At 35.2% G+C, this 65,289-nt stretch overlaps 2 protein-coding genes and 1 long non-coding RNA gene across 9 annotated transcripts; 1 reads left to right on the top strand and 2 right to left on the bottom strand.

Annotated features, from left to right (window-relative positions):
- Window positions 1-5,453: 5,453 nt before the first annotated feature.
- Window positions 5,454-12,053, bottom strand: LOC121216160 (uncharacterized). Of its 6 annotated transcripts, none has more exons than XR_005912190.1 (6): window positions 11,771-12,053; window positions 11,409-11,676; window positions 11,233-11,271; window positions 10,584-10,694; window positions 8,006-8,101; window positions 5,460-7,700 (listed from the first exon to the last, which is right to left on the bottom strand). XR_005912190.1 is itself a non-coding variant. In XM_041091493.1 (5 exons), exons 2-5 carry the CDS (start codon window positions 10,896-10,898, stop codon window positions 7,586-7,588), a joined length of 411 nt encoding a protein of 136 aa, XP_040947427.1. In that variant the 5' UTR covers window positions 10,899-11,271; window positions 11,409-12,053; the 3' UTR covers window positions 5,454-7,585. The 6 variants fall into 6 exon arrangements, 1 of the variants encoding a protein (XP_040947427.1); XR_005912187.1 differs by having other exon boundaries at window positions 5,463-7,700; window positions 10,810-11,271; XM_041091493.1 differs by having other exon boundaries at window positions 5,454-7,700; window positions 10,810-11,271; window positions 11,409-12,053.
- A 364-nt stretch (window positions 12,054-12,417) lies between these two features.
- On the top strand, window positions 12,418-29,426 carry LOC107898454 (uncharacterized). Its single transcript, XR_001684407.2, has 3 exons — window positions 12,418-12,538; window positions 28,915-29,062; window positions 29,173-29,426. It is a non-coding gene; the product is annotated as an uncharacterized lncRNA (long non-coding RNA).
- Window positions 29,427-55,034: 25,608 nt separating this feature from the next.
- LOC107899519 (F-box protein PP2-A15) lies at window positions 55,035-59,168 on the bottom strand. 2 transcript variants are annotated; one of them, XR_005912186.1, is made up of 4 exons: window positions 58,633-59,168; window positions 58,343-58,461; window positions 55,206-55,721; window positions 55,035-55,061 (listed from the first exon to the last, which is right to left on the bottom strand). XR_005912186.1 is itself a non-coding variant. In XM_041091492.1 (3 exons), the coding sequence occupies exons 1-3, from the start codon at window positions 58,942-58,944 to the stop codon at window positions 55,259-55,261; spliced, it is 894 nt and encodes a 297-aa protein (XP_040947426.1). In that variant the 5' UTR covers window positions 58,945-59,167; the 3' UTR covers window positions 55,035-55,258. The 2 variants fall into 2 exon arrangements, 1 of the variants encoding a protein (XP_040947426.1); XM_041091492.1 differs by having other exon boundaries at window positions 55,035-55,721; window positions 58,633-59,167.
- Window positions 59,169-65,289: the final 6,121 nt, after the last annotated feature.

The following is a 65,289-nucleotide window of genomic DNA, read 5'->3' as shown; positions in this document are numbered from 1 at the left end:
TATAATTTAAAGCATATATTCATCTTTTATAGTATATATATACATTTTTTTAAATTATTATAAACATTTTCATTGTTCCATATATTCCATTGTTTTATATACATATCGTACATATACAAGTAATTCATATTAAAGTTACATGTTATACATTAACCTTTTCACATGCTTTTTTAGAAAATATATATTCTGGTTTCATTAAAGTATTAAAATCATGATATTTCATAAATTTTCGAGATATTTGACATTCATGATTCTTGAGAAAGATCGTGTCCTAACTTACTGGATTGCGATTATTTTTTGATGAATTTAGAAAGCCAAGTATTCATTTTGCAATAAATTCGCAAATTTTAAATAAAAGCTTATTCTCGGGAATTCAAAAATGTTGGGTCCTAACTTACTGGTCATGACATTTTCTTCTCGAAATAAGAATTTTCAAAAGCAAAAGGCAATATTCGGGTATTTTGAAGATTTAAAAACATTGTGCCCTAACTCACTGGGTGTGGTGTTTTATTTCTTTGAAATAAGAATGTCTTACTATTTTGATTCATTCATGAAATAAAAAGTTTTCTTTAAAATCTTTTCAAATTTTCGACACCAAGACATTAAATAATCAATTTGGTACCGATTTTGGGCGTTACGAGGGTGCTAATCCTTCCTCGTGCGTAACTGACTCTCGGAGTCATTCTCTCAAATTTCGTAGACCAAAATCATTTTTAAGGTGAACCGATCACACCTTAATAAAGGATCGGTGGCGACTCTAATTTTTATTTTTAAAAATTGACAACTAAATTTTTGTTTTTCAAAAAACGGGTTCGACAGCTTGGCGACTCCGCTGGGGAATTTTAGAGAGTCGAGCCATTAATTGGTTATGTTTTGTCTTCTTGTCGAAAATCAAAAGTTTTTAAAAAAAACACGATTTCTCTTCGCATTCATTGATTTTTATCATGGGGTTTGCATGATTGGATCAAGTCGGTTACTTTGTATTTGCATTTTGCATTACATGGTTCGTTTTACCCCCTTAAGTGGGAGCAAGAAACTAGTCCTTCGTGAGGTTTTCACCTCTGTGCAGGGTAGTTGACCACTTCCGGGATACATCCGTACCTATGTCTTCGTGAGATTTTTATCTCCGTGCAGCCATAGGAAAATGTATCCCCCTGAACTGAACTCGATCCACATGAGCCTATAATGGGTGAAGATCGAGGAATCTGCTAGTTCGGGTACCTTTACCTTAGAAGCCAAACCGCATATAGTGAACCTTAGGAACTTACCTTAGGTAGAATTACTCTAAACCTTAGTAGATACCTGACTAGGAGTTTTTATTATTTCTTGATTGTATTGGATTTAATGTTTATACCCGATACTAACCCGTTTTGTTTTGTTTTGGTTATGATTGCATTGCATTTGCATTTTAGAAAAGAGATGTTGATTCAAGTTTGATTACTAATTTAGAAAGCCTATAATAAGAAAACGGGTTTCTTGATAAAATGGAAAATAGTACGGCAGCCTGAATATATTCCGAGAAATACAAAAAGGGTGATGGAAGAATTCGTGACTTTACTTCGGGGCCCGAGGATTCAAGATGATTGTCTAAGAGCTTTCAACATTCCAAATTTCTTAAAGAAGCTAATGAGCATTGCGAGGATAGGCAGACAACGGATTGCGACCAGAATCAAGCAGAAGGAGCTAGCAGTGACATCCTTTGGAAGTTCGCAAGGTTTATCTTAACATTTGGATGAAGAAGGAGAATATGTCTTTGCTTGGAGTATGAGGGCAAAGCCGTATATATATCCGCTTTATGTAAAGAAATTTGTCCTCTAGTAAAGTTTTCTGAATGGAATTGAATCAGAATTAACGTTTCTATATGCATTCATTTTATACATTTACATTTCATTACATCATATGCATTAAACATAGTTAAAGGATCCTAATCAACTAAAATCATTGCTCAGTTAACCTGGAAACCAACCAACTGACCAAGCACCGTTACGGCACTCGAGCAAAGATTAAGGACATGGATCAGAGATTGGAAAAACTCGAACAGTGTCAGAAGGAGATGCAAGACCGACTTCAGCTACAGGTGCAGGAGTGGTTAGATAAGATGCAACAGGATATGTCTGAGAAGATGCGAGAATCCCAAGATGATATTATGGCGAAGCTAACCAAACTATTGACTGGAGGAGGTGATAAGGGAAACGGTCCCATGGCTGATGTCGAAGTGGGTAATGAACCACTCTATCCTCCAGGCTTTACTCCTCCACATGTTCGAACTCAAGCTGAATATCCGCACAAACCCACTGTCACAATCAGGCCTCAGCAGTCCCAGGCCAGTGCTTCGAACTTTCAAGCTAGATTGGGCTCTAACCTTGAAAACTACCCTGTTAACTCTACTATTCCTGACTTCGATGAAGTGGCTGAAAAGGAAAGAATAAAGGAGGAGTTACCAAAGTAGCTAGAGGGAAGGTGCAGATGGCTCGAGGAGAAATTCAGGGCGATGGAAGTCACCGAGAGCTATCGCAGGATTGACACTAAAGAGCTAAGCTTAGTTCCAGATTTGGTAATCCCTCACAAGTTTAAGATGCCAGAATTCGAGAAGTACAATGGGACAACTTGCCCAGAAGCTCATATCACCATGTTCTACAGGCAAATGGCTGGATACGTTACCAACTATTGATACACTGTTTCCAAGATAGCCTAGTAGGGGCAGCATCTAAGTGGTACAATCAGCTGAGCCGTACCACGATTAGTTCATGGAGGGACTTGGCACAAGCATTCATGAAACAGTATAGTCATGTGATAGACATGGCTCCTGATAGAATTACCCTCCAAAATATGGAGAAGAAGCCGAGAAAAAACTTTAGGCAGTATGCACAAAGATGGAGGGAAGTCGCAGTCCAAGTCCAGCCACCGCTCCTGGAAAAGGAAATGACCATGCTGTTCATTAACACCCTGAAAGCACCTTTCATCACACATATGTTAGGAAGTGCCACAAAAAGCTTTCCTGACATAATCATGAATGGTGAAATGATTGAAAGCACCATAAGGAGCGGGAAAATTGATGCAGAGGAGAGTAACAGGAGGTTAGTCCCAATGAGAAGAGAAAATGAGGTGAACAACATGGGTTACTCTAAATCAGTTACTATGAGTCAGCCAAGAAAGGTGGTTGGTAATCAACAGAATTCATCGAGGCAAGATTCCGACATAAAGACTGAGAGGCCCCAATTCACGCCAATTCCGGTGTCATATAGGGAGCTATATCAAAATTTGTTTGATGCACATGTTGTTTCCCCTTTTCATGTGAAGCCTCTACAACCTCCATATCCTGAATGGTATGATGCGAACGCACAATGTGAATATCATGTGGGAATTACGAGACACTCGATTGAAGATTGCACTGCCTTTAAGAAGCAAGTTGAAAGACTTATCAACATGGGTATTGTCAAGTTTGGTGACTCGTCTAGTGCAAGAAATCTGCTACCCAATCATGTTTGAGGATGGAGGGACTGCAATGTATGAAGAAGTGGTGAGAAATTTGCACATCGATGCCATATATGCGGACACAATTAAAAGGGTCCTTGTTAGATATTCGCCTTAGAGGTGTTCTAAATAATGGGACTGCAGAGGAAACCCCTGAAGTATTTAGAGTCTGTTAGAGTAATGTTCAGAACACACTTGTTGCTTTCAGCCTAGAAGCAATAAGGATTTCTTTGTGAAATAGGCTCACGTCTAAACATTATTATTTTAATGAAATACTTATTGCAATCATCTTTGAGCAAATGTTCTTTCATTCTTTACGATTTTTTTTCATTCTTTTGGATTTTTTCTGCTAAACCATTCATTCATTCATTCATCATACATTCTTTTGTATATTCTTTGGTACCCACTATGGGTCCCCAAATATCAATGACATGAGTGACGCTGCTACAGACTCAAAATTGCCTTTTAAGTGAGACATGCATTTAGAGGGATCTCATGACTTTGAAGATGTCATAAATTGTAGCTTATCTCCTGACTTGTTGAGGATGGTAAAGTAATAAGAGAAACAAATGAGACAATAGAGACTGTGACCTTGATGGAGCATGTATGACCGAAGAAACAAAACAAGACGTTATTGAGTTACCTCAAGAATTCAAAGATGTCTACGCATGGTCATACCAAGATTGCCCAGGTTAAGCACTGTCATTGCAATCTGAACAACAGCACGATATCAGAAATTTGCAGTATGTTCAAGATTAATATCATGAATGATGCAGTGAAAACTCTACCGGAGTAGTGTCTCTCTCTTTAGTTCATCACGATTTTTTCTATTGAAGTTGAAATTCTTTCTCTCCGGGTATTGGCTGAGCAAGTTGGATGAAGCAGAACGGATCCAATCGCAATGTGATCAATTGAACTTGATAGAAGGAAGAAGACTAAAAGCTATTCATCACGGTCAGATGTACCAGAAATGAATGATGCGAGCCTATAACAAAAGGTTCATCCTAGAGAATCCCACGAGGGTGACCAAATGTTGAAGATCCTCCCTTTACAAAAAATATCTTGGAGGGAAGCGGATGCCAAATTGAGATGAACCTTATGATTATAAAGAAGGTTTCTTTTTCCAAAGGAGCTTTGATTTTGAGCGAGATGGATGATAAAACCTGCAAAGTCCTGTAAACTCAGATTCAGTCAGGAAATACTCCGCTTAAAGAATGAGATGACCAAGATAAAAACCCGCAAAGGGCACTTTGAGTCGAAAAAATGATGAGATGAAAAATGAAAAAGTGAAAATGAAAACTGAAAAATGGAAAAGTAAAATGGAGAGGCTAAGGTGAAAACCCGCAAAGGGCGCCTTAGACCAAAGGGGATTTGAGTTGAAAACCCGAAAAGGGCGGCTCAAATATTGATCAGAATGTGGCATGAGATTATTGGAATAGCTCAAATATTGTTCAACATGGGGCATGCAGTGGTCTTGCTATACCTGAATCAATAGGAAAGGGTAAGCGACATTTTAGGGCATCGACAAAGTACTGTAGATCTCTTAAACACATGTTAAACTCAGAATGGTTTTAAGAAAGTCTGTATAGCAAAGTTCAAGCTGTGATATTTAGGGCACCTAATCCTTATACTATTTTTGTTATTCTGGGAACACTTCATTCATTTCCAATATATGCATTCCTAAAATCAATTTCTTTGTTATCCATCTTTATTATCTTTGACAACTTATTCGTTTCGAACTATGCTCAGAACCAACTCAATTCTTGTCCATGATCTTTTTTGCAAGCACGTTGCAATAGAATAATGATTAATGGACTAATAAAATTTTCACAAGGGAAGTTTTGCATATTACTCTAGAAGTTTCTAAATAATATAGGAACCTCAAATAGGACTATTGTTTAGAACGCACCAGGTTGGAAATCTGATAAAGAAGAGTCTAAATTAAGACTATCCCTTTGAATTCTCTTGTCTAAATTGAATAAAATGGCAAGATGTCATGTTGGTGACAAAGCTTCAATGAACAAGCAAGCAATGATCACCGAATAATAAGAAGAAGTTGTTCTTGGAGAAGATTTCTTCATTTGTGCATAAGCATTTGGTACAACACCCTGGGAATGGTGTAAGAGACCAAAAAGTTTCACATCTTGTATCCTTGAATTGTGATAACAGAGGATTGAGAAAAGGCCAAATCTTTTACTCTTGGGTTACAACGGGAAAAGATGGTACAAATTTTGCATCCCAGTGGATCAAACTTGGAGGTTTACAGTGGGGGCAATCTGGTCAAGTGCTTATTGGGTTCGCCAGTCGAGCAAAAGGGCGCTATAGCACATTAGCGATAAAACCTTAATAAACTTGGAGTAATAATAACTCAAGCGTTAATATATCATTTTCATGACATTCTGCATTCATTCAAATGTCATTCATACATGTCTAGTTAGGAGCATTGGATTCATTATGATCATGACATCCTAATCACTAGGCATAATTAGGCTCATCATATAGTTCACGTTCCACAGAGAACAGGTCAGTGGAATCATAAAACCTTATCTCCCTGAGCAGCAGTGGAGCAGGTTGAAAGATAACAGATCTTGTCTTCATGTACTGGTGTGAAGTAGATCAGAGATACCAGATCTTGCCTTCCCATACTGGTGGTGAAGCAGACAGATCTTGTCTTCATGTACTGGTGTGAAGTAGATCAGAGATACCAGATCTTGCCTTCCCATACTGGTGGCGAAGCAGATCAAAGAAAGTAGATCTTGTCTTCATGTACTGGCGTAAAGTAGATCAAAGATACCAAATCTTGCCTTCCCATACTGGTGGTAAAGTAGATCGAAGAAAGCAGATCTTGTCTTCTTGTACTGGCATGAAGTAGATCAGAGATACCAGATCTTGCCTTCCCATACTGGTTGCGAAGCAGATCAAAGAAAGCAGATCTTGTCTTCATGTACTGGCGTGAAGTAGATCAAAAAATAACAGATCTTGTCTTCCCATACTGGTGGCGAAACAGATCAAAGAAAGCAGGTCTTGTCTTCATGTACCGCCGTGAAGTAGATCAAAGATAACAGATCTTGCCTTCCCATACTGGTGGCGAAGCAAATCGAAGAAAACAGATCTTATCTTCATGTATTGGCGTGAAGTAGATCGAAAAAGTAGATCTTGTCTTCCCATACTGGTGGTGGAGTAGATCGAAGAAAATAGATCTTATCTTCATGTACTGGCGTGAAGTAGATCAAAGATAGCAGGTCCTGTCTTCCTATATCAGTAGCGAAGTGTTTCAAATATACAGATTTTATCTTCCAATACTGGTGGCGAAGTAGATTGAGGAAAACAGATCTTATCTCCCTAAGCAGTAGTGGAGCAGATCAAATATGGCAGATTTTACCTCCCTGAGGTTGCAGTGGAGTATATTGAAGCCAGTAATTCTATTCCCTCGGTCGGCAGTGGAATCGATCGAAGATAGCAGATCTTGTCTTCATGTATTGGCGTGAAGTAGATCGAAAAAGCAGATCTTTTCTTCCCATACTGGTAGGTGAAGTAGATCGAAGATACAAGTCTTATCTCCTTGAGGTTGCAGTGGAACAGACAAAAGTAACCAATCCTATCTCCTTGAAGTTGCAATGGAGTGGATTAAAACCGCAGATCTCATCTCTCTGAAGTTGCAGTAGAGCAGATCGCATCAGATTTACCTTTAAGTTTTAGCATAACAAATTGAAGCTACAAGTCTTATCTCCCTAAAGTTGCAGCGGAGCAGATTAAAGATAGCAAATTTTGAAGCTACAGCATGCGAATCCTATCTCCCAGACATTCCAGTGGAGTAGATTGGAGCACCAGTTCCTATACCTCTGAAAAAACAGTAGGAAGGAATAAGGCTACCTGAAGAAGAAAAGCACTGAAGAAGTCGAGGCTTAGTAAAACCGGGCATAATTGGGTGTTTTAGTCTTTGCTCTATTCCCATTACACGACAACGAGCAAAGAGGGGCAGCTGTAATACCCAAACTTTCTGCCCAGGCCCATATAAAATAAAAACATAGCAGGCCCAATTACCCATCTACAGACTAAACCCAAAAATTCAGCCCAATTACATTAACCCAAACAAGAAATTTCAGAAACCCTAGGTAGCCTCCCCGCTCCAACCGCCGCAAGCCACAACCACCTCCGCAGATCGTGCCGCTCGCGCGCCTCCATCGCAGCACGTCGCTTCCCACGTTGCTGCAGTCGTCGCACACCTGTCATGAAAACCACAAGCCACGAACAGAAGAGATTTCTTTGGATCTTTGTTTCATTTTTTCTTTCTGATTTTCGGCTATTTAAAAGCCGATGAAAATTTGTAAAATAGGGGGATTCAGTGTAAAAAACAACAGAAAAATACACCAAAAAATTGAAAGAAACATTGAGAATACAAGGATCTTTTAAGGTGAATCGGGATTTTCTCTTTTATTTTGATTTTGATTTTATTTTATTTTTTTTCCTCTGTTATGTTATTTTAAAAAAAAAAGAAAGGAGAAACGTCAAAAAGGGAAGGGAAACTCACCTCTTTCGCTGTAGTTGCCGAATCGGCGCCACCTCCGTCACGATCAGAGCCTCGGCGCGCGGTTGAGCGGCGGTGCAAAAGGGCAGGGTATAAACCCTAGCAGAGTGCACATGAGTTTTTTTTATTTATTTTTTTTCCATTCTGTTATAAATTATTTTTAGGGAAAATTTGATTTAAATAACATTATCAAAACGGCGCCGTTTGGTCTTGGGGAATTCGCGCGTTCACCCGACCCGGTCCCAGGGTCCGCGCTTTTCCTTTAGATGTGAGATTTGCGTTTTCAGTCCCTTTTTCTTGCGTCGCGTTTCAATCAAACCCAATTATTGTTTTTTTTTTAAATTTAGCCACCCATTTTAATTTTGTTTCAATTCGGTCCCATGTTGCGCAGCGTTTAGGAAGGCAGGAATAATTTCCCTTTTGGTCCTCCGTCATTGCTAGCGCATTCAAATCGGTTTTTTTTGTCTATTTTCAAATCCACTCCATTTTTTCATCTTTAATTCAATCTAGTCCATTTTTTACTGTTTTACTATTTAATTTTTTTTAATGTTATTGTTTTTATTATATTATAGCATTAGTATTATTATCGTTACTACTGTATATACATGCGCATAGGTTTTATATAGTGCACATATGTTTTTTAGTATACGTTTATATATATATTATTCATATGTTTTATTTTCAATTTTATTCCCTAATTTCTATATATATATGTACTCTTATATTTTACTTTCAAATTTTCTTTTTTGTAAATATGTATATACGTATGTTGTTATATATTATTCTTCAGTTTTTTTCCACAAACATATACATGCACATTTTAAAATATTCACATGCTTTCCATATTTTATAATTTAAAGCATATATTCATCTTTTATAGTATATATATACATTTTTTAAAATTATTATAAACATTTTCATTGTTCCATATATTCCATTGTTTTATATACATATCGTACATATACAAGTAATTCATATTAAAGTTACATGTTATACATTAACTTTTTGACATGCTTTTTTAGAAAATATATATTCTGGTTTCATTAAAGTATTAAAATCATGATATTTCATAAATTTTCGAGATATTTGGCATTCATGATTCTTGAGGAAGATCGTGTCCTAACTTACTGGATTGCGATTATTTTTTGATGAATTTAGAAAGCCAAGTATTCGTTTTGCAATAAATTCGCAAATTTTAAATAAAAGCTTATTCTCGGGAATTCAAAAATGTTGGGTCCTAACTTACTGGTCATGACATTTTCTTCTCGAAATAAGAATTTTCAAAAGCAAAAGGCAATATTCGGGTATTTTAAAGATTTAAAAACATTGTGCCCTAACTCACTGAGTGTGGTGTTTTATTTCTTTGAAATAAGAATATCTTACTATTTTGATTCATTCATGAAATAAAAAGTTTTCTTTAAACTCTTTTCAAATTTTTGACACCAAGACATTAAACAATCAATTTGGTACCGATTTTGGGCGTTACGAAGGTGCTAACCCTTCCTCGTGCGTAACTGACTCCCGGACTCATTCTTTCAAATTTCGTAGACCAAAATCATTTTTAAGGTGAACCGATCACACCTTAATAAAGGATCGGTGGCGACTCCAATTTTTATTTTTAAAATTCGACAACTAAATTTTTGTTTTTCAAAAAACAGTTTCGACAATGTTCTTTTAGCTTTTGAAATTTTTAATTCTTTCAAGCATAGAAGAACAAGCAAACAAGGTTCACTTGCACTAAAGTTGGACATAAGCAAAGCCTATGATCGAGTGGAATGGGCATTTTTAGAAAAAATGATACTGAAGATGGGTTTCGACTCGACTTGGGTAGACTTTATTATGCAGTGCATTAGCACTGTATCGTACTTTATGGTGATTAATGGTATAGAGGGCCAAAGTTTTAAACTTACCTGAGGCTTACGACAAGGGGACCCTTTAAGCCCCTATTTATTTTTAATCTGTAGTGAAGTTCTCTCTTATTTGATGAGATTAGATATAAGAGAAGGTGTTTTTGGGGGGGGGAAGCCAAAGTTAGTGGACGTGGTCCGAAGATCTCTCATTTATTTTTCTTAGATGATTGTATCCTATTTGGAGAGGCTTCAATTAGGGGTGCAAATATGTTGAAAGGTATCCTAAAGGAATAAGAGGAAGTTTTGGGCCAATGTGTGAATTATGGAAATTTTACGGCTTTTTACAGCTCTAATACTTTTGACCGGTCTAGTGAGATTATTTCACAAATTCTAAGGGTTCATAATTCAACAAATCTCGAAAAGTACTTGGGCATCCCTAACATGGTGGGTCACAGAAAAAATGAGGCCTTTCAATTACTTAAAGATCGGTTGAGATGTAGGATTGATAGTTGGAGCACAAGACTCTTATCTCAAGGAGGTAAAGAAATATTTATAAAATTAGTCTTACAAGCAGTCCCGACCTATACTATGGCTTGCTTTCTACTTCCTAATTCTCTTTGCAAAGAAACAGAGGGCATTCTTGTGAAGTTCTTGCAAAGTACTTGCGCGTATGTTGAAAGCTAAGTATTATCCCGAAATAGATTTCATAAATGCAAGGTTAGGGAGTCTACCTTCCTATAGTTGGAAGAGTATTTGGGCTACCAAAGGGATACTCCAAGATGGGATGTGCTGGAGAATTGGGAATGGGGAAAGAACTCCAATTATTGGAGCTACATGGGTGCCTGGTTCAGAGAATCACAAAATTCAAACTGTTAGTACTATTCCAGATTCAATTATGGTAGCTGATTTTATTGTTAAACAATTTAGGCTTTGGAATGAAGAACTTATTAGAAGTACCTTGAGTATGACTGATGCATAACATATTTTAAGCATTCTGTTGGCTTGTAATCCTCAGGATGATTTTTTGTTATAGAAAAGGGAGGCATCTGGTGAGTATTCTATCCGTAGTGCTTACAAAATGCTTTTAATTTTATCGGGTGATCCTAATCATTTACAGCAGCAAACATAATATATGTCTTTTTACAAGAAATTATAAGGGCTTAATACAATTTGGAAATATTGTAAAAACTACATCTCTACTTTGTGTAATCTACAGTACAGAAGGTTAATAAACAAGGTTGTGTGTCCAAAGTGTGCAGCGTTAGTGGAGACTCGCAAACATGTGTTTAGGGTGTGTCTTGTTACAGGGGATACATGGAGATATTTAAATGTATGTTGGCCTAAGATAGGGGATGAAATGAGCCTTACGGATTGGGTTACCTGGTACTTTGATTCCAATACCATAGGCCATTGCAGAATCTTCACATGCACAATTTGAGTTTTATGGATGGAGAGAAACAAATGGATTCATGAACGGAAAAAAAGATCTAGTTCAGAAATTGTTAATTTTATAAAAAGTTACATTGCTGAATTAGATAGGTTGGAAAAAACTTTACCCGTGAGTGTGATAGGAAATGAAATCTAGAGGCCATCGCAAACTCCGTTTGTCAGAATCAACTTTGATAAGGCTTTCAACAAAACCAATAACAGTTCTTACTCGGGGATTGTAGTAAGGGATTCTAATGGGGAGATATTAGGAGTCAGATATGTTCTAAATCAAAATATAGCTTCTGCATTTGAAGCCGAGGCTTTCTTGTTTCTAGGGACTTCTGTTGGGTGTGACGATGAAAGTTAGGGAAGTGGAGGTTGAAAGTGATGTGAGATCTGTTATTAAAAAAATACAGAGTAGATCGACAGATAAATCAGAAATACAAGCTTACATTATTGATTGTCAAGATCTGAATAATAGCTTTCAAACCTGTGTTTCTCTATTTGGGCATCGATTGAAAAATGAGATTGCTTATTTGCTTGCAATTGAAGGTTTGCGTAGAAAGGAACAATGGAATTTGGATCAGGGATTCCTATTTTTGCACGAATGGCAGTGGAGCGTGATCGACTAAGATATTCATTTGCTAGGAATGAGATGAGTTCCCTAGAAAATCAGAGGAATCAGAGGACGTGAGAAGGAAGGGGAGAAAGTAGAAGTCATCTGGTGCATTGAAAGGATAATGAATTATATTTTGTTGTTTTCCAATGTGCATCAGGAGTAGTGCTTAATTAATGCTATTGTTAATGTTGAAGAGATGCTTCTAGAGCAACACTTGAGTTCAACTGGATTGGGCCATGCTTCTTAGTCCGTTTTTTCACTATATTTTTTGGTTGTTTTTGGCTGTGTTTCTTTAATAAATAATCCAACTATTTTATTCAAAAAAAGAAATCTTAAACTAAACTTTTTAAAAGCACTTTTTAAAAAAATTTCACAGCAACTTTTAAAAACATTTCTTAAAAAAAATATTAAATTAGCCCTAACTAACAAGGACACCTATTCAATCTCAAGTTGAAAACAAATAGTATATTTACATTTTACTTTTCTTTCTAGAATCAAACAAATTAGAAAAGAAAAAAGTTTATAGATTATAGATTCAAGGGTCGTTTGATCCTTATATAGATAGTTTCATAGCGGCGTGTCGTCGTTAGGGTTTCTGCACTAAAGGATCAAACCACCAATTGCAGCCATGGTTCTCAAGTATGCTCATTCTCTCTTCCTATCTTTTTCTTAAAATCATTTGGAAATCATGACTTAGCAATCTCATTTAAAAAAACTCATATATTTAATTTCTTGAAAAAAAAATTGAGGTTCGTGATCTGTCTTCAATGTCAACTTGATTAAATTATTATTAATTTATCTTCTTATTTATTTTAATTAAAATTAAATCATGAAATTAATATTTTTACATATCTTTCTGTTATATTTTTCATGTTAATTTGCATGAAAAATTAAAACTTACTTTTTAATAAGATGCGAAAGTGGAAAATTAATTTAGTTACTTTTGGCATTGGGCTTGTAGAATGTTCATCATGTGATAATCAGAGTGGGTTTTTAGAGTTTGTATATGCGGGTATATCAAGTTCGGTTAAAAATTATCTTGCAAAGATTATTTGTATTCTATGGGCATTCTTCCATTTTGCCAAAAGTTTGTAATTTGGTTTTGCCAACCTTGTATTCTTATCATGTTGGCATGTCAAGACCTAGCTTCGCTGGTTTAGCGAGGCCAAGATATGCCTCGGGAAAGGTATCAAATTCATTCGAGTCGATTCTTAGGTAAATTTCAAATTGAATTCGATTTGAAGTGGTCATTGTTATGTTGTTAGTTTGGTAATGAATAGTTTTCTTGTATGAATTTGTTTAGGTCTTCCTCTTTTCCAACTCAAAATGTAAAAGGTACTTCCACAACCATCTAAAGCCATCAAAACTTACATAGACAACCATATATATGTGTCACAGGGCTAGAATTTTAGTATCGCAATCTGTGCGGTCTTAGGCAGTTCTATCATTTCGAACATGCCTAACTCAGCCTAACTCCCACAAAGTGAGATTCTTGTAGAATTCCTCCAAGGCACCAATTTATATAGCGAAAGTTACTCAAGCCAAAAAAATGCTTAAAAGAACATAATAGTCGCATAAAGACAGTGCATGAGAGGCGTTTGAATAGATGCTTTTAATTGTTTTCACTCTCAAAGAATACAGGATACAGTGGATGCTATGGATGATTTACAACTGAGGGGGAGGCTCTCTATTCATAGTTGACCTCCCTCAAATCCAACGGTCTAGCTAAATTTACATCGACGGACAAGATGAAGCATATCCCTACAATTAAGGGATTTATAAAATTGCATAATCAAATCAAATCTAATCTTATCGAATATTATTCTGCACAATATTTTGAGATTAGTTTCCCTATTTACCAATATAACCTAACTTTTTATATCTACTTTATTGGGCCACTCGGGCTTCAAATAGATAGGCTTTTTCAATAGTTTTTTTGAATCGGGTCAGTTCTCGTGGGTCAAATAATCCCTATCTAACTGATATACCTCCATAAGATGCATTTGTACGATGTTTACAGGCTTTGCACCTTGACCCGTGACATTCTCACCACCCATTTTCGCAACGCCCTCATTGTGCTCTTGGAATGACACTAACTTGATTCACCTTGAAATTTTCTCGATGCCTTGGCTTTTTCTCAGTTATTCTCACTATTGGCTTGTCCTACCCCTCGAAACCATCACCTTGACTTCTGTTGGCTCTTAACTTGAAACGTCTCACTCGTTCATACATATCGTTCGTAAAAAGTTAACACTTTCACTTGCCCACATTGTGATTTTTCTAGATCTGGATTTGCGTGATCCACACAATTGGGCTTCTGCATGCCCACGTTGAACACTAGGTTGACCTTGAGTTTTACCAACAGCTCCGGTCTATACGTCCCTCAACTTTCCCACTTCAGAACTTTGAAAGGGCCCATATGTTTTCACCAAGCCAACAAGTTAGAATGTAAAACACTACCAAAGTGTTCGAAATATAGTTTACTCGTAGCATTTACTCATCCCGACAATCCAGTTTACATCACCACTTTTCCCCCAAAGTTTGATGCACAACCCACCTTTCCCATAAGTGGTAGATCTACTGATAACCATACAGGCCTCACAGTGGTCTCATGCTCCACTAGTATTTCCAAAGGGGCTTTCTTAGCAGTTCAATCTACCGAGTCAATTATCTTCCCATACGAAGCATCATCGGCTAGCTGGATTATCGACAACACATTGGTTCCAACCTTCATATCTCGATTCACCTACAAAATAATTCGTGATAACAGACCATTAACTATATGAATTTAATCAACCTAAGGAAAAAGAACCGCTTTAATCTTGTCAAGGAATTTCAAGTCAAGCATAAAATTGTAATCATTTAACTGGATTATCTCAAAATCTTCCTTACCCTTCCATTCACCGATTTGTAGCTCCACGCCTCGAGCTACTCCCATAATTAGGGCCTCCTCAAAATTTACCATTTTAATCTTCTTATTTGATTTCCTAATCAAAAGACCAAGTTTCCTCGTAGCTTTTTCCGATATGAATAAGTATGATGCTCTATATCAACAAGAGCAATCCTTTTCTGACCTGTGATGTTAATGTCCGCAAATATCAACCCCACCTCCATGTTATTCCTCTTCGTAGGAGTGAGTACCATTGAATTAAGCTTCGATGCCTTCTTCTTATTAGGCTCCGCTTTCTCCCTTTACTAGTCGTAGGATGCTTAACTCGCTCTAAAAAATTTCGCATCCTATGTAGACCATAAGGAAAGAAGCACTTCACTGACTTCTTACCACTCAGTTTGACCCTCTTGGCATTACCTCTACTCAAGATCACACCAAGCTTTATGGGCACTTCCTTTAGCTCATCATTCCCTTTGACAGCCAAAAACAAATATATCTTTGGGTCTTTAATCATATGCGGTCCCTTGCAAAGGTAGCATTTTATGTTACTCCCCTTTTCATTCGGGTTGTTGGGTCTCTATTTCCCACTTCGTGGTTTCTTATTACCACCGTCTCTACTACTACCATTGCTATCATTGCTATGTCCCTCTTTATCTTCCTCATGGTCTCACCTAGCATTACACTTCCTATTAGGTTTGGAAGACTCAAATCTGTCTTTCTTCAGGACAAATTCAACTAAGGACTCTGCTACTGTCATGGCTTTGGTACGTTCCTGGACTCCTCGGCGTTGCAACTCTTGTTTCGCCTCTTGCTTCACCCATGGCTTCAACCCATCCATAAAGGAGAAAAATGATTCCTTTTCGTTCAAATAAGAAATTTAGAGCATGAGTTTATTAAACTCCCACACATACTCCCTAACTGTAGCGCCCCATTCCTGACCTTTAAGAAGGATCCAAGAATGGTGTGTTACAGCCTTAAAATCTTTTCCGTACAGAAATGTAATTGGTGGAACCTTAGGTTTAAAAAAGCAGTTAGGTCTATACTAGCAGAAATATATAAAACATTAAGCTTAAGGACCTGAACACTTTTAAAACATAAAACTTCATTACAAGGATTTAAGAAAAGAACACAGTTTAACAAATGCAAATTTTAGTTATAAAATATTTTTATTTAAATTTCAAGCCTTGATGCCACCATCATTTGTCATGCATAATACAAAATCACTAGAAGCCTTACATAGTATGTATCCTCTGGCTTAGTTCTTGAAGATAAACTTACTCTATTTATCTTCCCTTATCCAGACCACCAAAGAAATAATACAAAATCACTAGAAGCCTCACATAGTATGTATCATCTGGCTTAGTTCTTGAAGGTTCATTTATTTCTTTGGTGCTCTAGATAAGGGAAGATAAACAGAGTAAGTTCATAAACTTTAGTGAGTTCTATAGGGACCATTAGGATATTTATACACCACACAGATATGATGACTCTTCCCAACTCAGTGGAACATACAGTTCACCCATTGGCGAATACACCACACAAATTGACTTCATATAGCTTGCCTATTGATGAATACCAAACTTACACAGACTTTAATAGAATAGGAATCATTTTGGTGCATACACAATGCCCATGCATTCATGCAGACAACCTCTTTTGTGCTAGCCAAAAATCCTAGTCCGTGTTCAGAGATTGTATCGTTCGTTCCTTTTTTTTTTCTTTTGTTACATTTTGCTAATTTGGTTTGCATTACACTTACCTTATCAAAGGCTATATGATGCCACTAATATATCTCGATCTGTCAGTTTAATGCTTTTTACAATGAAGGCAATGCCATGAATTCACTTCTTTTTTTTTGACCATATGATTCCTTTTTCAGAGTAAAGTGGGTAATGACTCAGCATGAAGTAAGACCCTTTCATTTCTTATACTAACATGCAAAGTCAAAATTTTCATCAGACAGACAAACTTACATCGAACTAGACATGTACAACACACATATAGGGTATGAAGGAACTCACCAACAGATGCAGCGGAGACTAAACAGCAAATCCCTTGTCTTTTTCTCGAGAGCTTTCAAGAGTTTCTTGAGCTATAACATAAATAGTTAACTTATCATATCATGTTTTTCAGAAGAACTAAAAGCTTTCAATAACACTTAATCAAGAAACCTAGAATCTAGAAGTTTCCTTCCCTTAATCTCTAGCTTGTCCCTAAAGCATGAAACCTTAAGGCCCCATAAAAAAATCACAAAAACAGCTAGAGTTTCATCGTTATTTACCAAGTTTCACAATAGTGAAGTTAGCTGATTAAAACGAACTCTAATCTTTTAAACAAGCTTTGGCTTTAACGCTTCCTAAAAAACGTAGAGAGAATTTTGAAAAGAAGTATGAATTGCCAAAGAAATTATAGTTATTGTTTAGGAAGCTAAAGTTGGCTTTATATAGGTGCACAGAAAAGGAAAACTTAGTGGACAAGCTTATTTCCTTCCACTAACTTTTCTTCGATACCCAAGACTAATAGTTTTCTCTTTCATCTTAAATGCATGTCCTTTCATATTTAGAAACTTTGTCCAATCCTGACTAGTCCTCATTAAGCCAACTAAATAGTTTAATCAAAGAATAAAATAACAATATATTACTCGTTCTTATCAGACTAGGGGTTTAACAATAGAACTCACTATTTTCATCTATCTGCTGGGGCACCATATTCTCCATTGAAGAATTCGCCAAACTTTAGAGCTTGCCTAATTAGGGCTTCGCCCAATGGCACATTCGTAGACCTTAAGTACTTAAAATTCTAACCATTTCCTTACTCGAAAGTCACACTATAAGCCTTAGTTCAATTAATAATACTCAAGTACTACACTTCGTTGGGCGGGATGTTACACTAATTGTGCCTCGTTGTGTACGTCGTTGCAACTTTTTCTGAGCTTCATCCTCGGCATACTTAAGGTAAAACTGTGCATTGAATTCCTTTTGAAACTCCACCCAAGTCCCAATCTCAGTCTCACCACGTGTCACATTTGTGGACCTACGATGCCATCATAACAAAGCAACTTTAGTGAAATACATGGCAACAATGTTTACCTTAGTACCATCATCCTCAATGCTCATTGTTCGAAATTATTGCTCCATTACCCAAAGAACTACTTCTCTCATAGACCTTGCCCCCTTGAATTCTTTTGGTTTGGGAACATCCTTTGCTTGTTGCTTCGTCCTCGAAGCCAACATTCCATTAACAAAGAAAACCTTGGAAATCTTGAGCTCCCTTTTAAGTTCAGCGATCTCTTGATTTGAAGCTGACACCACAGCCTCGAAAGTATCGTTCTGTCTCGTCAACTTGTTCTCTATAAAACAGAGAGAATCCCGCACATAGTCCTTAAGCTACTTCTTCATGGATTGCAACCCTTATGTGAGTCCTCGCCCAATTTTCTCTAATGTTTCCCACACATCCTCAATAGACTTCTCGAGTGACCACTTGCCCTTCTAAAGCCGACAAAATGTCCCTCAATCGATCTACTTTTCTAGCCCTCCCATGGGTCTCTATTGGCTCACTCTGATCGGTAACTTTTTTCAACATCTCAACTATGCCTTCGTAACCCAAACTCTGATACCAATTGTCACGGGGTTAAAAAATTAGTCTCGCAAATACACCTAAGTCAACCTAACTCCCAGAAAGTGAAGATTCTTGTAGAATTCCTCCAATGCACCAATTTACATAGAGAAAGCAACTCAAGCTAAAAGAATGCTCAAAAGAACAAAATAGCCACAAAAAAATAATACACAAGAGGAAGGCTATCTATTTATAGTTGAGCTCCCTCAATTCCAACGGTCTAGCTAAATTTACATCGACGAATGAGTTGAAGCATATTCCTACAATTAAGGGATTTACAAGATTACATAATCAAATCAAATCTTATCTTATCAGATATTAGTCTCCGGAATCTTCTAAGATTAGTTTTTCTATTTATCAAGGTAGCCTAACTTTCTATATCTACTTCATTGGGCCTCATGGGCTTCAAATAGATAGGCTTTTTCAATAGTTCTTTGAATTGAGCCAGTTCTCATGGATCAAGTGATCTTCATCTAATTGATAGACCTCAATGAGAAGAATTTTGTGCGATGGTCACGGGCTTTGCACCTTGGCCTGTAACATAGGAATCAACATAAAAAAAGCCAGTGTCATTTGTGTAAAACTAAATTTCTTTCAAAAATTTGCATTCCATTTCTTTTTCCAATGTCATTTGAAGGAAGTATATTTGATCATAACTTGAGAGCAAAGATCATGTTTAGCAGTCAGATTTATTACTGCATATTACTATTGGTAATAAAACAGAAAACATTGAACAAGGTTGGGCATATCATTTTACCTATCATCTATCTAATAAAAGTTAGAGAAATATCAAAGAATGATTATTTTATGTCTCTCAAAATTGGATGTGAGTGTTGGATATGGATATGTGTTTAACCTGATTTTCTATTATGAGATGATTTCTAAAATTAAAAAATAACCAAAGTAGAGAAGAAACATAATAGAAATGAGGAGAGACAGACTGGAATATTTTCTGATTAATTGATGACTCATAAAACATGTTTGCCTCATTCCCTCTGGTTCTGTTATATGGGAAAAAAGAATTGCCACGTGGAACAAAAGAAAAGAAAATTATTATAGGGCTAGCTAAAACACATCGTTTTGTATCAGTAGATTAAAACGAATTGTTTTATTAAAGTCCTCCTATTTTAAACGTTGTATTGCATATTAACTTAAAACATAGCAAAATTAACGGAACTTAAACCCATTTCAACTAATTAATTCATCCCATCAAAAGATCATTAACCTCAAGGATTAAAGTCCGGATATTGTTGCTTAAGGATAGACAAAACCTTCCAAGTAGCATATTCTGGAAATGAGTTTGTCCACTCCACCAAGACCTCAGTGACAACTTAGTGACCCTTTTTGGTGACTCGACGATCCAAAATTTGAGATGGCTCCTTTAATAACATACCTTCAGGCTCAGTAGGTGGCACTGTGGCAGAGACAAGTTGGTGACCAACATGACATTTGGGCTGAGAAATATGGAAAGTTGGGTGGATATTAGTGCCAAGGGGCAGGTGCAAGGTATAGGCTACATCACCAACCTTAGCTTTAATCAAGAATGGTCTAAAAAGTATTGAAGAAAGCTTCTGATTATTTTACCCTTCTCAATGAATGTTGTTGATAGAGTTGTAATTTTAAATACACCCAGTCACCTACTAATAAGCTTTTGTCACTTCTCTTCTTATCTGCATAGTGTTTCATACGGTCTTGGGCACGTTTAAGGTGGTACCTGAACAACTTTCGAGTAACTTCTCTTTGTTGTAGGCTACAGTCCACACTATTGACCATGGAATATCCAACTAAGTAAAGGAGGTGTTGGAGAGGTGGTTGACCATATAAAGCCTCATAAGGAGTGGTTTGAATGGCAGAGTGGTAGCTAAAGTTGTAACACCATTTTTCCAGTAAGAGCTAATAAACCCAATCCCTAAGTCTTTCAACTATCATACAACATAAATATCCCTCGAGACATTGGTTGAGTACTTCTGATTGCCCATTAGTTTCTAGGTGGAAAACTGTAGATGGCTTATTTTTAGTGTTAAGCCTTCGAAACATCTCTTGCCAAAATGAGCTAGCGAACACTCGATTCCTATCAGACACAATAGCATCAGGTAACCTATGCAACTTATAAATGTTATCCAGAAATGCTGTAGCCACAGTAGCAACAGTATAAGGGTGAGCGAATGCTATAAAATAACCGTACTTGGTCAGTCGATCAATAACCATCAAGATTGTATCTCTCCTTTTTGAGAAAGGTAAGGGTTGAAGGAATAGGCAAGGGTTGAAGGAGACCAAGCTAAGCAGCAGTGTCATATTTACAATGCTGACACACTATGCACTATTTGACCCACTTATTGACATCAATATTAATCCCTTTCCAATAGAACCTATTGGCTATCCTATGCCTAATAGCGTGAGTACCTGAATGGCCCCTAGTGTCACGGGCCACAGATCAAAGCCCGTGACCATCACACCAAATGCATCCATTGGAGGTCTATTGTGTAGATAGGGATCATTTGCCCCACAAGAACTGGCCTGATTCAGTAAGCTGTTGGAGAAACCTGTCAAATTGAAGCCTAGTTAGCCCGATAATAAAGATATGGCAACTTAGGCTATTTTGGTAACTAATTTTAGAAGATTGATAGAATCATATATTGTAAAGATTAGATTAAATTTGATATGACATATCTTGTAAATCCATAAAATCAATGGATATGGTTAATCTCGTCCGTCAATGTAAATGTATCTTGACCGTCAGTTTTGGGGAGCCCAACAATAAATAGAGAGCTTCCCCCTCATTTGTACCCACTCTATTCATTGTTTCATTATTCTTTGTGAATAAGAGATTATTGAGAGCATTTACTCAAACACTTTGTGTGCGCTTTTCTGTTGTTTTTTTTTCTTCTTTTTACATAAATCACTTCCGCTATACAAATTTGTTCCTTGGAGGACTTCTAAAGGAATCCCCACATGAGTAAAGGCTGACTTAGGCGAGTTTAGATAAACGGATTGCCTAAGGTTGTACGGATTGCGAGACGAAAGATCTAGCCCCGTGACACTAACAGCTCATTCATGAAAGTAGGTGAACAACTCCTTTCTAAGTGCCAAATCCAATCCCATAATAATTTTTCCCTTCCTTTCAAAAAAATGACCATCCCAAGCATATTTCGGATGAGATGAGGGCTGATGTTGTAGTGTTTCACAAAGGTTCTTGAGCCTCTAATCTTGTTGCCATGAAGTTTACACCCTGCTCAGTAAATTAGAAACTATAAAAGTGCTCCTTAATTTCCAACACCACCCTTCTCCAGTAGTAGGATGTCTAGATAACCCATCAGCTACCACATTGGTACTTCCTTTCCTATAGACCACATGAAAGTCGTATTCCAACATTTTTACAGTCCACTGTTGTTGGAAGAGGGTAATGGCTTATTTATTTGAAAGAAATTTCAGGCTCTGATGGTCAGTTTTTATACAAAAATGACGCCTTACCAAATATGAATGCCACTTTTTCACAACTAGTAAGGCTACTAACATCTCTTTTAAATATATTGAGAGGGATTGATGTTTAATGCCCAGGGCTTTTTTGAAATAAGCAATGGGGTGGCCCATTTGTTGTAAAATTGCTCCCATACCGGTACTACTTGCATCATTGTCAATGTAAAATTCTACTTGGAAATTAGGCAATGCAAGGACAGGTGTAAAACTCAAAGCAAATTTCAAGGACATGAAGGCCTGATCAGCTTGAGGTGACCAACTCCAACTTTCCTTCTTTAACAATTCAATCAATGGTTTGGCTATAGACCCATATCCTTTGATGAACCTTCTATAGTACCCTGACAACTCTAAGAACCCTCTTAACTCCTTAAGTGATTAAGAAACTTTCCAAGGCTTACATTGTCTATTTTTTACTTATCCATAGCTACCTTTCCGTGTGAGATTATGTGCCCCAAATAATCAACCTGCTCAACTCCAAAATGGCACTTACTTTTCTTTGCATAGAGTTGTTGAGCCTTTAGGATGTCAAACACCTTCCTTAGATAGTCTAAATGATCCTACTAGGTCACAAAATAGACAAGTATATCGTAAAAGAAACTAGCACAAACTTTCCTAAAAGAGGCTTAAATATAGATTTCATAAGGTCCTGAAGTGTAGATGTGACATTAGTGATATCGAATGGCATAACTAGAAACTCGTAGCACCCTTCCTGTGTCCTAAATGTAGTCTTATGGATGTCAGGCTCCTACATCTTGATCTGATGGTAGGCTGATCTAATATCCAACTTGGAAAACACCACTACCTTCCCTAATTTTCCAATAATTCTTCAATGGTAGGAATTGAGAATCTATCTTTGATTGTTAACTAATTCAAATGCTTGTAATCTACACACATTCTTCATGTGCCATCTTTCTTTTTCACCATTACCATGAGAGAAGCAAAAGAACTATTTTTGTCTCTGATTATGCCAGGCTGTAGCATTTCTTGGGTCATCCTCTCAATTTCATTCTTTTGTATCGCAGGTGTAACACCCCTAACCCGAATCCGTCGCTGAAATAGGGTTACGGAGCATTACCAAAATTTACAAATTAATTTTCAGACATTTCATTTCATCTAGCATTCATATTTGAAACCAACCAAAATCAAAACATTAATGAGTCAACGTTGGCCAAATTAACTTATACATGCCATTATAACCAGAATCAAATCATCCAAAATTAATACCATAGTACTCATGAAGCTATATTCATCAACTCACAAGGTGAATAAATTCACAGTATCACTTACATATTATCCCAAACTTAGTAGGACTTTATATAACTTTAACTTTTCATAATTTCTTTATTTTCATTTGCATTTCTTTACTTTCCACACTTATTCCATATGCGTGACACACAAGTCATAAACATATCATTCAATCATAGTCACAAGCTAGTGCATTTAAGTAAAGGCTTTTCCGAATTGATCACATGATAAGTCATTTCATAAGAAATTGCATAATTTAAACCATACCACTTTTTCATGAACACTAGCATATTTTCCCTCAAATACGTATCAATTCAATGCTTCCATTAAATAATCATATTACTATTCAACCAATAGCTTGGTACTTGCCTAAGCATCAAGCAACAACACTGGTTAGTGTACTTGCACACATTACATATAACCTCATCATGCATAATTTTCTTGTATCAGCATATTAAAGATAATCATACATTTATATGTCATGATACATATCATTCATTTCATTATTTCGATATTTCATGTACCATCATTTTCATGAATTTCGCGTACATACCGGTAATAGTTCATTTCAAACTCATGTTATCTCACTTCAGAACTTTACCCGTTATATCATTTAAATATCAATGGTTACATTTATTTTAGATCAATACCAATAATAATCTATAAATCTTTCAATTCAACCACATAAGTCTTTTATCGTTTCTTTCTGTATCAAAGAACGACTTACGAATATGAGTACATCGTTTTTAGAAGCCCGAAGGCTGAACTTAAGCTCATGAAAGCTAAACAGATAGTAAACACGAAAGTTCGCAACAAATGCTGAACCTCGGTTTACTTGGATAATTTGTCGTTAATTCATCCTTTACATTTGTAATGCCAAAACCCAGTTATGGTTTTATCTGTCAATTCATCCTTTGGCACTGAACAACTATACTCAATCCTGCGTTCAATCCAAACTTGGTATTAAATTCGATAATATATTTCCAATAATAATTCAATTACATGTTTTCTATTACCCTTATTATTTTCCATATTTATCCAGTTGAATTTCTTGAAAATTCGATATATTTTCAGAGGTACACTTTTAGTGTACAAATTCGGGTCTGTCAATTCATATTCATGTGCGCACATTTCCATTTCAGAGAGCACACTCCCGCGAACCTCATCCTTACAGCGGGATTACCAGTCCAGGCTAAATCCCCTATAATATAAACTCATAGAGTATTGTCGAGATTACTAGTCCAGGCTAAATCCCTTACAACGACAATTACTCTAATGAGCTTAGATCTGAATTACCAGTCTAGGCTAAATTCAGACCCTAATTTGGATTACCCGTCCAAGCTAAATCCGTTTTCCACATATTCTTCGGGAGAGCTATATCAGGATAGGATCACCCGTCCGGGCTAGATCCTTTTTACCGTCAATTCCCTTTCAGAGATCCATCGAATTTTTCTTTCATTCAATCGGGATTTATTTTCTCTTTTCATCAAGAATATCAATACTTCATCAATTATCATACAATAAACATCCAAATCATATTCACATCAAGAAAAATATATTTCAAGCATTTAAGAATATAATTCACATTATACGAACTTACCGGGCTAAATTGCAGAAATACTAAAATTTAGGGACATTTTGGTAATTTTCTATTTTCCTCGAATTTCCACCCAATCTTGATCTAAATTAACATTTCATTCAATTTATAATAAAACAATTCATTTCATGCAATTTGGTCATTTTTGACATTTTTACAAAATTACCCTTAAAATTTTACTTTTATTCAATTTAGTCCCCGAATCTAAAACATGTAAATTAGCTATTTTAAAATAAACTCATATTAGCTGAATATTCACATATATTTTTCCTCATCTTCCACTCCATTCCACATCCTTGATATATATATAGTCACTAAATTAATTATATCTTAAGCTACAGAACTCCGAATTGAGATCCGAAAATTTTCTCTAAAACTAGACTCACATATCTTCTTACCATAAAATTTTTAGACTTTTTGGTTTAGCCAATAAGTACAGTTTATTCTTTAAAGTTTCCTCTGTTTCACTGCTTAACAGTTCCAACCCCTCTTCACTAAAAATTAATTATCTCTTTGTAAAGAATTTTTATGATATTTCTATTTGTTTATATTGAAAATAGACTCATTCAGGATTTTAAACATATAAATTTAAGTCCATAATGATTTTTCTTCAATTTTTTATGATTTTCCAAAGTCAGAATAGGGGAACCCAAATTCATTCTGACCTTGTCTCACAAAATTTATTATATCTCATGATTTACAATTCCATTGCTTATATCGTTTCTTCTATGAGAAACTAGACTCAATAAGATTTAATTTAATTTTTTATTCATTCTCTAATTCGATTTCACAATTTATGGTGATTTTTCAAAGTTAACCTACTGCTGCTGTCCAAAACTGTTTTAGTGCAAAATATTGATTATTAAGTTTATAACACTCTTATTCCCTTTCTCTATAATATTTCCCATCACTTTCTCTTATTTTCCTTCACTAATATATCAAAAACATAAGACCTTTTATAAGAAAACTCTACTATAACATCATTTCCATGCTTTTTCAATAATATCACACTTAAAAATATGTTCACATCTTGATGTTCTTACCTTGTCCTATTGGTTTCAACCTTTAAGTTGATTTTCTCTCTCCTCCAGCTTCTATTAATTGAATCTAACTTGATATTATAGCTCCCCATAGTCTTCTTGTTATTTCTCTCTCTTGATGGCTAAGGAAATTCTTTTGATTTCTAGGTGAAAATGATAATTTTTTTGTGGAATGACCAAATTGTAAAGAAAAGAAAGTTTCTTTCTTTCTTTTCTCCCATTACGTTGGAATGCATGGGAGGTTGATGATGATTCTTCATCTTCCTTTTCTTATATATATACTAAATAAAATAATAATAAAATAATAAAATATCATTTAAAAATCAAATTAAAATATTAATAAACTAATATTTATTTATTTAATCTAAAATATCTCCAACATCATCATTATCTTCTAGATTTCTCTCTCTTCTAATTGACCATTTTGCCCTTTATGATCTTTTAAAATTCTATTCTTGAGTCATCACTTAATTTGGTAAAATTACAATTTAGTCCCTCAAAAATTTTCACCTTTTTCAATTTGGTCCTAATCCATCCATTTTCCTTAGTTTCTAGATCATTCCACCCTTAAAATATTTACACCATTGGTTCTTCAAATTTTTCAATTTACACTTTAACCCCTCAAATTTTGAGTATTTACTCTTGAACAACAAAACTTTTCTCACTTTTGCGATTTAATCCTTTCTTGAATTAATATGTCATAATATACTTCCCAATGTTGGCATAACTCAAAATTACCCTTTTTATCACTTTATTTCCTTATTTTACTATATCAGAGATATTATCTTACTTTCTTACTGTAGAAATTTTCGGGGTATTACAGTAGGATACCTATAAGGTCTCAGCTTCACCACAACAACCTCATTCCTCAAGGGAATTTTGTGGTCTTGAAGCCTAAGAGGTGGTAGTCCTTTAGGCTCTTGGAATATGTCCTGAAATTTCTCCAACTAGGGCTGTAAAATATTAGGAATAGATACTATCATGGCCCTAGAGATGAATGTGTTAGAGTAGACACTAGTTGGCATAAGGTCCTAGAGGTCCTCCTGCCAAAGAGAAACACTTGGAACTCTGAGAACCTTCTACTAAATGGAGATTCCTAGGTTGAATACCACGCAAGAAAAAAGTCTATCCTTTATGCACAAACTTCATGATTAGAGAACTAAACTCCCAAGTGATGGTTCCTAGGGACAACAACCACTACACTCCCAAAACCAAATCACACTCTTTGAGGGGCAAAACATTAAAATCAATATAGAATTCAGTGAACTGCACCTTTCATTAAACTGCCTTACAGATTTCCCCAGCTATCAATGTGGCTCTATTGGACATTGTTACTTTCAATTTGCAGATAGGGCTCACTAGTAGTGACAGCTGTTTGACTAGCTTAGCACTTATGAAATTGTAAGTGCTACTAGAATCGGTAACAAAATAACCCTGGTATGATCAATGTTGGCTGCTACCCTCATGGTATGGATGCTTTGAAAACCCTTTATAACATGTAAAGATAACATTGGGCCAGAAGTAGGTTATTCCCCTAAGCTCAAATCTTCTAACAGATCATTACATTATTGGAATTCCTCAGTATCACCTTCTGCAATAGGTTCTAATAATAATTGGTATAACTTGAATTTCCTGCACATGTGACCAAGACTATATCTTGCTCCACACCAGTAACAAAGTCCCTTCTTCTTCTTATCCTTTATCGTAGCAGGAGATAGAGACCTAGGTGCTCCTTGAGACAACCCTAAGGTTCCAGTTGATCCCCTATGGACAGACCCTAACTCAATGATGGTGAAGAAATTGACCCCTTATGAGCATTGGAATTCAAGACAGATGGTAGTTTGGTTCTAACTTGAGCACCCCATCTAGTAAATAATCCTTGTTTTGCGGAGCCATTGAGGATGGCTTTTCTACCTGTCTAGTAGTCAAAAAACCCTCCATCAATATTGTGGGTTTAAAAAGTTGTAGATATTGTCCCACTTCTGCTCTCAAATTGCTGATAAAAATGCTAAGGGCATATGGTTCTAGTAAATACAGTTGGTTTAGCAGACTAATGAAAGAGTCATGGTACTGATCCACTGACCCTACATGCTTAAGAATTGCTAAGTCCATCATAGGGTCTTGAAAAATTTGTGCATAGGACTCCCACTCCAGCATTTGAAACCCACCCTACATTTCAGCATAAAAGTGATGCCAATCTAGGGCCCTTCCTTCTAGGTTCAACATAACCACCCTTATTCTAACATTCATAGGTACCTCCTTGGCTACGAAAAACTAACCTTTATGTTACCTAAATGTTGAGAGCCACTATCAATCCTTTGCGGTGGAAACATGGGATCCTTAGGAGGAAATCCTAGTGAAGGGCTACCCATCACTCATTTCCCTTTGTTAAATGCTGAAATTTTGCCCAAATACTACTTGAATACCCTATGCAGGTTACCTTGGAGTTCAGACCTCAGCACCAAATTCCTCTTTCAGTTCCTTAAATCTGTTCCCAATGCGATTGTCCAACTGAGAAAACTCAGAATGGAGCTTTGTAACTTTTTACTGCAAATAAGTGACCTCTTTTTGCAAACGTGTGGAAATTCCATCTCCGACTATGAGAAACGCCCAACTTTGATACCTTTGTTACGTGATGATTTCAAAATTGAAAAACAATTAAAGTAGAGAAGAAGTAGAATAGAAATGAGGAGAGAGAGACTAGGATCTTTTCTAATTAATTGGTGACTCACAAATATGTGTATCTCCTTCCCTCTGATTCTGTTATATGGAAGAGAAGAATTGCCACGTGGAACAAAAGAAAAGAAAATAGTTACAAGGCTAGCTAAAACACACTATTTTGCATTAGCAGATTAAAACAATTTGTTTCATTAAAATCCCCCTACCCTAAAAGCTGCGTTGCATATTATCTTAAAGCATAACAAAATTAATAGAAATTAACGGAACTTAAACCCATTTCAACTAATTAATTCATCCCTTAACAATTTCAAATCTTTTAAAGTTTTATCATGTATTTGGAGGATCATATCTTTATACTTATGTTTAGATATTCAGAGGACATGGATGCTTCAAGAAAAAAAATGGAGCAACATAGTTTATTGTTTGTATGTGCTCTTACTTATTTACTTTCATGTTGTTTGCATGCATTTAGGACATTGCCCAAGAGGCTGTGAAGAAGAGGAGACATACCACAAGAAGCCCTAATTTAGATCCATTTTTGGTTCCATGTTATAGGTTATACAAAAGAAGAGGAGTGAGAAACCTAACGTACGTGATGCTGCAAGGGAAGCTGCTCTCCGGTGTGTGGTTTTTTTTCACATATAAAATTCATCTTTTCTTGTCATTGCTGATTTTGAAATGTATTATGTTGTGTATTAATGGGAATATTTGTTGTTAACCTACTTTGCAGTGAAATAAAGGAAAGGATTAAAAAAAACCAAGGACGAAAGAAGGCAAAGAAAGACGAACAGAAAAGCAACAAAAGATGTAGAGAAAGGGTAACATCCCGAGCTTGGCAGCGGCGACAGAAAGTGCTAAGTTACTTGTTTTGTTACTCTGTTTTTTCCTAACCGGAGAAATAAGTAATATTTTTATTTTGAATTTATTGCCTTGTTGGCCCTGTTTTTTACTTTTGTGTTTATCCTGTCCCATTAATTCAGTGTTTTGAAAGTGTTGGGATTGATCCGATTAAGCAACAAGTAAAAAAAAATAGCGGAATAAATTAAGAAATTGAACACACAAATTTAACGTGAAAAAACCCCTCCAAAGAGGATAAAAAACCATGGGTAAAGATAATTTTATTATAATGGCAAAAGAACGAAGAGTACAAAAGATGGAGATAAAAATTAAACCCTGAAAACAAAGAACCCTCAAAACGTAAACACAAAATTCTCTAAATGTGTTATGAGTTCTAATCTCTTACGGGTGTACTTTCTAAGGTTGTAAAAAAGTCTATTTATAGGTTAAATTCATAGAACAAATAATAATAAAATAATGTCACTCGACTCGATGTTGATTCTGCATCTTTTACCTTTAACAAAACGAGAACTCCACAATATACTTTAATGTCACTCGACTCGATGTTGATTCTGCATCTTTTCAAGTCTAAAATACTCAATGAGATGAGATTCTTTAATAAATCAGGTACATACCTAACATCTGAGAGTGTCTTAATTGTCTCATCGTGTATCCTAATTTTAATAGTACGAATACCAATTACCTTACTAGATGAATCGTTTTCCATATGCACAACTCCACCTTCAACCGAACTGTATGTGGAGAACCATTCTCTATTAGGACACATGTGGAAAGAACATCCCGAATCTAGGATCCACTCGGACCTGAGCTTGGAGTTATCGCTCGTTGACACTAATAAGAAATCATCACCGCTTTCATCGGCCAAATTAGCACCAACTACATCTTCCTCGTTACTTTCAGCAGCTCTTTTATTTCGCAGTTTATAACAATTTGCTTTGACGTGACCTAACTTTTTACAACAGCGACACTTTTTGTCTCATTTCTTTGATGCTACCAAAACGGAAACTTGCCTATTTTCCTTGCTATCCAAACCAAACTCATTGTCGATTTTGTCTTTACTCAACAAATAACCTTTCAAATCTTCGAACGAGAGTTTGTATCTGCCATAAATCAGGGTCTCTCTAAAAGACTTGTATGAATGGGGTAAAGAGCACAATAATAGCATAGCCTGATATTCATCGTCAATATGAACCTTAGCGTTCTTTAAATCATTTAAAAGAGTAATGAATTGACTGATGTGATCTCTAAGAAGCTCACTTTCGTTCATGCAAAACATAAATTGACGTTGTTCCAACACTAAACGGTTAGCCAGAGACTTAGTCGCATAAAGAGTTTCTAACCTTTTCCACAAGGCAGATGAGGTCTTCTCCATCAATACCTCCTGTAATACCGTATTCGTGAGGCACAACTGGATTGTAGACAAGGCCTTTTCATCAAGCTCTTCCCATTCTGTTTGATTTAGATTCTCAGAGTTTTTCCCAGTAACAACTTTTTTCAAGCTGGTTTGAACTAGAATTGCCATCATCCGAACTTGCCACAGATTGAAATTTGTCTCACCATCGAACTTCTCAATTTCAAACCTTGTTGATGCCATCTCTGAATGGGCTGATTTATGAAAATTAAACTAGCTCTGATACCACTTATTGGGATCGATCCGATTAAGCAACAAGTAAAAAAAATAGCGAAATAAATTGAAAAATTAAACACACAAATTTAACATGAAAAAACCCCTCCAAAGAGGATAAAAAAACCACGGGTAAAAATAATTTTATTATAATGGCAAAAGAACGAAGAGTATAAAATATAGAGATAAAAATTAAACCCCGAAAATAAAGAACCCTCAAAACGTAAATACAAAATTCTCTAAATGTGTTATGAGTTCTATTCTCTAATGGGTGTATTTTCTAATGTTGTAAAAGAGCCTATTTATGGCCTAAATTCATAGTTCAAATAATAATAAAATAATCTAGACTAATTAGAGTTTGACTGAAACAAATAAACAGAGTTTAACTGAAATATTATTTCTCAAATTTGACTGAAATAGGAGTCATATTCAACAGAAAGAGCTTGGAATTGCACTGTTGTCACGCGATGAAGTAAAATACATCTCTTTGTTGCAGTAAACTCTCCAACAAAAGTCCTCAAAATTGATGCAAAATTGTTGCAGTAAACTCTCCAACAAAACTCTGGGGAGGCTAGGCCTAGCTACCTATATATTATCATCAGCTGAGTTGATGCAAAGAGATATGAAAAAGTGTTTTTAAACTTTTTAATAGAGATGGATTTCATTGAAGATGGAAGAAGGCCTAGAAGCTTTGAAACTGAACCTACACCTAAATGACGTCCTTGCTATCCTCTTTCACACACAAAAAAATCCAATAGGGTTGCGTAAAAGCATCTGAGTTGAGGCAACACTGTGACAGCCCTAATGTGGCCCTAGTCGGAAAGTGGTTTCGGGACCACAAGACCGAGTCGTAAAAATAATTAATTGCTATATTCTGTGCTTATTATGTGTGAACATGAGTATGTGGAAGTTTCATTCCCTAATTTTACCAATTGCATGAGAAAATTGTTAATAGGGATCGATTTGAGACATGGAGAAAATATGATAGTCCAATTTAAAATGGTCTATTAGTGCATGTACCAAAAAGAGTGGACTTGCATGTCAAATAGACCATTTTTGAATGTGAATGGCCGGCCAACACACGCATGCATTATGGTGTTCCCTTGTCTCCATTTTTTTATATTTGGTGGGAATTATGTATAATAAATTTATATTAGTAAGTGGTGATAAAAACAAAGTTCCATCATCTTTTCTATCATCTTGCCGAAACCATAAGGAAAAGAAAAGAAAAAATGGAAGCTAGGACATTCGGCCAAGTGAGTTTATAGATTAAAGTATGATATCATGTGGTTCTTTTGGCATTTTTTTTTGTGAAGTTGAGTTGTTTTGATGCTCATAACATGACCCATGTGTTGATTTTTGAGTTGTGTTGCAAGAAACCTTTGGTTATGTTCTTATATGCCAAAGTGATGATGTTTTGTAGTATGTGATTTGAAATGGTTATAGATGAATATGAACTAAGAAACATGTATTATTGAGTAAGTAGAAGATAGAAAGGGGTTTAAATGGGAGGTTCATTTGATTTATTTTTGTCCTTGTATGAAAAGTGGTTCTTGGTTAAGGCCGAATGAGTCATGCTAGATTAGTTGAAAAGAATGTTCATGTTATGAGGTAATTTGAATAATTGACCGAAACATGAAAGGAATAATGAAAGTTGTATTAAGTTTAATGTGCATACTTTAGTCTAAGTGTTGAGGAGTATTCGGCTAAGATAGTTGAAATGTGGGTGTTGCCGATTTTTAAATTTAGATTATGGGAGTGGCTATAATGGGCATTAAGATGTTGAACTTAAGAAATTAGAAGTAAATGAACTTGATAGTATTTAAGAGATAGAGGTGATAGATTAATGTTGCACATTCGGCTATGGTTAGGCATGTTGATGATCTTATCTTGATTTAGATAATTAGGCATAAAAGGGTGGTAAAGGGGATGGAATTGTCGAATGATTAGTTGGGTAACAAAAGAAGCATTCGGCCATCTCTTGAGAGCTTGTGTGATGTTGGGTTTAAAATTAGCAAAGGTAACTTACCTAATGCATGTGCATGTGTGATTAGATTTTTGATGATATGGTAGTTGCATGAGGTTATTAGCCGAATATACTAACATACATATACATGTGAAATTGGATTGTAAATATTTAGCAAGGTGGTTAAACTAGTTAAATTATTGATTTAGCTCAAGGAGTTAATGGAGGTGAATCGAGCAAAGGCAAAGAAAAGGTTATCGAGTAACCTGGAACCGTCTTACCCAACACGAGGTAAGTCATTAAGCATGTAGTTGGTATTATTTCAAATGGTCATAATGTTTATGTATTGATGCTGAATGGAATGAATAAATATACATATATATATGCATGTACGTATGTGATGATGAAATTGTTGAATGAAAGAAAAGTGGTAAGATGTACTGAGTTGTTGATCTCGGCACTAAACGTGCGGGATAACCATTTATGACCATGAGATTGGCGCTAAGTGCGCGGGATTAAATTGTACAGCACTAAGTGTGCGATTTGACTATGTTGCACTAAGTGTGCGAAATGAATATGATGCACTAAGTGTGCGAATTGACCATGCGGCACTAAGTGTGCGAGTTTGACTATGTAGCACTAAGTGTGCGATTTGATTACGTAGCACTAAGTGTGCGAGTTGATTATATAGCACTGAGTGTGCGGACTCAATATACATTCGTGAATCATTATGGACACTATGTGTGCGACACTATTGAGTCGATCGCGGACAGCGGATCGGGTAAGTGTCTTGAGTACATGGCTAATAGGTGCTATGCTTATACTTGGTGTTGAGCTCGGTAAGTTGAACCTATGTGACAACTATACTTGAAGTCACGTACATAAAATTTATCGTAGGATGGGTGAAAGGCCGTTTAGTCGTTTGATTGTAACGAAAATAAATTGATTTATGAAAATGCTTCAATGTCCTATTGATGAGTATATGGATTGTGAATGCATGAATTAATATGAAATTGAATCGATAGGTTGGAGGAACTATGGTATGGTTCGGTATGGATGGAGTAAATTGTCTTGTTCCATTTTGTTTCCTCTTGTGATAATGTTATTGATGGATGGTAGTACATTGCTTATGACTTACTGAGTTATAAACTCACTCGGTGTTTCCTTGTCACCCATTATAGGTTGCTTGGACTCATCTATTTTTGCGGGGTCAGGCCGTCGTCGAAGTCATCACACCGGATAGCAAGTTTTGGTACTTTCTTCTTAGTTGGCTTAGAAGAACATTTTGGCATGTATAAGCTATTACGTTGTGTTTGAATTTTGGCATGTAAACTTTAAGCCATGCGAAAATGGCACGAATGTTCGATTGAGTTGGATCAAGGGTAGGCATGAGATGGACCTAGTTACTTTCGTAACAGATGCTGGCAGCAGCAGTGTCATGAGATTGAAAAATCACTAAAAATAGTAGGAGTGGAATTAATTGATGAATAAATTATGTAATCGAAGCTCGATGAGTCTGCTTTCATGAGGAAGTAACGAAAAGATCATATGGGCAGTATATTAAGAGATAATCAGATTATAGTGGGACAGGGCCAGAACGGTTTCTGGATTCCCTGCTCCGACTTTGGAAATTCATTACAAATTAACCAGAGATAATTAGGGGTCGTACCATATATGTACAGATTCCTCTCTGAGTCTAGTTTTCATAGAAACAAACGGCATCAGTATTGAAGCCCTGTGTAGGGAGATATTCAAGTCATAATGGGAAAAGGTCAGTGTAGTCGATCCCTGCAACTTGGGAGACTTTGACTAATAAACTGTACTAATTGGTCCGACCAAAAATTCTAGAAAAAAATACATAGATGGGCACATGAGTCCAGTTTCGGGGAAAATTACAAAACTGATTTTCGAGTTACGAAACTCAAGATATAATTTTTAAAACGACTAGTACACAGATTGGGCAGTGTCTGGAAAATAAATTTTGTAAGGGGTTAAAGTCAGTTAACACCTCGTGTTCGACTCCGGTGTCGGTTTCGGGTTCGGGGTGTTACATTTGATTGGTATCAGAGCTATGGTTTAGTCGGTTCTAGGACTACCATAGCGCGTATGAGTCTAGCTATACATGCCGAATGTTAATGTTTAAATGTGTGATGACTTCTGACGGTTGAAATGTTTTTGTTTTGATTAGTAAATGGACCCCGGTGAAGAAAGAACCCTAACGGATGACGTTGAGAGTGTAGCGGCTGCTCCTGCACAAGGGACGCTGCCTGTTGAACCTCAGTCATCCGCGAATAATCAAGGTGAGGAGGCTAAACAAGCCTTCTTTACCATGATGAATGAGTGGGTCGCGCAATATGCCCGAACCAACCCGGCTGTCCAACAATTCCCAAATTTGAATAATCCACCCCAAGAGCCTGTAATGCCATCAGTCGCTGATCCTGTGAGGCTGAGTAAGCCACCTGTAGACTTGATTAGGAAGCGTGGGGCCGAGGAGTTCAAGGCCATAGTAACTGATGATGCCGAAAGGGCCGAGTTCTGGCTTGATAACACCATTCGGGTGTTCGATGAATTGTCATGCACACCCGACGAATGTGTAAAATGTGTTGTATCTTTGTTGCGAGACTCAGCCTACTATTGGTGGAGGACCTTGATTTCCATAGTCCCGAACGAGCGAGTAACTTGGGACTTCTTTCAAACGGAATTCCGGAAGAAATTTATTAGCCAACGGTTCATTGATCAGAAGCGTAAGGAGTTCTTGGAACTCAAGCAAGGCCGTATGACTGTATCTGAATACGAACATGAATTCGTAAGACTCAGTAGGTATGCCCGGGAGTGTGTAGCTGATGAGGTTGCTATGTGCAAAAGATTCGAGGAAGGATTGAATGAAGATTTAAAGCTACTAATGGATATTTTGGAAATAAAAGAATTCGTAACACTAGTCGAACGAGCCTGCAAGGCGGAAGAACTTGGAAAGGAGAAGAGGAAGGCTGAATTTGAAGCTAGAGATTATCGTAAAAGATCGACGGGTAAAGCTCCGTTCTCAGCTGTAAGAAGTTCAGGGAGGACATTAATAAGTCGAGGGTGACTGCGGGAATTTCCATCAGGGCAAGACCATCGATGGGCTCCCGAGCTACTTCGGTAGCTAGTGTGGGCAATAATCGTCACGAGAAACCTGAATGTCCCCAATGTGGAAGACGACACCTAGGTGACTGTTGGGGCAAGTCTACTAGCAGGGCCTGTTACGGATGCGGTTCGAAGGACCACTTCATTAGAGATTGCACGGAGCTGGATGAGAAGAATAAGATTCAAGGTGCAAGACCTAGTGGAGTGACATCTAGAGGTAGACCACCGAGAATTTTAGGAGGCAGGGGTGGTAGTCAGAGGGGGCCTCTGATACGGCCGATCGAGCCGAGAACCGTACTCCTGCTAGAGCATATGCCATTCGCGCACGAGAGGAGGCATCCTCCCCCGACGTCATCACTGGTACCTTCACTCTCTTTGATACTAATGTGATTGCATTAATTGACCCTGGTTCTACTCATTCATATGTATGCGAAACCTTAGCAACCAGTAAGACTCTACCTGTTGAGTCTACTGAGCTCGTAATTCGAGTATCAAACCCTTTGGGTCAATGCGTACTTGTTGATAAAGTGTGTAAGAGATGCCCTCTAATAATCCGAGAATCCTGTTTTCCGGCCGATTTGATGCTTTTGCCGTTCGACGAGTTTGATGTTATTCTTGGTTTGGATTGGTTAACCGCGCATGATGCGGTTGTGAATTGCAAAAGCAAGACTATCGATTTGAGATGCGCAAATAACGAAATAATCCGAGTTGAGTCTGCGGACTTAAGGGGGTTGCCAGCTGTAATATCAGCAATGTTGGCCCAGAAATATGTAAGGAAAGGGTGCGAAGCATACCTCGCGTATGTACTTGATGACAAGGAGTTAGAAAAGAAACCCGAATCGGTGCCGGTGGTTTGTGAATACCCGGATGTTTTTCCTGAAGAGTTACCGGGTTTGCCACCTGTTCGGGAGGTAGAGTTTGGTATTGAGCTTGTACCTGGAACTACGCCAATTTCGATCGCTCCGTATCGTATGGCACTAACCGAGTTAAAAGAGTTGAAAGCTCAGTTGCAAGAATTGACGGATAGAGGTTTCGCTCGACCGAGTTTCTCACCTTGGGTGCACCAGTATTGTTCGTGAAAAAGAAGGACGGAACCATGAGGTTGTGCATTGACTATCGTCAACTGAATAAAGTGACGATAAAGAATAAGTATCCGTTACCGCGTATTGATGATCTGTTCGATCAATTAAAGGGAGCATCGGTGTTTTCAAAGATAGATTTGAGATCGGGTTATTATCAGTTGCGGATTCGAGATTCGGACGTACCCAAAACTGCTTTCAGAACGAGGTACGGTCACTACGAGTTCTTAGTGATGCCGTTTGGGCTCACTAATGCCCCTGCGGTGTTTATGGATTTGATGAATCGGATCTTTAGGCCGTATTTGGATCGGTTCGTAGTTGTGTTTATTGATGACATCTTGGTCTATTCAAGAGATGAGACCGAACATGCTGAGCATCTGAGGCTAGTGTTGTAAATTTTGTGGGATAAGCAGTTATATGCTAAGTTCAGTAAGTGTGAGTTCTGGTTAAGAGAGGTTAGCTTCTTGGGTCATGTGGTATCCGCATCGGGTATTCGAGTTGACCCGAGCAAAATTTCAGCCATACTTAACTGGAAGCCTCCGAGAAATGTTACCGAAGTCCGGAGCTTTCTAGGGCTCGCCTGTTATTACCGACGATTTGTCAAAGGTTTCTCGATGATAGCCACACCAATGACGAAGCTACTTCAGAAGGATGTTAAGTTCGAATGGACGGAGAAATGTCAGAAAAGCTTCGATCAACTGAAAACTCATCTGACTGAAGCTCCAATTTTGGTGCAACCCGAATCGGGTAAAGAGTTTGTCATTTATAGTGACGCATCCCTACTTGGGTTGGGTTGCGTATTGATGCAAGAAGGTCGAGTTGTGGCCTATGCGTCGAGACAATTGAAGCCACACGAGAGAAATTATCCGACCCATGATCTCGAACTAGCCGCCATTGTGTTTGCATTGAAAATATGGCGACATTATTTGTTTGGCGAGAAGTGCCATGTGTTTTCGGATCACAAAAGTCTCAAATATTTGATGACTCAACGAGACTTGAATCTGCGACAAAGACGTTGGCTTGAGTTGTTGAAAGATTACGAGCTTGTCATTGATTACCACCCGGGAAAGGCTAATGTGGTTGCGGACGCCTTAAGCCGGAAATCACTGTTTGCTTTGCGAGCGATGAATGTACACTTGTCTGTTCTACCTGACAATGTGTTAGTAGCTGAATTAAAAGCCAAACCATTATTGACTCATCAAATTCGTGAAGCTCAGAAAGTCGATGATGAATTGGTTGCAAAACGAGCTGAGTGTGTTCCGAACAAGGAATCGGAGTTTCAGATTGATGATGATGGTTGTTTGAGGTTTAGAAGTCGTTTGTGTGTTCCAAGGAATTTGGAACTCATTCCGATGATTCTGAATGAAGCCCATTGTAGCCGAATGTCAATTCACCCGGGGAGCACGAAAATGTACAACGACTTGAAACGTCAGTTTTGGTGGCATGGTATGAAACGAGACATCTCCGACTTTGTTTCGAGATGTTTAATATGTCAACAAGTGAAAGCGGAACATCAAGTGCCTTCAGGGTTACTTCAGCCGATCATGATACCCGAGTGGAAATGGGACCGAGTCACAATGGACTTTGTGTCCGGACTGCCATTGTCCGCAAGTAAGAAGGATGCGATTTGGGTTGTTGTTGATAGGCTGACTAAGTCGGCTCACTTTATCCCCGTGCGTACGGATCTTTCATTGGATGAACTAGCCGAATTGTATGTCTCTCAGATTGTGAGATTACATGGAGTACCTATTTCTATCGTGTCGGATAGAGATCCGAGATTCACCTCACGATTTTGGAAGAAATTGCAAGAAGCTTTGGGTACCAAGCTGCATTTTAGCACCGCTTTTCACCCCCAAACTGATGGTCAATCCGAGCGGATAATTCAGATACTTGAGGATATGTTGAGGTGTTGCATCCTCGAGTTCAGTAGTTCATGGGAACGGTATCTACCTTTGATTGAATTCGCTTACAACAATAGTTTTCAATCAAGTATTAAGATGGCACCTTATGAGGCTTTGTACGGTCGTAAATGCCGTACGCCATTGTTTTGGACCGAGCTCGGTGAAAGTAAAATTTTCGGAGTTGATTTGATTAAAGATGCCGAACAGAAAGTAAATGTAATATGTGAAAGTCTGAAGGCAGCCACAGATCGTCAGAAATCGTATGCGGACTTGAAACGAAAGGACATTGAATATCAGGTGGGAGATAAAGTGTTCCTTAAAGTTTCACCTTGGAAAAAGGTACTCAGGTTTGGCTGTAAGGGCAAGTTGAGCCCGAGATTCATTGGGCCGTACGAAATCTCCGAACGAGTTGGTCCGGTTGCATATAGATTGATTTTGCCCCCTGAACTTGAAAGGATACACGATGTCTTTCATGTTTCGATGCTTCGACGCTATAGATCTGATCCTTCGCACATAATTAGTCTTTCGGAGGTTGAAATTCGAGCCGATATGAGTTATGAAGAAGAGCCGATGTGTATCCTAGCTCGTGAAGTGAAGGAGTTGCGGAACAAAAAGGTTCCGTTAGTAAAGGTGTTATGGCTCAAACACGGGATTGAGGAAGCTACTTGGGAAACCGAGAGTTCGATGAAAGAACGATACCCAAACCTATTTACTGGTAAGCTTTTCGAGGACGAAAATTTCTTAAGTGGGGGAGAGTTGTGACAGCCCTAATGTGACCCTAGTCGGAAAGTGGTTTCGGGACCACAAGACCGAGTCGTAAAAATAATTAATTGCTATATTCTGTGCTTATTATGTGTGAACATGAGTATGTGGAAGTTTCATTCCCTAATTTTACCAATTGCATGAGAAAATTGTTAATAGGGATCGATTTGAGACATGGAGAAAATATGATAGTCCAATTTAAAATGGTCTATTAGTGCATGTACCAAAAAGAGTGGACTTGCATGTCAAATAGACCATTTTTGAATGTGAATGGCCGGCCAACACACGCATGCATTATGGTGTTCCCTTGTCTCCATTTTTTTATATTTGGTGGGAATTATGTATAATAAATTTATATTAGTAAGTGGTGATAAAAACAAAGTTCCATCATCTTTTCTATCATCTTGCCGAAACCATAAGGAAAAGAAAAGAAAAAATGGAAGCTAGGACATTCGGCCAAGTGAGTTTATAGATTAAAGTATGATATCATGTGGTTCTTTTGGCATTTTTTTTTGTGAAGTTGAGTTGTTTTGATGCTCATAACATGACCCATGTGTTGATTTTTGAGTTGTGTTGCAAGAAACCTTTGGTTATGTTCTTATATGCCAAAGTGATGATGTTTTGTAGTATGTGATTTGAAATGGTTATAGATGAATATGAACTAAGAAACATGTATTATTGAGTAAGTAGAAGATAGAAAGGGGTTTAAATGGGAGGTTCATTTGATTTATTTTTGTCCTTGTATGAAAAGTGGTTCTTGGTTAAGGCCGAATGAGTCATGCTAGATTAGTTGAAAAGAATGTTCATGTTATGAGGTAATTTGAATAATTGACCGAAACATGAAAGGAATAATGAAAGTTGTATTAAGTTTAATGTGCATACTTTAGTCTAAGTGTTGAGGAGTATTCGGCTAAGATAGTTGAAATGTGGGTGTTGCCGATTTTTAAATTTAGATTATGGGAGTGGCTATAATGGGCATTAAGATGTTGAACTTAAGAAATTAGAAGTAAATGAACTTGATAGTATTTAAGAGATAGAGGTGATAGATTACTGTTGCACATTCGGCTATGGTTAGGCATGTTGATGATCTTATCTTGATTTAGATAATTAGGCATAAAAGGGTGGTAAAGGGGATGGAATTGTCGAATGATTAGTTGGGTAACAAAAGAAGCATTCGGCCATCTCTTGAGAGCTTGTGTGATGTTGGGTTTAAAATTAGCAAAGGTAACTTACCTAATGCATGTGCATGTGTGATTAGATTTTTGATGATATGGTAGTTGCATGAGGTTATTAGCCGAATATACTAACATACATATACATGTGAAATTGGATTGTAAATATTTAGCAAGGTGGTTAAACTAGTTAAATTATTGATTTAGCTCAAGGAGTTAAAGGAGGTGAATCGAGCAAAGGCAAAGAAAAGGTTATCGAGTAACCTGGAACCGTCTTACCCAACACGAGGTAAGTCATTAAGCATGTAGTTGGTATTATTTCAAATGGTCATAATGTTTATGTATTGATGCTGAATGGAATGAATAAATATACATATATATATATGCATGTATGTATGTGATGATGAAATTGTTGAATGAAAGAAAAGTGGTAAGATGTACTGAGTTGTTGATCTCGGCACTAAACGTGCGGGATAACCATTTATGACCATGAGATTGGCGCTAAGTGCGCGGGATTAAATTGTACAGCACTAAGTGTGCGATTTGACTATGTTGCACTAAGTGTGCGAAATGAATATGATGCACTAAGTGTGCGAATTGACCATGCGGCACTAAGTGTGCGAGTTTGACTATGTAGCACTAAGTGTGCGATTTGATTACGTAGCACTAAGTGTGCGAGTTGATTATATAGCACTGAGTGTGCGGACTCAATATACATTCGTGAATCATTATGGACACTATGTGTGCGACACTATTGAGTCGATCGCGGACAGCGGATCGGGTAAGTGTCTTGAGTACATGGCTAATAGGTGCTATGCTTATACTTGGTGTTGAGCTCGGTAAGTTGAACCTATGTGACAACTATACTTGAAGTCACGTACATAAAATTTATCGTAGGATGGGTGAAAGGCCGTTTAGTCGTTTGATTGTAACGAAAATAAATTGATTTATGAAAATGCTTCAATGTCCTATTGATGAGTATATGGATTGTGAATGCATGAATTAATATGAAATTGAATCGATAGGTTGGAGGAACTATGGTATGGTTCGGTATGGATGGAGTAAATTGTCTTGTTCCATTTTGTTTCCTCTTGTGATAATGTTATTGATGGATGGTAGTACATTGCTTATGACTTACTGAGTTATAAACTCACTCGGTGTTTCCTTGTCACCCATTATAGGTTGCTTGGACTCATCTATTTTTGCGGGGTCAGGCCGTCGTCGAAGTCATCACACCGGATAGCAAGTTTTGGTACTTTCTTCTTAGTTGGCTTAGAAGAACATTTTGGCATGTATAAGCTATTACGTTGTGTTTGAATTTTGGCATGTAAACTTTAAGCCATGCGAAAATGGCACGAATGTTCGATTGAGTTGGATCAAGGGTAGGCATGAGATGGACCTAGTTACTTTCGTAACAGATGCTGGCAGCAGCAGTGTCATGAGATTGAAAAATCACTAAAAATAGTAGGAGTGGAATTAATTGATGAATAAATTATGTAATCGAAGCTCGATGAGTCTGCTTTCATGAGGAAGTAACGAAAAGATCATATGGGCAGTATATTAAGAGATAATCAGATTATAGTGGGACAGGGCCAGAACGGTTTCTGGATTCCCTGCTCTGACTTTGGAAATTCATTACAAATTAACCAGAGATAATTAGGGGTCGTACCATATATGTACAGATTCCTCTCTGAGTCTAGTTTTCATAGAAACAAACGGCATCAGTATTGAAGCCCCGTGTAGGGAGATATTCAAGTCGTAATGGGAAAAGGTCAGTGTAGTCGATCCCTGCAACTTGGGAGACATTGACTAATAAACTGTACTAATTGGCCCGACCAAAAATTCTAGAAAAAAATACATAGATGGGCACATGAGTCCAGTTTCGGGGAAAAATTACGAAACTGATTTTCGAGTTACGAAACTCAAGATATGATTTTTAAAACGACTAGTACACAGATTGGGCAGTGTCTGGAAAATAAATTTTGTAAGGGGTTAAAGTCAGTTAACACCTCGTGTTCGACTCCGGTGTCGGTTTCGGGTTCGGGGTGTTACAAACACAGGACATAAAAAGAGAGAGATAAGGGCACCATTGGAAAAAATGTGTGAAATAAGGTTACAAGTTACAACAACACTTCATGTTCAATAACAGACAACAGTAGAACCCCCAAAGAGATTTTTTGCTTTAAATTCTTTTGTTTCCTCCCGCCCCCCACTTTTTTTTCTTTTTAATTATTCTTTTACGAATATATGAAACCAAAAAATTATCTAGAGAAGTATATAATTTTTTAGATTGTTTAGAAAATTAGGTAATTATTATTTTTCTAAAAAAAGTATAAAAAAGTGTTAAGTATAACGATAACGCACATTGTTGGGACGGACAACCACGTAAAATAGTCATTTGATACAATGAAATTATTATAGACGTGTCATATAGGCTGAGGGGAATTTAGAAATTCTTTTAGTAGGAGTCGGAATTAAATTGTAATTTTCATCAAAATATAAATTTATTATGTATTATTTTATAGTTTCATCATTTTTGAAGAGATTAAACACAATTTTTTTTTATTTTTAGGGGGGCTAAAGTGAAATTTTACTCTATATATTAATTTATAATTTCTTTACTTATAAGAGGACTGAATTGAAAACTTTTCATTTTAAGGGGGCCAAAGTGCAAGTTTACCATATATAATTTTATATTTTTTTATTTATAAAATGACTAAATTGAAATTTGAAGTGCCAAGGCCATTGCCTGCACCCTTAAATCCGCCTCTACATGTAGTATTCATTTTCAATTAAAAATTGAAACTCAAAAAGAAAATTTTAAATGAATGATTATCAAGGTTCTAAACTTGCTCCTAGCACGATAAAATCTTAAATATATATATGTTTAAATGTTAATTCTTAACTTTTTTTACGAGTACCTTAACAATTATGGGTGTTGAGATTATTGCACGGTCGAATCATCATAGAATTCGTGCCTTGATTGTCAAGAAGAAAGTGATTTGAAATATAATGCTCAAGACCTCAACACTCATGAATATCGAGTTCAAGGTAGTCAACTATGATTAAGATATTTATTTCCCGTAGGCCCAACCAACTCATTTAATAAATGGAATTGGACACGCATAAGAGTCGAGTTTTTCTCCTATAAATCCTCTAACAAGCACCTCTCTAACTCTCCCACTTAGGCAAAAAAAAAACCTTAAATTTTTTAGGATCTATTTGTTTCATGAAAATTGCTTCCAAAAAAATGATTTTGAAAAACCAATATTTTATGGTGATTGAATAAATTTGTGTAAAATAATTTTCGTTATTTGATAAAAAATTTAAATCATTTTTTTAAAAATTATCTTTTAGTAAAATAAACACAACATAAATATTTTCTTAACTGAAAAAATATTTTTCATTAAATAATTTTAAAAATTAAATTTGAGTATTAATTTAATAAACAACATTAGTTCAAAAAGTTTTTTTTATATATAATTAATCTAAGTATGAAATTTAATTACTAATGGATATCGAATAATTATTTAATTAACCTGACGATAGTTTTAACAAATTATTAAGTCCAGACTCTAATTAATTAATATTAGAGAGCTTTGCTTGGTTTTGCACCATGATATTCATCTCTAATGCATGCATGCAAGTGTTGATACACAAACAAAAGCAAAGGAAAACATGAAAACACGAGACTTGATATTTTGATTAACTCTTGGTTAGTACAGTGGACCACTTTTATTTTTCTGCAAGCAGTGAGATCCTACCAGGAAAATAAAGTAATGGGTTCATGTGAGTGCATATTAGAAATATGGTCCTTTACTTGTATGTTCTGCAGTCCTTGAAGATTGTGATAATGTGCAGAAATTAAATTATATATAATGTTACAAGTGCCTCCCCAGAGCCTGGAAATCAAGACCCACTCCAGCTCTAGGAATTACTTTGTCAAAACAACCGGATTATCTCCATTTGACCGTGATAGAACTTGTGCCGTACACGTGGCAACGTCTCCAACTGGAAAAAAATCACTCCCATCTCTAACTTTCTAACTTAAGAAAGGAGTTCTTTCCTTTCCTCAACCTTCTCCACACACCATCATATTCTCATAACCACCCTGTTTACCTTCAACAAAAAGAACTAATTATCATATCTCAAAATCCGAGATCACTAGAAAGACAAAAATCTATCTGCACTTTTAGAAAACCCTTCCACCACTACAGCACATTAGCAACTCCCTCCGACCGAGCATGAAATTTATTCATTTTTGTTCTATCCTTGCTTTAATAAATAACATTAGTAGTCACCCAACTATGAAAAGTTACAAAATGGTCACTCAACTATTCAATTTTGTCTTTTTTTACCATCCAACTATCTCAGATTTTTGGATGTTTCTATTTCTACGTTAGCCAGTTGGTGACCAAAAAAGAAAATTATTAATAGTTAGGTGACCATCTTGTAACTTTTCATAATCGGATGATAAAAAAAATCATAGTTGGGTGACCTCTATAGTAAATTACCCATACATTTATTTAAAATCAATTTTGTGCTTATGTTGCTTTTTGTTATTAATAAACATTTTGGTCATAATGTGAGTTCTACCAAAGACCTTTTTATATACACTTCTTAGTATTAGGGCAAAAGAGGTTTTTCATTTTTTCCACTCTCCCCCCCCCCGGGTCTATCTAGCTACCATACATATCTTTGGGCTCATCATAAAAACTCTTCATTACTTCTCTCCCTCATCTTAATCATTTATTGCTTTTTACCCTACACGAGGGAACCGTTCCAAACCCCACCACCTTCTCCTCCTTGTTGAAACTATTAGAGTATGCCCAAAGACTAATCATGAGATAGTTGTAATTACATACTCATTTTACCTTATTTGTTAATATAAGGTAATGTCATTGTTATTTCAGTTTTTTTCTGTGTGTATAAATAAACTGATTAATAATAAAGTCCTGAGAATAATGTGATTTTTCTTAAAAGGTCCTTAGGCAAGTATTGTTGTGGGCTTGGACAATGATAATGCATTGAGACTAATGTATAGTTGATTGATGACAAAGTGTTGTCATTGACATAAAGATGTCAAAATCAATACATGAGTATGTGCTAGAGAACAACATATTGGACTGAGTCGCTATGAGTATGTTTCTTTAATTATTATGTAATAGTCGCAACATTACTCACAGTGATAACTATGTATACGATCCTCAAACTTGAAATCATGATTTTCCTAACTTCGTGAGTTGTATATTTTGATACAATCAGATGTCCACCGTAACAAGTTGTACTATAATGACCAATGTTGGATATACCACAATCCATATAGTAGGATATGATTGATTAAGATATGATTTATCCCTCCTACATAATAGGGGTAATATCTTGGGTCACTTGATGGAGTGAGACTAGAAATGCATGACCATGCTCAAATAAGTTGATATGAGATATCACACTTATTTGTTTATTGTAGTCCACTCAGAATATCAAGAAATATGATATTGGACTATACAAGTGTGACTATACCATGACTTTTGTCTAATCTAGATATAAAGGATATAAATTATATAATACATGAAAAGTTTATCACAGAAAGGTTATGTCGAATCACGACTTCTTGTAACTTGGGTAGCAATGATACATTGTTAGATGTCACTCATTGCTTGTAACGTTAGAAATGTTTAGTATTACAAATAATGTCAGGAGAACCTACAGGGTCACACCCTATGGTTAAAGCGAACAGACTTCACGCAAAAATGTTGGGTGTATACCCTCTTGCATACATCCTTGGCGCATAGTACTACTTGGCAGACAATATCGCCTAGTGGATAGTGTTGTCTGGCGAACTGTATCGCCTAACAAATAATATCGCTTGCCGAAATGTATCGCTTGGAGAACAGTATCACCTAACGGATAGTATCATCTATCAGATACGATTCGCATCTTCTTTCCAGAGTTAATATTTATGGAAGTTAGTATTCTTTTGGAAAGAATATAATTTCAAAATTTTCTATGAATTTTTCAAAAAGGTAAAAAGGGAATTATTTCATTTTTTAATATATGATATTAATAAAAGGAATACAATCTCGAATCATGTAGGGGTGAATAAGTAAGAAAAACTCAAAAGGTCTAACAACCGCTTTTTGGAATTCTTTCTGAAAAAGTTCAAAGAGCTTTATTGTTCGTGCTTAACTGGGTAGACTAAATAGAGGCCGAGACAGTTTTGTTGCGGCTAGGATTGACATCACCCAAAGGAATCCAACCAACATCGTTATCCATCCTTTAGCAATTGAAAAGATATATCTTCAATCTTATTTCAACCCGACTTGTTCCTCGTACATGGATCCGTGGTTGATAATAGCCAGAATAATGTTTTTGTTGCGCCACGGGGCATACCGGCAATCCAACAGAAACATTGTATCAACTCTTTTATTATTTATATTTGGCTTCAACCATAAAATGATTCCTAAACTATACTTATTTTCTCAAGTTGGTACCTAAACTTTTTTGTTTTGTCACAAGTGATACCTAAACTATACTCTATTACTCAAAATGACACCTAAACTATACATTTTTACTAGGGGTGAGTAAAACTAGATTCGAATTGAAAAATTCAAAATTTGAGTTAATCGAATCTAGTTATTCGAGTTATTCAATTTTTTTAATTAACTTGAATAAGTAATTCGAGTTTCAAGTTCGAGTCAAGTTAAATTTTACAATTCGAATAACTTGAATAATTCAAATAACAGATTGGTGTAAATACCCCTTTGGTCCCTGTCAATTTTGAAAATGAGCAAATTGGTTTCTCTCTCAACAAAAAATACAAAAGGAAAATCAAAATAATTTTCAAAAATTCAAAATAATTTTTTAAATTTTCAAATATTTATAAAAATTCCAAAATTTATATTTTTTAAAAAATTATAATTTTTAAAAAAAAATCTAAAGAATATATAAAGTTCAAAATTTAAAATAATAATTTTGGAACATAAATAAGTTAATTAATAATTCAAGTTTATCATACTAAAGTTTTTTTTTCTTATTTTGCTTTGAAAAAGTTTTCAAATATATATGGTTTCAAATTTGTGTGCTCTAACATGGAATTAGTTATACTATGATATATTTTAATTTGACATGTTTAATTTTTTAATTTAACTCAAATAATTTCACTCGATTTTAAATTTCATTTGAATCGACTCAATTCGAAAAAATTTTAAACTGAGTTAGGATGATAAAATAGAACTTGTCAACTCGATTAAATCGAAATTTTTTACTCGATTCGATCGAAAGCTCACCCCTACTCGTTAACCAAGTTACCCCCCATCCATTAAAAAAAATCTAAAATAATAATTTTGGAACATAAATAAGTTAATTAATAATTCAAGTTTATCATACTAAAGTATCTTTTTTTTTCTTATTTTGCTTTGAAAAGTTTTCAAATATATATGGTTTCAAATTTATGTGCTCTAACATGGAATTAGTTATACTATGATAAGATTTTAATTTGACATGTTTAATTTTATAATTTAACTCAAACAATTTCACTCGATTTTAAATTTCATTTGAATTGACTCAATTCGAAAAAATTTCAAACCGAGTTAGGATGATAAAATAGAACTTGTCAACTCGACTAACTCAAAATTTTTGCACTCGATTCGATTGAAAGCTCACCCCTACTCGTTAACCAAGTTAACCCCCTATCCATTAAAAAAAATACCTTAGTCACTTATTTTGTGACATGTGACCATTTTTAACTAAAAAATCCCAAAAATGTCACATATTATTTCCTCAAGCCTTTTTTTTTAGAAAAAAAAACTTATAAGCATATTCATCTCTTTTGTTTTTTATCCAAGAACTTCGATGATGAAAAATTTAAGAATCTATCAACAAACTCATCTAAACCCAGTTTTTGACAACAAAACCTAGATTTCGGTGAGCTTATTTTCTTTTTAAACCTTGATTCTGATTCCTTTCTCTCCTCAATTTAAAATCTATGTATTGTTTTTCTTAAAAATAACATTCTCTGTTCTTTTTCTATATACTTTGCATAAAATAGTTAATGTTGGGTAAACTTGTATAGTGAAAAAAACCCAAATAAAGCATGAAATCCTAACCCAAAAAAAATGGTAAGAGAGTTGCAAAAAATATTATCTAATAGTTAAAAAAAAAGTGCACTAAAAGAGAAGGAAGAGTCGTGGCTAGGGAGAGTGTATAAAAAATTGAAAAGTTTTAATTTAATTAAGAGTATTTTTTATACACATTCGTGTTGGAAAAATCAATTTAGAAAACAATATTTTTAGGCACAGTGAAAGTTTAAAAAATTTTTTAGAACCAAATTTTATGGTATATATTGTAATAAACCTTAAATTGAATCATTACTTGTACTTTGTACGAAGTGGTCTAAGTTGTTTCTCAGCTTTCTACCAAATGATCTTTGATATCCTCAAATCCCGAATTACTTTGAATATGGATTCAAACAAAACAAATTAAACACAAAGAATGAAAACTTTTATTAAGTTTCAGTGAAAAAGTTAATTTCTCTCTATGGGAACAAAAAACTTTAAACTTTTTAGAAAATAAAATTTATACTTGTAAATAAATTATCACTATTTTCTATTAGAATAACGACACTCAATTGATTGTGTCTTGTGTGTTTTTTAGCTCATCCCATAGTTTCTATTTATAGAAAAATGGTAGAAGAGTTTTACTTGAATAAAGAGTAATTAAATAATAATATTTTAATAAAAAATATTATTTCCCTATTTGAGAAACCTTAAGAGTGGCAGCAACTTAAGGGATGCTACGATTTGCCACCCCTCTCACATGGGATGGGCTCATTAGGTTCATCTTGTGTATTTGGTACAATTATATATATTATTTGAACTTTTGATCAACACTTATGATTTATCCAACTCAATAGCTATTTTTCTATTTCTCAAATTATTATTTATTAAATTAAATTAATTTACTTAATTAATTTACCCAATTAAATTATTTTCTCAATCCAATTCTAGTTCCAATAAAGTCATGACAACTTTATCTTTTTAAAATCTATGAGGAAATATATTTAATTACTCTGTTAAATAAACCTTATGAGGACTAATTAATTCAATTCTCACTTCGAACTTCAATTATTTAATTCCAATCAATTAAATAATAATTGAGATAAATTAATTTAATTTCTAAGTCATCTTTTTTACTTAGTGAGAAAACGTATTCACTACAGATAGTGATTCATGCAATCTATTTCTCTTAATTGTTGCTTTCTTTTATTCTATAGTATCGGTTCTACATGAAATTCGTTTTGGGTTATATCTAGCTAAAGGATAGACCGATTGGACATATAATTATAACTCAAATAAGTTGTATTAAGTTTCAACTCTACATCTATTAATTACAACATTATTTAATCATAGTCATTTCACTAAAGTATCATGATTGAATTTTTCCCTATTATATACCTTTATGAGAACAACTTAATAAGTGTTTGTCTAATGACATTTTAATTAGTGTTTTACCCTCATAAAATATTCTTAATCTCTTTGGGTTAAATCCATTCACCTGATGTAATCTTATTTTATTTCACAGTAACCATTACATATTCCTTCATGAAAAAATCAATTACTAACAAATAAAAATTAAATTATTTGTCCTAGATGAATGATCTATGACCACATTACTTTTTCATCTATCATGTAATATCAATGAGAGGATACCATTTACCTTTTATTGGTCTATGAATTCCACTATTGTAAATGAAGTTATGCCATACATTAGTAGAGGTGCTCATGGGCCGGGCGGCCCGGTCCGGCCCGACGGCCCGCCCGAAATATGGGAGGATTTGGGTAAAAATATAGGCCCGAAATATGGGCTTAGGTAAAAAAACGAGGCCCGTTTAGAAAACGGGCCGGGCCTCGGGCACCACTTTTTTTGCTCGGGCCCGAGCCGGCTCAGCCCGATATAATAAATGTATTTATTTTTTTAATTTTAAAATATTTTTAAAATACTTTTTTTTTATTTTTTTATTTTAAAATATTTTTAAAATATTTTTAAAATACTTTTTTTAATTTTAAAATAAATTTTTGGTATTTATTAAAAAATGGGCCGGGCCGGGCTTATGATTTTTTCCCCGGGACGGGCTTGGGTAAAATTTCAGGCCCATATTTCGGGTCGGGCCGAGCCTGGGCCTAGGACCCGGGCCGAAATTTTTTATGGGCCCAGCCCGGCCCATGAGCACCTCTATATAGAAGTCATATATCGAACATACCAGCTTTCGATTCTTTAATTATTTGAATTCAAGCTTTCAATGCATCAAAGTGTACAAGTTATGCAGACATAGTTAGTCACTTACTCAAGATTGACGAACGTCACACTATGAACATCACAAGTGAATTAATCCATAAATGGATCTAGGATTAATTCAACTTGGGCCATATCCGATGTGGCAGTGAAAACACGCTTTGTAGGATGCGTTTTTGTTCACACTCCTGAAAACATGTCCTATAGGCTATGTTTTCCTTTCTCTCTCCAAAAACAGTGTAGATAGATAAATTTTAAGAAAATCAGTCTAGTTTTTTAAATAATTTTTTTCTACATATATACATAAATTAACCCAACTTCTCATCTAGTAGACCTTGATAGCCATCTATTGAAATTTTAAGGGCAAACATTAAGTTAGTGTTTGAAAAGCACCTAGTAATTGAATTTGAGTGTAATTACTTGCATAATGTTATAATTCGTGAGTTCCATTGAATTGAGTATAATTGGAGCACCGGATTAAACTTTTCAATTTTTGAGGAAAGGTGAGAACTAGAATAATTACGTGGGTGATTACACCAAAATCCTATTACCCTATGGCTTTCTAAACACTCATGATTTAACTTCAAAAAATTATTCTTATACAAGTTTAAGTTATAACGATTATATTATAAGCATTAACACGTATGAGTGTTTAGGATGGATACAACAAAACAAAAGTTAAATTATAAGTCCTAAAAAATTATATTATAAAATATAAAGTTATAAAAAAAATATTATATTATTGAAATCCTAAAAATTTTTTAAAATTATGAACAAAATGTATATTATAAAAAATATTTTACGTGTTATAAAAATGTTATAGTATACTTATTTATAAAAGGTCATGGAAAAAACAGATATAATTTATTTATGTGTCCATATTATATATTATTAAAAATAAAATATTTATAAAGAATAATTTTCTATAGCTATGATAAAAGATTATATTAAATGTTGTAAAAGTTATTGGAAGCTTTATAAAACTTTTTTTTATAAAAGTTATGTATTATAATTTTATATTATTTAAACCTAATTTACATATTATAAAAAAAGTTGTAATCTAGTATAATTTTTTCTTCAAATTAAGTTTATACAAGTTTTTATAATCAAAACTACAAATTGTTCGCACCGTGAACTCAAATATTATGTTGTAGTTGTTAGCTATGTAAATACAAAAAGATTTTTCTAATACCATATTGTGAGGTACGATGTTATTTGAGATAATAGAGTCAGACACAAGCAACAAAGGCAACTCGTGAACACTTTAATTTTATGCATTCAAAACTTCAAAATGTAATTAAGAGGACATTTGTTATTCTAAAAAAATGATTTCCCATATTAAGAACATCACTTCAATATAACATGAAAAAAAAACAAGATTAAATCATACTAGCATGTTTATACTTCATAACTTCATTCGTAGGTGGAATTGAAATGATCTATACTTTGAAAAATATATGGAAGAAGAAGATCTTGATAATCTTAATGATACACATTCAATTTAGATGATAAAGAACTCAGTTAAGGACCAAAGAATGATGATAATGAAAATATGTTAAATGTTAAAAATGAATTAACATAATAAATATGGAATGTTAGAGCAATTAGATAAAATTGCATATAATGTTTATTTTTCTTGTTATTTTTATTTGTAATAATATAATCAACTATTTTCTTAGACTAGTATATGCATATGACAATTTGATTTTAAGTTTTGTTACGCACTTAGAAAATTTTTATCATACTAATATTCTTTATAGTAATTAATATTTTTTTAAACATATAAATTTTGTACTTATAATTTATACTACTGAACATAACATAAGAAATAATTGCGTTGTCCAAATCAACCCTAAGAATTAAAACATCGTATAGTTTTTTCAACGAAAAAGCATCAAAATTAGAAAATTCATAGATTCAAAATGAGAGGAAAATAATATTTAGTAATATCAACAAAATGAATTAATAAATAAGTTACATAATTAAAATTTTAATACCTTGAATTGTTTTAGTTGATCTTTTGTATATTAAAAAACTTAAAAGAAATAAATAATAAAAAAAAACACTGCATTAGGGAAAAAATATTGCGTTTGTAGAGAGTTTCAAGTATGGAGAGGTGAAAACCATGCAAAATTTGCTTCGAAATTTTTTAAAAGTTCTTTAAGAGACTCGTCTTGAATGTTTAATAACAAAGGTGAAACCCAAGAAAACGAATTGGAAATATTAAGGAAATATATTTAAAATTTAAAACTAGCATTTCTTCAATTTCAATATTATATTTATTAAAATAACTATTTAAAATCAAGATATAAAGATTATCCCGATCAACTCATTTATATAAATATTCTAATCTTGAAAGGTTAGTTTTCATACACTATAACTCGAAATGAAAAATCCATTAGTTCCAAAAAGAAAAGAAAAGAAAATGGTCTAAATTATAGTAGGGTTGATTAGCTGAAAAACATTACCTAGAAAAAGCATAAATCTGCTCTGTTGGGATAAAGTTAGGGAGGACCTAATTGGAATTATAGGTGTGAAGTTATAGACGTCAAAATCGATGGATATATTGGATCTGACTTATGGTAAGTGGACCAATGTCTAAATGTTAAGTTAAGCTACATGAATAATAAATTGAAAATCCAAAGTAATAAATCGGAAGAAAAGGAGACACTTGGTTGGGATGCATACATACATACATAGCCACAAATATTACAGCTATCAGCTATGCTATGCTAATAATAGAGATTCCAACTTGCAAAGAATCAGCATAGTGCAAACAGAAGTTAAACATAAAACCTGCTGCTTCGACATCTAATTTGAAAAACATGCTGGATGCTCAAATGAAACTCAAAAAGTGACATACCTATTTGCACCCACAAAATGTAGTTTTAATGTCAAGATAGACTGTCATGTCTTCATTCCACCTCAATATGCAAGTCATCTTGACTGGAAAACAACTCAAAACGCATCATTTCATAAGTTCTTACATCAAACACCTACTCTGGCGTCAACAAATTTTATTTTATCTTATCATCCCACGATCGGGTTTTAGGCAGCCTCAACTTGTTGGTGGCGGTCACGCCTGACCTAGCATCAACCGCTTTCATTTGCCCATAGCTGTAAATTGACTCCATGGACCAAACATTGGTAAAGAACACTACAAGCCTAAGGGTCGGTCAAGAGTTTCAACTAGGACTGCAACTTCAGTCTTATCTTAAATTAACAACTTTTGAAGTTAGAACCAACCAGTGATTAACAACATGTTCAAAGATCGAAACTTAACCACCCACCTACAATGACATGCACCTATGCTACTCGAACTAGAGTGGGACTGTCAGAAACGACAGGTATGTGTTCCGCACAAGCATGTGTCCACCACAGGTATATCCCCATACCCCATGTCCAAATATGTGTCAAACATGAGTGGTAGAAACAGGTATTTCAAGCAAAAAGAAAAGTCCTAGCAACATGAAATGTAACATTTCAACTATCACTGTTAGTCACTTGATGAAAGCATTAAAACAAAAAATGTTGTAGAGATGCCACGAATTTCGTAATCAATACGAGCATTCATTATGGTGGTGTAACCACTAAAAATAATTTAACATATTTATTGCAACGGCTAAAATGTTGAGAGATCAGAAGAGAGAGAACAAAGATTCTCCTAGCACCATGAGCTTTTCTAAATACATAAAGACGCAATGAAGGGAATAAAACCGTGTTGGTAATACCTAATAAAGAATTTAGAGTTGTACCTCATTTGCATCACAGGTAAATAAAATTTTAACAGAAAGCGCCTCGTGAAACAATATGATAAACAAGCATAATCTTTTAATTTTATCTGCAAAGGTGCAAAGGAAACAAAACTGGATCAAACCTGTGATAGTGAAACTTACATAACCATACCTACTCCAAGACCAATTAATAATGTAACTACTAAAACAACACACGCCTTTAGAAGTATAAGCTGCATGAGAAACCCCACCTGGAATTTCCAGGGATCATCGATGATAACAACCAACCCTGATGTGTTTCAGACTATTTCAAAATCCCTCGCCGTTTACAGTCTATTAAATCAGTGGGGATAATAAATACAGAATCTACACAAAGTCCTCCTTTAGAGTGTGTGCAATCTATCTGTTTCATGGAAAATCTGACTTCGGTGACTGTCTCTGAGTTGCTGACAATAAATTCACCTACCTTGTACTCTATCCAGCATCCTCGTTTATGGTTTCTATTTTCATAATCCTGTTCCATATCATCTAAATAGCACTCACATGATGCTAGCTGACCATCAGTAGTAGACAACTCAAATCTTAGAGGCTTTATGTCCCAACCATGGGTGTGCTCAAAACTAGACACCCGCCTTCCCAACCTTTTGGAAAATCTTCCAAGGTGAATCCTGAATGACAGAGTATAGACATCAGCAGGAAGAGGGAACTTCACAACTCCATCAACTTCAAACCACCATATTTGCAGCAAATAGGCCACAATATGGAACCTGCAAGAAGAGCAACGTAGAGGGTACTTGTTCAAATTCGTTAAACCAAAAGCTGGGGTGAAAAAAAAGTGGAAACATGTTAATGACCAAAACAATTTTGCAAAATAATTTTTTCAATAGCACAAAATTCTGAACAGTGACTGCAGCAATTGTTAACGTTCCTAGTGGACATTGACTCTTTACAGAACAAGAAAAGAAGTTCAATAAGAATTTTGCAATTAAGTAATACACTGTTTTCATTGACCAATTAAGAACTGTGAAGAATGACTGCACTCAGTGTATATAATTATTAAAGGAAAAAGGTCACTGGGAACCCATTCTTTTGTCACACTGTAATACGTTCAATAGGAATAAAGATGTCGGTGACATTACATCCTATCTAGAAATACATGCCTTTAGCACATTCGAAAATATGATCTCCCTAAATGCTTCAGACAACCAAAACAGTAAGTCAAAATTAGCCCCATTTTATACATCTTCTACAAGTAGAAAAGCATCTATACACTGTCTGAAGAACAGAAAGAAAAGAAAAGTAATCACTCTACTAATGACATGCATATAGATATAGTCACAAGATAAAGACAACCATTAAAAATCAGATCACTCTTCACCAGAAAATAGAGAATTAACTTTATTGACAGGATCAACATTACTGTGGCCGCGATCATTATGATCAATACAAGAACCATTCCCAGTTGAAGAAAATTAGAAAAAAGTTGAATCATGCTAAGTAACCAATGAGAACTGATGACATGAGAGTACTAAAACCCGGAAAGCCTACTTGAACAATAAATTTATGCTTCTATCGAACCCTTAATCACAAAGTCTCCTACTTCAGTAATTGTAACAAGAACTTGAGATCATATCATGCCTAAATAAAGGACTGGAGAGTTTATGGGAAAGCGAAGGGCTACCCTCTTATCATATGCATAGGCATTGCAAATAAATAAATAAAAAGCTCCTAGTAATCAATCAAAAAATAAATAGATAAAAAGGCTCCATGTAGGCCATCAATGGATTAATCATCAATATGAAAGAAGAAACCTGAAAAAAACCAGCCAGCCCTATCAAAGCGCTAGGAGTCCATTTAAAAATCATATAGAGTTTAAACATAGAATTTTTAAATGGGAGCCTACAGATGCAAAGATGGGAATATTTTCGAAGAGTTTTATTTATCCTTTTACAAATTAGAATATGGTAAAACAAATACCAAGCAGAATTTCCAGAGCTTCTCCTCAGCCGTCATTTTCTCCTTGTTATCGCTTTGTCTGGTGTTTTCTTGTCTGGGTTTCTATTAGTGTCTTTAGATTCTGATCTTTGGTTCTATTAGCTGAACACTCTTCATCTTGAGAGATAAAAACTGACAACTGTTTTTAATTGCAAGTTCTCTACCATTGGTTTCCAAACAATTACATGCTTTTATCTTAGATGTGGACTGGCCAGTTGCTCTAGGGACTCAAGAGATATCCCATTTCCTCAAGGCAAAATCTTAAAGTAATTAACATGGGACAAATACAGCGACCTGTAGTTTAAAAATAAGTTTAAAACATATATCAAACAAGGGAATAGAATAATACTTAAGAAAGACCAAAGCATTAATGTTTTTAAAGACTTGCACAATATATAATCATCTAAATGAAAGGGCAAACTTCTAGAAACGTAATGCATGTAAAAAAGTAGGAAAATGGTCAATGTTCTGTTCACTGTACAGATAACTGATCAACCCTTATTAACTCGGACCTTACACTGATGGTAAACGCCAGTTCAAGCATGGAAGACAGTTATGAACAACGTATAAAAGGGAAAAGAAATTGAAAGTTTATCAGATTATCGGCTTCCATATGCTTATTTGTACATTAAAATAGCATTTGTAATCCAAAATAAACAAATCTAGGAAGCTAAAATCATATGGAAAATATCTGTAAAACGAACATCTCAATTTACTAGGAAGATTTGACAAAGTCAACTAAACCTAGGCAGCACTATATCCATTCATGAAAGCTCACACTTCCATATGGCGATACAGCTCTATCAAACAAAATCATCTTTCTTCAGACCAAATATACCTTGAGATTAAGAATGTGGCAACCAAGACAAACACCAAATTCCATACATCATGCATATATGTACGTATACATTTATGTATGCGTATATGTATAAGCATATATACATACATCATCTTGAGCTCAATAATGAATGATCAACAAAGATGCAAATATTCAGAGGTTTCAGCCTTTCCACATAATACCATTTGTATAAAAACAACATCAACAAGCAGCAAAGCCTAGAAAACAGCAGTTGATTAGCATCCAAATGCATTTCCTTCCACCAAAGGAAAAAAAAAAAGGTGTAGATTGATAATACAATTTACCAAGAGTTCCATTCCAAGAAATATATAGCTTATGCATCTACATGCTCCATGTAGAAGAAAAATTACAAGCAACTAATTCTACTTTATGCTAGTTCAAGCAATCAATACAAAAATCCCACTCCTATGGTTAAAAAAATTTACTAGAAACATTTCAAGATACAAGTATCTCAATCCCATATTAAGTGAACGTCAGATTAATAAATTCTACTTGAAACTTTAGCATCGAAATGTGATGATGTTAATATCAAACCTAGATTCTTCAGTAGAAACCCTATTCCAATATCTCCGATCATCGATTCCAGTAATTGCCATCCCTTTTGCAGATATTGCCATGCATACCCTGCCTGTCACTCTGTCCAGCCACACTTCCTGCATCACCCCATGTTCAACCGTCGATAATCTTCACTTGCTCATCTAATGATAATAAAGCAGCTAAACCAAACAAAAAAGGAAAATCATGTAAAAAGGAAATGGTTAAATATTTAAAACAATAATCAAAAGGTACCGGGCGAAAAAAAACAAACTTCTATAATGACCTACCTTATATCCATCATCAAAAGGTACCGGGCGAGAAAGAAGCGCAAAAATGTCTTTCTTGGACATGTTCTGGTACCTCTCAGGAGGCAACAAATTTAGCAGATCTTGATAATTGGTGGGTAGCTTCTTCACCCAGATGGAATCGGAGGAGGCAGCCCCTCTAAAGGCGCGATTCAACCTGGCGAGATTGCAAATCTCCGGCGGCGTCAAGTTCATGAAAACGCAGGCCAAGCAGCCCTCGGGTATGTCCCCCAATCCTGGTCTCATCCCGGTCCTATTGGTTCCTTCCGTTTGGCTGGAAAGAGAGGCACCCATGAAATCCTTTCTCTTTAAAAAATACCTTGTATTTCTATTTATAAAAATTCAGTGTTTTAGAGGTAGGTTGGTGGTGAGAAGAGTGAAGAGGGGAGGGAGAAAATTTGTGGGTATTTTCTACCATTTTACTTTGGTTTGTTTTTTCCGGGAAAATGTGTGTCTGGGGGAGATGGGAAAGAAACCGAGGCAAAAATGTTGGCTTAGGATTTACCTAGACAGACTTTTGAGGATGCTTTTGGTGGGGTCCATTAACCGAAACGGAAATGGAATGCACCTCATTTATATTTTTATGTCATATGCACCCATATTTTACTTTGAATGATAAACATTTCAATATAATCGAAATGCACGTCTTTCTATATTAATAATAATTTTCACATCAAATAAATACTATCTTAATGAACATGTTGATGAAAATATTTTTTTATGGATGCCCATTATAACCATATTGAATATTTTTCATCCAAATTAGTTAATATCCATAATAATCATGTAACATTCTTTATCAAAAAATCATCAAGTTCTACAATAATTTTAACTTTTTTTAGAGAATTAAAATTGGGTTATATAATTCTATGATTATCTATTTATAATTTTTTAAAATATTAAATTAAAATTTTATCATTTTTAAATATATTAACTTTAAAACTTTATAAATTTTAAATATTTACCACTCCAACGTACTTAAAACATATTGTATTCTTTCACTAAAAAATTTAAGAGATATGAATAGTTTAGAATTGATTAGAAAGACATTATATTTTAAATTCATTAAAAATAGATTTAAATAAAAAAATTTAAGGGTTTTTTACCTAAATAACTTTTAAAAAAAATTAAATACTGAAATAGGTTGTCAACTTGATTATATACAAAAATGGTATGTTCTTTTGGGTCATGCCTATCTGACAGGCGCAACCACTTTTATTATATTAAAATATTATTATTTTATTTTTATTAAAAATATTTAAATATATATACAGGTCAAAATACAGTTAACGGGTTAAAAATACCCGAAACAGGTTGCGCCTGTCGATAGGCGCAACTAGTCGCGCCTGACAGGTAGGCGCAACTAGTCGCGCCTGACAGGTAGGCGCCACTGCCTGCCCACTGCACCCCTCTGCTGCACAGCCCCCCTGCGCCCCTCTGCTGCACAGATACACTGCTTGGCAGTGTGTAGTCCCTTCACAAGGGCAAAATAAATTGTAAATGGGGGACCTTATAAGCATGGTCCCCCAAGTTCAAGCACCCACCGGAAGAGAGAAAGAAATGAGAGAAAAGAGAAGAAAAAAGAAGAAGAAGAAGAAGAAGAAGAAAGAAAAAAAAAAGTAATGTATTATTTTAGTAAATAATTTTGTTTATAATTTAAATAGTTTAATTAAGATGTTGTGAAATTTTTTTGTTATTAATTATTATTTATAAATTGCTTATGTTTAGTGTTTATGATTTTGGGTTTATATTTTGTAAGAATGTATTTTTTTGTTTTTTATAATTATTTTAAAATTAATTTGTTAGTAATTTAGGATTATGTTATAAATTATTATGTTTGTAATTATTTTAAAATTAATTTATTAGTAATTTAGGATTATGTTATAAATTGTTGTGTTTAGTTTAGTATTTGGTGAGTTTTTAGTAATGTAAAATTATTTTGTTAAATATTTTGTTAGTAATTTGTTATAAATTGTTGTGTTTTGTGAGTTTTTAGTAATGTAATTTTTTTTAAAAATAATTTTATAGTTATTTTGTTAGTAGTTTATGATTAGATTATAAATTGTTAGTGTTTTGTGTTTTGTTATAGTTATTTATTTTGTTAATAATTAATGGGATTTGGTTACAAATTGTTAGTGTTTAGTATAGGGTTTTGTGATTTTTTAGTAATGTAATTTTTAAAAAAATAATTTATAGTTATTTTGTTAGTAATTTATGATTAGGTTATATAAATTGTTAGTGTTTAGTTATGTGTTTTGTAATTTTTTAGTAATGTATTTTTTTAAAAACAATTTTATAGTTATTTTGTTAGTAATTTATGATTAGGTTATATAAATTGTTAGTGTTTAGTTATGTGTTTTGTAATTTTTTAGTAATGTATTTTTTTAAAACAATTTTATAGTTATTTTGTTAGTAATTTATGATTAGGTTATATCAATTGTTAGTATTTAGTTTAGTGTTTTGTGATTTTTTTAATGTAATTTTTATATAATGTAATTTTATTTTATTTTTATTTATTTGACAGTTTTTATTGATTTATTAAAATGTTGATTAAATTTGTTGTTATATAATTTTATAGGTTGTTTGAAAGAAACTAATCAGGTATGTTTCTATTTCTATTTTTATTTTTTTAATTTGTATGTTTTTTATGTTTAGATAGTTTATATTTATTTTAATTATATTATTATTGTAAACTAACATAATTTTTATAGGTAAATTATGAGATATTTACCGTGTTTTGTTTCTGAAATTTGAAATAATTTATTGTATTTTTTGAAACAAATTGAATGAATTCATTTTTTTAATTGCAGATTTGCTACAAAAGGGTTCTTTGATTAATAATAACCACATATCAAGTACTATTAATGAGATGGTAATGAAATTATTATTTGATACTCATGTTATTTGCGGAATTAAATTATATTGTATTAACTATTTTGCTAATTTAATAATGTCGGGGCTCGTACTGCGTATCGAGGGGTCGTGTTAATAGTGGAGGGTTTCTGCCTGATGAACCTCTAATGTCATACTTGGAGTTAGCTAGGTTTAGATCAGCGGTATTAATCCAGACTTTTGATCTACGATACGACTTGATTTCCGCTTTAGTCGAGCAATGGTGTCCAGAGACCCACACATTTCATTTCCCATGCGGGAGTGCACCATCACTCTAGAGGATGTTGCACTACAGCTCAGGCTCCCTATTGACAAGAATGCAGTCATGAGCTTAAGTTCGATCTTTAGCCCAGCTGCCCTTTGCTATTACTTACTTGGACGCTCGCCAAGTGAGGGGAAATTTACCAGTTTAAGGTTTTCATGGCTAAAAGCTAATTTTAAGTATTTGCTGAGTACTGCCAATGAATGAGAGGTGATGCAAGCCGTTCGAGCTTACATTATTCACCTTATAGGGGGTGTACTCATGCCGAATGCAAACGGCAGTACAGTCCACTTGATGTACTTACCCCTATTATCCAATTTACATAACACCCATTCATACAGTTGGGGGTCCGCAGTGTTAGCCATGTTGTATCGCAAACTTTGTTGGACGACAGATCCTTCTACGATGGACATAGGCGGATGTCTCATATTACTGTAGTCGTGGGCACTTTACCAGATGTCATTCTTGGCATGCATTAGTCACCAATCATATGTATTTCCACTCATTAATAGGTGATGAATTTTTACTCGTTATAACAATTAGTTGACCTTTTTCAGATTATATTGTTCTAACAATTTGTGTTCGTAGATAGAGCACTAATCCAGGTATCAGAGGTCATAAACGGTTCCGATATACCGTCTAATGATCGAGAATTATGCTGGAAAGGGGGTAAGTTTTTTCTAATATCAACTTTATTTTATTATTTTATCTCACTCGACCCACGTTAATATAACAATGTTATTAACTGTGCAATTCATTTGGATGTCGTATTCTGTTCCAGAAATTATGGCTGTTATTCTCTCGTCTACCCACGTTCATTCAAACTTATGGCGCATTAGCGTACCCGTTATCAATTTTCAGACAATGGAGTGGTATCATAGCGATCGTTTACTCCAGCAGTTCGATTGCATACAGTATATCCCGACACTGCCAGTACGATTGGGGGAAATCCATGAGACTAACAAAGCATGGAAATGATTGGAGAGAAGTGCATGAAGAATATATTACGATGTGGAACAACCGGTTGGGGAGGGTACCTCAGATGGATCGTGCTTTGAATTTGCAGCCCTCGTTAGAGTACATACAACGGTACTGTGAGATAGAGAAACCATTTTTATTTGGTGGACGGTTGATGGTAGCCCCTCGCATACGACACGAATTAGGCAACTCCTTCCAGATCCACATCATGCACTAGAGCCGGAGGCAGAGCCGAAACTACACTCTAGGGATAATTCTTATCACCTAGATTTGGGGGGCCATAACTATTTCCCGGGCTCGTCAGGCCACGGATATCATTCAGAGTTTGATATCTTCAGCCCACTACCACCTTAGTACTCCACTCTTTTCGGCTCGTATCCACTGTCGTACTTCACTCCTCCCGAACCATACCCACCATCGTACTTCACTCCTCCCAACTCAAGTTTATCAATGGTGTTTGAGACATATGATTTTTCGTCTATGTTTCGCACACCCTCACATACAAATGAAGAGAACGTTGATCGCTGCAATCGCCTGCAATGTGAACGTCGAGCTCCACAAAAATATACCCCTAGAACCACACCATCAAACCATCAATTTTAGGAGGTTTTGTAATATAAATAATTTCATATTTATGTAATGAATTTTTTTCCATTTTATTTATCAATTTTATGGGTTTCTTTTGCAATTTAAATAGTTAACTTTGTATTTATGTAATGACTTTTTTTCCATTTTATTTATCAATTTTATTTTTTGCAATTTAAATAGTAAACTTTGTATTTATGTAATGACTTTTTCGCTATTTCAGTTATCAATTTTATGGGTTTTTTTTCAATTTAAATAAATAAACTTTAGACTAACTTTGTAAGTCAAATTAGATTAACTGCAACAAATTGTAGACAAATTTTAGATTCAATCCTCTTAACATGTAATGAACAACATCTTAATTTCTACCCGATCGTGACGATTGTCCAATATGATAGTTTCAGAGCAAGCATTTCTTTCGATTATGACCGGCTAATCTACATATGCCATACAGCTTCCTGTCGAATTTCTCCCTAATGTCTATTTTGTTATGGATTTTGGATGATCGCGGACGACCTTTCGGGTTCCTACACAACCCTTTGTCTGGGACAAGCTCGAAGGTCGTCGGAGGAACCTCCCATGTAGATAGGTCAGGAAGCACGGGGAACTCATTCTCCCATACACACAACGTATGCTTGAGGGTGTACACTTCATCGATAAATTGTTCTACATTGAGCGAGACTTTAGCACAAGCTGCCATAACATGTGCACAGAGATAATAAAGTGTCTGGAACCTCCTGCAATCACACCGTCTATTTCAGAGATCAACTTCGTAGGACCTAAGTGGTATACCAGGTCGACGACCGATGGTCTCTATAACTCGAAACATTTCTTTACGTTGTGAATATACTTCTACATTCATCGACCTCGCCATCCAACAATTTGCAACCAATGCATCCCTGACATCTTCGACAAACACATGTCCTGCCTCCATCTGGTTGACTTGTAATTGACTCATTCTTGGCATCAAGGTAGCCAACCTGTAGAATGTAGCAGAGAAGACAGAAGAAATCAGAAGATGTCGCGTTTTCAACAACACAGCGTAATCCTCTCCACCAAGTTTGTGGTCATTTGATCATAACGAAAGCCCTTATCAAAACTTTGAGCCTATTGCCACGGCTCAATGGTACCCAACCATTGTTGAAAAGAAGTGTTCGTCTGACCTTTCATGTCACCCTCAAGTCGAGTCATCCTTTGCTAGAAAATGTGTGGCTCTAGCTCGTGCGCTGTGTATGTATTAAGAAAATATAAGTTACAGTCTCGCCTTAAAACATTAAGTTATATATTAAAAGGATAATATTATTCTTTACCCATTCTCACAACTTGTCTCCGTCAGTCTGCATTTTTATAATCTCGGTAGAAGTTAGCCGCGATGTGCTGGATGTAGTAAATGGATCTCCATGGCACACCGGAACGCCTAATGGTGGTAATTAATCATTTTCCTCTATCAGAGATGATGCAAATATTATAATTACTAATAACATACCTCCACAGGTTTGTAAGGAAGAATTTCAACGACTCTATATTTTTCTTATCTACGATGGAAAACGCAATCGAGAGCACGTTCTTGTTCCCGTCTTGAGCAACCGCAAGAAGTAGGATCTGTGTATATTTACCGTATAGCCATGTCCCATCTACTTGTACAAACGACTTGCAGTGAGGAAATGCACGCACGCATGGATCAAACGTCCAGAACATCTATTGGAAATTTTTTTCCCAGTTACAGTTGGTCATCTAGGCCGTAATAAGGTCGAGTTTGTAACTCACTGGCAGTCCCCGGCACGTACTCCCACATAGTGACTATCCATCCTTATAACTAATTGTACGATGCATCGAAATCCCCATACAATTGTTCCATTGCCATCTGTTTAGCTATCCATGCCTTTCGGTATGATACTCGATACTGGAATCGTACCTATATT

This window comes from Gossypium hirsutum, chromosome D04 (genome assembly GCF_007990345.1).
Source record: "Gossypium hirsutum isolate 1008001.06 chromosome D04, Gossypium_hirsutum_v2.1, whole genome shotgun sequence".
Lineage (NCBI taxonomy): Eukaryota > Viridiplantae > Streptophyta > Magnoliopsida > Malvales > Malvaceae > Gossypium > Gossypium hirsutum.
This window is presented reverse-complemented; position numbering and strand designations above follow the sequence as displayed.

What these genes read in the sequence shown, in the direction of transcription:
- LOC121216160 (XM_041091493.1), bottom strand. Translation starts at nt 10,898, where the DNA reads ATGCCTCCCTTTTCTATAACAAAAAATCATCCTGAGGATTACAAGCCA. An exon ending in ATGCATCAGTCATACTCAAG is followed by an intron (nt 10,695 to 10,809) that starts GTACTTCTAATA and finishes TCTCTGAACCAG; the next exon opens with GCACCCATGTAGCTCCAATA. An exon ending in ACTCTTCCAACTATAGGAAG is followed by an intron (nt 8,102 to 10,583) that starts GTAGACTCCCTA and finishes GCACTCTGCTAG; the next exon opens with GGTTTATACCCTGCCCTTTT.
- LOC107899519 (XM_041091492.1), bottom strand. Translation starts at nt 58,944, where the DNA reads ATGGGTGCCTCTCTTTCCAGCCAAACGGAAGGAACCAATAGGACCGGG. An exon ending in CTTTTGATGATGGATATAAG is followed by an intron (nt 58,462 to 58,632) that starts GTAGGTCATTAT and finishes GGGGTGATGCAG; the next exon opens with GAAGTGTGGCTGGACAGAGT. An exon ending in GTTTCTACTGAAGAATCTAG is followed by an intron (nt 55,722 to 58,342) that starts GTTTGATATTAA and finishes CTCTTCTTGCAG; the next exon opens with GTTCCATATTGTGGCCTATT.